The sequence below is a fragment of the Cryptomeria japonica genome, chromosome 7 (assembly GCF_030272615.1).
Source record: "Cryptomeria japonica chromosome 7, Sugi_1.0, whole genome shotgun sequence".
NCBI lineage: Eukaryota > Viridiplantae > Streptophyta > Pinopsida > Cupressales > Cupressaceae > Cryptomeria > Cryptomeria japonica.
In genome coordinates this window covers 53,139,055-53,211,143 of record NC_081411.1, presented here as the reverse complement: position 1 = coordinate 53,211,143, position 72,089 = coordinate 53,139,055, and positions in this window count along the sequence as shown.

Below are 72,089 nucleotides of genomic sequence, written 5' to 3'. Positions count from 1 at the left end.
ACTGTGGTCTGCACTTGGTTGTCAAATTGTTACAGGCTTATGATAAAGGCATACTCGATGATCATTGACCAAAAGTTTGAATCTGTCTGGGTCTATTGTTTCCAACCGAACTGCTCCATTTTGAAAAACTTCATCAATCTCATATGGGCCCAACCAACGTGTATGTAGCTTCCCCATTGTATCCTTATATCTAGAATCATATAACAATACCCAATCTCCATATTTAAATTTTCTCTCCTTGATATATTTATCATGCCATTTAGCACGTTGATGTTGAATAATTTATGTATGTTGGACAATCATCTTTTTTCAGCTCATCTAGAACATTCAATTGCATGATGCGGTCTTTTTGTGCTTCTGACAAAGTCATATTCAATTGTAGAGTTGTCCTTTATGCTCAAACTCAATGGGCATCATGGTTATTTTTCCATACACCATTTCAAAAGGTGTAAAACCAGTTGTTGTCTTCCATGTTGTTCTGTATGCCCAAATGGCTTCAGGAAGTCTATTTGACCAATCTTTCTTATGAAGAGTTATTGTCTTGGTAAGAATAGCTTCTAAATCCCTGTTTGTAACCTCTACTTGACCATTTGCCCAAGGATGGTATGGAGTAGACTTCTTGTTTCTGATATTATATTCATTAACCGATGTTGCAATTAATGTGGAAGTAAATTGTGGTCCTTGATCTAAAACAATCTCTCTTGGTACTCCATATCTGGTAAATATTTCCTCATAGGGAAATTCAGCTACCTTATTATCTCTTGCATGTGTCATTGATCTTGCTTCCACCCATTTTGTAACATAATCAGTGCATACTAGAATATCGGATTTCCCATTGGAAGGAGGATCAATTGGTCTAGTTGGTTCCCAAAACCACAGATTGGAAAACCAAAAGGCTTGCCAAATATTTAAGTAATCCAATCAGCCTTGGCCAACAAATAGGGATGGTCGAAAACCAAATCCCTCTGCATTTAAGGCTCAACTAAACCTAGGTGGGTATACCCATCCCCCTCAAGCACAAAAGAGTTATTTAGAGTGGATTTAAACTTTAAACTTAGCAAATGCAAAAGTGGCAAATGATTGTTCTACAATTATGCTTTATTGTGTGCTTTAAGTGAATGCCCTTGAAAAGAAATGATTATGATAGTATATTTGGAATAAGAATTCTTTCAAGATTTGAAAGAAATACGTAGAGATCAGTTCATATAGAGTTTGGAAGAATGTTTCTTTGTCAAGGACCTTAAATGTATGGCCAACCAAGACCTTAAAAGATAAATAATAGACCAATGCCTCTATCCAGGGATATTTATAACACTTTGTGGACAAAAAATCTTATCAACTCCTGAGACAATATTAATCATCAACTATGAAGGTTTTAGTATGTGTTATACAAATAATGAAAGCCCAATCTCATGTTTAATGTAACAACATGTGATGGTACACCATAGCAAATCAAATGATAGATTTATCAAGAGGACAAAGATTACTCATCAACACAAAAGTATACACAATATTTAGAAAAGAAGCAATGAACCTTGTATATTAATCCTTAGGAAATGATTGCATACATAAGATACACTTGAAAATACTCCATTACAGTCTGTGTGCACAAAAATATACTTCTTCTTTCTATAGACTTCCCTAATACATATAACTTGCAGTCCTTCCAGGTAGTATATATTTTTTCCTGAATCCTAGATGTCTTTACATACAAAATGACTCATTATAAATACACATGCTAAGAGATAGGAATGAAAGGAGAGACCCTTTCATTATCCTAACAACTAATTAAACAACAACTAAACAACCTAACTAAAACATCAATTGCACTACAAACACAAAACTAAACAATGACTTAAGGTTTTCGATCCAGCCACCGTTCGCGCTTTTGAATATGTCACAAATAACCTACGTCTTTGTAGGTTGTTGTGTTGAATATTGCATCATTGGCTGCATTCTCGATCCCATAAAAGTTCTCCAACTGATCGGTTGTGTCATTCATATCAAAAATATCCGCCCTGGCAATGGCTTGGGCTGCACTAAGCATAGACTTGCACTCAAAGAGCCATACGGTTTTATCCTTAATCACACATACATCATCTACCAAACTAGGAACCCCATGCTGAACAATTTGTTGGCACTCGTCAAATTCAGATCTTAATTCCTTCGTAAATTCATCATGTGTGACAAGCAAACCCTGAACCTTCTTCTTTACCTTTTCCCTAGTTGATGCATCTTGTAACAACATGTCGAGTCTATCTTGAATTCTGGTATTAGAAACCATATTGTCCATGTTCTTCTAATATAAATCCTAGAATTCATTCAATGCCTTCTCCATATTATCATATATTTTACTTATCAATACACATGCAGTATCAACCCTGATGCTTTTCATCTCCCTCTTCAACTTAGTGTGTTCATAAGCTAGTTTTTCAAATTTCTTCTTCCAATGGCCTTGTGAATCAGTAATTTGAGGAATCGGATGCCCACTCCTCTTAAGGGTTTCTTCATATAAGGCCTTATATTTATTTTTCTCTGCTATCTCATGTTTCATCTGGGCCTTATTGAATTTTGAGATATTAATACCTATGTCAGCCATGACCATAGGATCTACCTCTCCAACTTTCAGGGTCATCATGTGACCAAAATCTTTATCCACATCTATGATTTCTGGCTTTTTATTGGGAGGGTATAAGGCCCAAAACAACATTTCTTCCTCATTTGGATCATACCTTGATCCAATAAAAATATATTTTACTCCTTGGATATTCAATTTCATGTCCTCATTATCCGAGTGCAACAAAGAATTAAAGATAGATGAGGCACTCAGGTCCCATCGTGGAAACACAATTATTCCAACCTCTATTAGTAATTGCCACCCCTTTTGCGGGGTCATAGTCTCAACTTCTGTATCGATATCTTCCTTCAACCTCCTCTTCATTTCTGCTTCATTCTTAGGGGTAATATTTGGCACTGCTTCCCTTAATTTCTTACCCTTGAAATGGTACAAGAATGATTTGAACTCCTTAGACTTTATGAATTGATCATCTGATACAAAAGAAACACACTCTATCATTCTTTCATCTATTTTTGCATTCAATGCAACGATGAGCTTATCCTATGCTTCTGGATCCTTCTCTTTCTCAAGTGTACAAAGCTTGGAAACTACTTCGTTCTCCCCTGAATCACTTTAGGCTGGTTCTCCCTCCATGTTTTCTAGTCTCTGCCTCCTCTCCTCTAATTTCTTCTCCAATGTCTCCATAACCTCTGCAAGCTCTTGCACCTCCTTATTTTTACACATATCTTCAAATTCATCCTCCTGATGAAAGTAGTATCCCAACTCTTGTCTCTTCCTGCTTGTATGGATGTAACCCTCAAGACCATAATGCATTCTAGACGTGTGTTGGAACAGGTTGTATTCATCCACCAACTTCCTATCAATAACCTCGTATGCTCTGGTAGATACAATTTTAAGTGTGTTAGGGAGGAAGGCTTGCTTGTGTGCACCTCCGAAATGATTGGCATTAGAGACACTTAATTGCCTTACAATTTCCAGAAAAGAAATCTTGTCCGGTGCAGGATTTGGTAGCACATAGGGATAACCCTCAAATCTATAACATCGAACAAAAGTGAAGTTTTGACATGAGTACCAATCACCCCAATTGTGATTAACCTTTGGATTTTTGTGCTTGTGAGGCCTAAGAAACTTCTTGACATCCTTAGAAAATGATCCCTGCAAAGGCTCACCAAAGAGAAAGAAAATTGGCTTAACAAAGAATTCCTCAACTTTGAGGAAATGAGAATTTACTTATCTGTAATCCCATAGAGAAACCTACAACTGCACTGGTTGATCCTGTCCATTCTTCCCAACTATATTTACATTCAAACCTTCTGACCATAATCCTCTAAATCTCCCATAAAATAAAATAATATGCATTAACAGTGAATAATGCTTAAAATGCTTGTCTGGATTATCTTTCAAGTTCATGAAGCCTTCATGAAGTCTATCCACCAGATATGAAGTAAAATCAAAAGCTTTAGGCTCATGCCTCTGAATATCTACTGCTAAAACTAGCAGTCCTATGTTTGCCACATCAGGAGCTTCAACTCCTCCAGCCTGACCACAAGCCATATATGTATACTATAAATATTTTTTGAAAATAATCATATCATAAGGAGGACCATCTTCCTCTATTAGCCTCCCCTTCTCTGCTTTGTGGATAGTGAGGTTCTAACCCTGGTATGTAGTATCCATTTTTCTGTACTCTTCCAAATCCACAAAAGATAAGGGTACATTCACCTCTAGATCTACTGCAAAAACTTCTTAAATTGTGGCTACTGCAAAGTGAACTAAAGCAGTCCTGTTGGGCAACATAATGCATCGCTTGTTTGTATCATAATGTCTTATCAAGAGTTTCAACAAATCAATATTTACAAAGACATTGGGTACTACGAGTTTACCTATACCGGTATTCCATGAGTTTGAAATTGGCATGGGCTCATCCCTGTGGAAGTAATGGAAAAGCAACAGCTCATGCCCTCACACTGTTGTGAATACATCTCCAATTATTCTGTATCAGTCCTCCAACTGGTTGCGAATAGGCAAATTTACCTTAGTTATGCATGACCTAGCTCCTGGAGAGCCCATCTAATCTATTATGTCTTGATTTAATTTTCTTCGGGCCTCATTGGCTTCACCCTTCAATTTTTTTGTCGTGGTACTGGATATTTCAACAACCTTTTGCTTCCCTTTTGAGCTTGACCCTTCCATCTCTGCAAATTCCTTTACTCTATGCTCAACAACTCAAAGTATTTCTCAATAAACACCTGATATCTTTCTGCAATAACTTTGCAAAAAATGTTGTTATGCAACACTGGCTATATATCCCAAGGAGTCCAATCTTGTACTTAATTACTACAATCTTGATGGATCTGCTTCGTGTGGTAATGGACCTACTCAATGGATGCATTTAATGGAAGCCATTTTGTCAGTTTTTCACATCAAGACCTCCAACGGCTAATCGGTGAGACTTTTCCCGATGATTCAATTGTTTGGTGTCGTTTGTTATGACTTTACTGCTTTTCACCATCCGATCGGCACAAGTTATCCCAACCGTCTTAGCGGGTCTCGGGATAGCAATTTTTCTCCTATCTTGATGGTTCACTTTATCTCGATGGGCACTCCTTCAGCCTCAACTTTGGGTGAATTCACAAAGCTGGTTCCCACTTTTGCCAACGAAGGAATTTGGCGAAAGTGGGAATTTCGGATTTGCCAGTGTTCGAGCGAACTACAAATGTTCGCTCGGACTACCCCTGGGAGTCCGAGCGAACCAAACTGTTCAGTTGGGTTCGCTCGAACATCGAGTGGGTTCGCTCGAACATCAAACGTGCCAAAATGAGCTCACTTGTTCGAGCGAATGGGGGTTCGCTCGAACCCCTTTTGGTTCGAGCGAACCCAATCCGATCGAACATGTGTTCGATCGAAACCCCAAAATTGGAAGTTTCTCCCAAAAAATTTCAGAGTTCTGAAGAATTAATGACTTCGGAGCTCTGGTTCAGTACACGAATGAAATAATCTTCATAACCCAAAAATATTAGATGGTAGTACTCGAAACAAGCTTTCCAACGGATATAATTTTGTTATATTTTGAATTTATTATGTTCTTGATTTTTTAATTTTATTAAAAGTTGGTTTTTAACCGAACATGAACTTCTCTGTTCAACGCATTGGGAAAAATAAGAAACTAATTCAAATTTTTTTTGAAAAATATCTATGCCCTTGGTATTGATGTCTTCTTTCTAACAAAAAAAAAAAAATTGAATTTCGATTTATATAGAACAAGTTATTTGTTCAAACGTAAACCTATGTTTGAATTATGACTAGTCGGACTTCAAAACTTTATAAAATGAAAAATATTGAACATATCACTATAAAACCAAATGCATGCCCTGGATATTGATGTTACAAACCAAAATTTGAAAGAATTGAGTTTTTATCATTTATAGAAAAAAAGTTATGCGTTACGGAAGGCACATCACTCTTAAAAAATGTAGTTTGTTGTAAAAAACTACTTTTCGAGGGAGATGGAAATTTTTTTAAAAAATCTTTCAAAAAAATTTGAAAAAAATGTATATAGAATCTACAAACAAAATGCTAGAAATCACTAATTTACATCATCTTCAAATTTTTAATAGTTTAAAAGTTATAGTTCTCGGAAGTTGAAGATTATTTTAAAAATGTACATCTCAGTGTCAAAAGTGGCAAAAAAGTGGGAACCATTATTGTGAGTTCACCCCTTTTCTTTTTGTTTTCACGCTCCATCAGCATAACTCTCCCTGATGCATTCGCCTTCGGTTCTCTTTTACTTAACCCATCGGGTATCGACATAGTTCATTTTATGTCCCTCCAATGCCCCGATGATCTCAATATACCAATCCGCATTCTGACTAGGTCCCTCGCATTATCGACATATCTCACCCCGAAGAACTCCTATCAACTCACCATCCGCCTTAACAGTCCTATGGGGACTCGGCATAGCATACAATTTCTTCTTTTGATGTCCCGATGAGTCCTCACCTAATGTTTACTTTATCGGTATAATTTACACCGATATCCCCGTAGGCGCTTTTATCTTCATCGGGGGTCAGAATAGCCTTTTTCTATTCCTCCCGAAGTCCCGATGAGGCTCCGATGCACTTTTATGCTTTATGCTTCCAAGTCTGTTTTATCAGTATAGGTAGTACCGATGGTTCTGCCTTTCGATTCTCCATGTCATCAGGGATCGGTCGAGAATTTTCTCATTACTTCCGATCTCCCGATGCTATAAATCTATGATCCACATTGCCTTATCATTACAAGTTACACTGTTAGCTTCACAGGTTATCGGTATAGCAATTTCTACGCTCTGTCGATAAGTCGCTACTTGCCGATAGAAAACAACCGCCTTCTACCTCATCGGAACAAGCTATCTTGATGGTATGACTTTTTCAAGAGTGCGCACCGTGCTGAGTATTTTTTAAGTGCTCCAATGAATCTGCCCTATGCTTCATTGGTATAAGTGATGCTGATAATCCTTCTTTTTCTCGCCAATGCTGTTTCATCGGGACTACTTATGCCGATTGTAGACACCTAAAATTGTCATGTCTAATTAAATAAATATTTTATTTATTTAATTATTTTAGCCTAATTCTTCTATTAATTAAATAAATCTTTATTTATTTAATTAATTCATTTATCCTCTTCTAGCCTTATTTCTCATTTAAATAAATACATTTATTTATTTAAATTACCCTTTTCCTAAATTAAATAAATATCTTATTTATTTAATTGATTCCACTTCTTCTATTAATTAAATAAATCTTTATTTATTTAAATAATTCATTAACCTCTTCTACCTATGACACATGTCATTCATCTCTTAATTCCTACACTACAAACCCTCTCATTATTTTATTATTTCTTTTACCTACCCTCTAATCATAGCCGACCATTTATCTTTTACACCTCTCAATCTTATCCCTCCATTTCTTATAGCGTCTTCTATATAAGGAGATGCTTGCTTCATTATCAACCCTAACTGACTAACTACTTGATTACTTGACTACACTACGCCTTTGCACTTTCATATGCGATCCTACTTGCAACCACATTTCCATTCTTTGTTGAGCTCTTGTGCACATATAAAATCTGAGAGCAAATATATCAAGCAAGATCAATGGAGATAGGAATAATGGAGATCCAAACCCTATTGGACATGTGATGGTATAATCTTAGTGATTTCATTTGATTTGTATTGTCTTAGGTAATCTTCATATGTTATGGTGGATCTTTGTTGTTGTTAGGCTAGGGTTTTGTAGTTGAATTCATTTAGTCTTTCAACATTGTTGTTATCCATTTTCACATGCCGATAATTGAAATTTTTGCAATCTAGCACAAATGAGCCATCCATCCTGAATATTGGTGATTCCAACTTTTCCCACAGGGTCTGATACATACTAGAACATAATCCTAGATCATACCATAATGAATTCTCTGCTGACAAAGGCTTCAATAATGGATTCCTTGTACAATCTATACTCAATGAATGCCCTTAGTGTGCCCAAGTGATACCTCAACCTTCTTGAAACAACTGATCCTTAGAGAACTTTACTCGTGCTAATAAGGTTCCTGCACATGCAAACCAGCAATAAATGCTCATATGATAAAAGAAAAAGGCCTCCATATAACATAAAATATTTTGTAAAAATATGTGCTAACAGGTCCAACAAAATTCAATCCCCATTTATCAAATGGTGCAGTGAATATTTGGGGATACAATGGCATTTCATCAGATCTGGTGGGCCTACCCATTCATTGGCATCTATCACATTTTCTAGTATATTGAGTTGTATCTTTATACAAAGATGGCTAATAATACCCTGTGTTAAGGATCTTAAATGATGTTCTTTTAGCAGCAAAATGTCCTACACATGTCTCATCATGACATGCATGAAGAATATCATACGTTTCATCCTCGCTGACACACCTTCTTAAGACTTGGTCAGGTCCAGTATAAAATAAACAATCAACAATCCAAAAGAAATTAAAGCTTTTCTCTACTAGCAACCTTCTTTCTTTAGGAGAAAAATGAGAAGGCATCTTATTAGCAGCCAAATAATTTGTAATATTAGCATACCAGGGAGTGTGAGCTTTTATCAAGAACAAATGTTCATTTGGGAAAGCATCATCTATAGCTTCAGGATTATCCTGCAATTGAATCATAGAAAGATAATCTACAACTACATTAGCTTTACCTGGTTTATCAACAACTGTAATATCAGATTCCTGCATCAATAGTAACCATCGAGCCAATCTTCCTGTAATTGATGGCTTGTTCATGAGATATATGATTTTTGCATGATCAACATGCACATATATTTGATATCCTATGATATAATGTTTGAATTTGTTAAGAGCATATATTACTGCCAACATCTCCTTTTTGTGACAGTATAATTAAGCTCAGGTCCCTATATGTTTTTGATGATGAAGTAAATTGCATTCTCTAAATTGTCCATCTTCTATCCCAAAACTACTATTGTAGCATAATCTGATGCATTTGTATGAATATGAAAAGGTAATGACCAGTTCGGACCCTTGAGCACTGGTGCTTGAGTCAAGGCATGTTTGAGCTTCAAGAAAGCTTCATGGCATGCGAGAGTCTAATCAAACTCCATATCTTTAGTCAAAAGATAATATAAAGGTCTTGTAATTTTACAAAAATCCTTAATAAATCTTCGATAATACCCAACATGACCAAGGAAACTTCGGACATCCTTTCACTTTATGGGAATGGGAAGGTTTTGAAAGACTTCAATTTTGGCTGGATCAACTTGTATTCCAGTTATAGAAATATGATGACCAAGAACTATGTCTTCTCGCATCATCATAAATCACTTTTCACTTTTCAAGGATAAATTGTAATCTTCACACCTCTGTAAAACTTTCTTTAAATTCTCCAATGCTTCTTCAAATTCTGAACCATAAGTGGTAAAATCATCCATATAGATCTCCATGCTATCATGGGAAATATCTGAAAATATGCTTATGACTGCTCTTTGAAAAGTAGTTGGGGCATTACACAACCCAAAGGGAAGAACAAAATATGCATACGTTCCCCAAGGGAAAGTAAATGTAGTCTTTTCTTGATCCTTGGGAGCAATTTGAATCTGGTTGTAGCCACTGAATTCATCCAAGAATGAAAAGTATTGCTTCCCAGCCAAGGAATCTAATACTTGATCCACAAATGGTAATGGAAAATGATCCTTTCTAGTTGCTTGAGTTCAAAGCTCTGTAATCTACACATACCTGCCATTTACCTCCTTTCTTTGGAACTATGACTAGAGGCGACACCCACTAACTATCTGATATAGGATAGATAAATCCAGCATTTAACAATATTTGTAGTTCCTCTTTAATGATCTCCCTTAATGCAGGATTGATTCTTCTTTGTGGTTGTCTGAGTGGTCTACAGTCTCTTTGATATAAATACGGTGTGTACAAATCATAGGATCTATTCCTTTCGTATCTTTGTAATCCCACGCAAAAGTGTGTTGATGACATTTGAGCAATTCAACTAGTGTTAGCCTTTGAGTTTCTGCGAGTTGATTATTGATATTCAAACATTTATTTGGCTCAACTTCCACCTTGACAGTAAGATTGACCTGAGCTGCTTCAGAAAGATAAGAAGTGTGGACATCCTGTGACAACAAGGTATGCAATATGTCAGTGGCTGCAGGAAAATCCAATCTTGTAATACTTGATGTTAACTCCTGCGATTATTGCTCCAGATTATACTAATTTTTCAGAATTTTAGAAAGGATAGAATCATCATTTTGGAGTAATATGAATGATTCTCTATTAATCATCATAAGATGACTGATATAGTTGACTTCCTAGTCTAATTCCTCCCCCACGTCAGGCCAAACAACTTGTTCTTGATCAAGTTGGGGCTGAGCAGGTGAATACAAAGCTATAGTTTTAGTAGTATTTCCATCAAAAATAGTCATGTCCCCTGATCGACATCCAATATATGCATCGGGTGTAGCAAGCCAAGGTCTCCCTAAGATAACCAGATATCCCCCCAATGTAGCCTTAGCAGACAAGATTATAAAATCTGTCGAATATTCCTAGGAGTCTAGAGTAATGACATCATCTTCAATCATACCATCAGGTTGAACCATGGAACTGTCAGCAAGCTGTAGGACCGTAGGAATAGGCCTAAGACTGGTTATGTTAAGTTTTTACATAAGATCCTTTTTCTTTACATTGATGGCTGCTCCCAAATCTATTAAGGCATTCTTTATCTAAGTGCCATTGATGACTATTTTCACAATAGGACTACTGGGGTCAGAGTATTTAGGAATTGAAAATTTTCCCAACATAATATCAGCCAGTCGACCCATTACATTCACTGTTTGTGGATCCTTTTTCTTCTTCCCAGGTTTCTTTAAACATGCCTCTTTAATTGCCTTATCATAGATAGGGACATCCTTAATAGCCTGAAATAATGGAATCTTAACACATATGTGTTTCAGCTGATCAATGATATTAAAATTTATATCCTCTTGCTGAGGAATCTCTTTAGCTTGCAACCTTTGAGGAAATGGGGGTATTTGCTGACTCTGAGGAATTTGGGTTGTTGGGCTAGATATTTCCTTTTGTACTTTAGTTATAATTGGAGGGGACAGGTTAGGCAAAGTTGTCCCGAATCTAAGGTGAATATCACTTATAGAAAGAGAATAAGTTGGGTATTGATTAAGATCAGCTGAATAAACTTGATGTTGTTGTTGAGGCTTGCTATTAGGATTTGGCAGGGGTTGAGTGGGTAGTTGTGTGGGTTTAGGTGGAACAGTGTTAGTAGTAGGAGGGGGTATTATAGAAAGTTGTTGAGACTACTACAGAGGTTTCTGATAACCAGAAGACTAATTCATCCATTGTCGACCTCCTCTCCATTAAGGAGTAGGTTTCCAATTCCCTTGGAATGGTTGCCATGGTCCCTGAGATTGAGACCAATTTCCTTGTGACTGCCGGCATTGTGGATTTTGATTGGCAAAATTTTGCCTTTGGCCTTGAGGGTTATACCAATTTTGATAATTTCCAAAATTTTGAGCATGTGGAGGTTGCCACTGATTATTTTGTGCATATGAATTTCCACTATAACCAAAACAAGAAAGTGGATCATGAGGCATACCTTGTCTTATAAAATTTGGCCTTCTTTGACCAACATAAAAGATTTGTTCATCATCTCCTTGTGTTGTCTTGAAATTAGGAACTTCAAGATTTGCAACCATATTACATCTATAGTCTCTTTTCTTCTATCTACAATATGGACAAAATTCTGCAAGCATTGCATCAGCTTCCTCATGCTTCTTCTTAGCTTGAAGTGTGTCTAACTGAGTAGCCATATTTTTTATGATATCCTCTTTAAAATCCTTCAAAAGGTGACTAAGCACCATTCACGAAACTCCATTACTGGACGTTGATGAAGACATTCCCGAATTGAAACACCTATTCTTCTTAGAAGAAGATCTAGAATACTTCTAACAAATTTGACCAATGTCATTCCATGTTGATTGAGTTATATCACAACCTCCCATAAGGTCTAAAGCATTTGTGCATTCATCACTGATCCCACTGAAAAATATCAACTTAAGAGAATCTTTATTTAAAGTACCATGCTTGGACTTCTTGACACTGAATAGAAATCTCTCCAGATAATCTTCTAGACTCTCATCCTCCCTTTGTGTCACTCTAAAAATATTATCCCCATGGCGGTCAATCCCTCTACAATAATCTTTATATTTCATAAGAAACAACCGTTTCATCTCATCCCATGTATTGATTGTACTACTCCCTAGACTCATAAACCATCTCAAAGCTAATTCTTTTAAAGTGGTAGGAAATATTTCGAGTCTATGGGCATATGTAGTGTAATCATAACTCCTATAGAGGACATTAAATTTAAACAAGAAAGTATCAGGATCCTCTGTCACCAATCCATAAAATTTAGGAAGAGAAGAAGTTGGAATATTCTCGAGGTTAGCATTATCATGCAAATCAGAAATGGGAATTCAAATGTTGGGTTCACAGGTGGAGGTGGGTTATTCCCATCCGGGGGTGGATTTCCTTGCATTGGTCTTTGAGGAGAAGTTACTGGACAAGGGTCCCCTTCAGGAGGTCCAAAGAGGAAATGAAGTCTATTCTCAAAAAGTTCAAATTATTTGGGGCTTGGTAAAGTGCAACAAAAGGGTTTACATCTGGTGCTTCATATGGATTGAGTCTTGTATGATCAGGATAGTTAGGAAGGAATCTACCTTGAGCATCTCTTCTTCGTCTATGCATGTAGATTCATGAGAATTACTTAAAACAAATTGAGTTATCAAAACCAACTATACTGAAAACTTAAAAATTCATAACTATGGCAGGTTCTTAGTTTGACACCATCCCTCGCAACGATGCCAAAAAAGTTTGCCTAGCCAATAAGAATAATAACTAGATTTAAAGGCTTAACTCAAATATTGGTCATCCATTCTGAGTGGCTATCGTTTCCATGACCGAGGTTTATTTACTTGTTAACCCAAGGACATATTACTTGAAATGGCTGTGCATTGTATATGCACTAAGTCCCAGTGATAGTCATTCTGCACTACTACAACAACTAAGTCTATCTAAAATGAACAAGCGAAAATATGACAGCTAAATGGCTACAGGAAATCTTAACATTAATAGAAGATTCTAAATAAATAATTGTTAACTAAGTTCAGAGCTGACAAACAGGAATTACTTTGTCTGCTTTGGCTACAAGAACAGTCATAGGATCTGGTTTTAGTGGCTGCAGGAACACTCAGTTGCTAGAACATCTACTATAGAAAAAAGGAAACTTAACCTAACAATCACACATGAATACTCACCAAGTGAGCCCCCTTGGACGAGTGTATCCAAACTTCAAAATGATTCTATATACTCAGAATAACATAGCTTTTATTCATAATTTCCAAAAGTCGATACAATACATGAGATAAGAGAAATACATCTAATTCTAGAAAATGTTGTCTAACCTCTGTGAAGAGGTACAGGTCTTTATTTATAATAAAGTTATAACAAAATTTCAACTACTTAGATCATGCCCATGAAATTAGGCAGAAACATTTATTATAGCAAGGAGAAGAAGTTAATCCATAGAGAACGTGGAACTTTACTAAACCGCATCCAAGAATATAGCATGGTGGTGGTTACTAGACTGATGCTTGCTAGAGACGACCATAAATGAGTCTGGTATTGCCTCGCTATTCCTTTGTCGATTCACTTGCACACCATCTTCTCTACTATTTTAAATGCTCAACTGCCCCGAAATGTCTCCAACTGTTTGTATGGTGTGATTCTCCGTCTAGCTTAAAACAACCACTTCTAAAACAACTTATTTAATCATGTATTAAAGGTTAGAACATACAGGCATATATATATATATATATATATATATATTTTTAATAAAATTTTTTTTCCATTAATCACAACATTTATACTTTAAAAAAAGGGGTAAAATCTTTATTGAAAATCAGACACCGGAATTACAAAGAGACCCAAGGCCCCAAGGCCCTAGAAAATAACCACAAGCCCAACCCAAAATCAACCAATCTCATACCCATCCCAGTCCTCAGCAAGAATCTTCTGCAGGTCTTGACAATAATTTGGGGAAAGATGATCCCACCCTTCAACTTTCCAATCACTACCATGTTTAGAGGCCCACTTGGCCAAGCAATCTGCTTCTCTATTCCATTCACGAGGAATATGGATGAAAGACACTTGCTCCATAGCCGAGCTAATATGAAGAATCTGATGAACAATCTCTACCAACTACCAATGCACCCCACTCACCTTCTGCTCTGTCAACAAGTTCACCACAATTTGTGAGTCCAATTCACAGATAACCTTTCTGCAACCCAACTCCCAGGCACACTCCAAGGCATAGAGAATAGAAAAGTCCGCCATAAAATTATTAGAATGCTACCCTTTATGAACTGAAAATAAGAGGACCACCTCCCCCATACAATTCCTACCCACACCACCAACCCTAGCAGGGCTTGGGTTACCCCTAGAGGAGCCATCGATATTAATTTTGATAATCTCATCCTGAAGAGGAATCCATCTTTCGATACTTTGAACCTTCTTCAAAGAACGTCTACTTCTCCTGACACAAGCTGAGGCAGGGGACAATTCTTGCAGCCCCAACCTTCTCACAATATCCACCTTGTCTTTATTCAGAGGAAAATGCACCTCACATTTAGCTTCCACCGTCTCCCTGATCATAACTATGATTCTATTCCACACCTGTTGAACCATCAGTCTGACCTCACGAAAGATCCTCTTGTTCCTCTCGAACCAAATCTACCACAAAATGAAGATGGGCCCAATGTACCAGACAGTCTGGAGGAAGGAGGAGAAGATAGGAGGTCTGCCCAAGCTGCTCCAAAACTCCACTAGTGAATCCACGTGAACACAAGGATGCTTCCACACCCCCCACCAATAGTGCCATATAAGTATAGAGAAGGGGCATCTGAAAAATAGGTGTGAGGAGTCTTCATCCCCATTACCGCACAAGGCACACATGGAAGGCCCCAAAAATCCTCGCTTGTGGATATTGTCCCAGGTTAGGCATCTGTTCAAGGCCAAAGTCCAAGTGAAGCAATTACACTTTGGCCAAGAAAGATTATTCCACACCTATTTCCACCGAGGAACCTCTCTTCCCTCAAGTCTCTAGTTAAAAAGTACTCAATATCCACTGGCAACAGTAAAGACGCCCTTAGGATTCGGGAGCCAAGAGAGTCCATCCCTACCCTTGAGAGAACTATAGTGTCTATTTACCAAAATGCCATACAACTCCACGCACTCTTCCTCCATCTCAGCAACTGGCCACTCATTAGGGGTCTTCCACCACTCCATCTCTAGCTGCCCACACCTATACACAGCCTTGAAGTCACTCACCCTAGACTACCCCGCCTCGAAAAACCTCTGGTAGAGAGTCCCAAGGTTGGGAAACTGATCCAGGATGGGGGGGTAACCATCCCAAGAGTCATTCCAGAATAAGACCTCTTCACCCCTCTTGCAAATCCAAAAGAGACCTTCCTTAATAAGGGAGGCCCCTTGTTGGCATTTTTGATGTTTATGTTGTGATTGTCATTGATGGACACACACTTGTATTGAGATCCCCTTTATATGTATGAGCTCATGCTCAACCGGTATTTGTTCCAACCGGTATGTTGTATTCTAGTCTTTAGACTAGTAGTGATTTTGCAGAATGTGTTTCCCGGTCTGAAGCGGCATGTCGACCCCAAGCGGTTCGCAGATCACAAGCGGTACGAGGAAGCAAAGCGGCACAACACATTCTTACCAGTCTTCATTTTTGTCAAACCGGCAACCGACATTTTGTATAAACCGGTAATACTCAGTGATGAGTTACCAACCGGCATTTTGTGATGAGTTACCAATCCACTGATTGTTTGACGGTGCTGACACATTGACGGTGATTCTTGTGTCATGTTACTGAGTATGTCTAGATTCACTGAACCTAGGAAATTGTAATGTAATCCTATTGGACCGACATGAAATTAGATTCCTTTAAAAGGACATCATGTCTAGGGTTTTTGAGTTGTTGAAGAAGTTGCGAAAAGGGTTAATGTTGAGCTAGGGTTTAAGGTGGATGTTGAGTTGTTGGAAGAGCGATCTTATCTAAGAAGATCAAGTTGTAACTGAGAGAGATAGAGAAGACTGAAGTAATGTTGGAATGCATTAGCTGTGAGCAATACTGGATCTAACCAAGCAGTTTGTGCTATTAGATAGATCAAACACTTGTTGATTACTCACATCTTTGACAAGTCTGTAGCCCTTAACTGGGTAGGCCTCAAAGCCTTTGTAAAATCCTCTAACAAGGTGGTTCACACATGTGAATCTAAAATCCTCTAACAAGGTAGTCTTTAATCGGACTTATCTCCTAACAGAGATTGAGATTCCTAACAGGATCTGTTCTGGTGAAGAACATTGTAAGACCTTAACCGGTCTGACCTTAACCGATTTGGTTTCTATTCTGTAGATAGTTACTTGTGAGTTCCATCTCACCGTGGTTTTTCCCAGTTGGGTTTCCACGTCAAATATCTTGTGTTATGGTTGTATTGCTTTTGTGGGTGAATGTTTTATTCGCATTTTGGTTTGTATGTGTGGTAACTAGTTTGATTGTCAAACTGCTTTACCGGTTTATCTTTAGACTGTGTAAGTGTTTTAGTGCAAATATTTTTGGCATACTAATTCACCCCCCCCCTCTTAGTATTCATGACCCCTTTCTTAAGAGTACTCCAAATTGTTGAACCTTTACCCTCCAGCGGATATCTTGGAATTTCCTCCATCGAGATCCTATGCATATATTTGTAGGCCAAAATCCTAGCCCAGCCATGATCCTGCTCAACACACCACCTCCAATATAATTTAGCCACCAAAGCCTCCACAAATAAGATAGATTGCCTTTAACCAAGCCCCCTGACTACTTCGGGCTACACACCAACTCCCAATTGACAAGACTCCATTTGGAGGAGGAGAGGCTACCTGCCCATAAGAATTGCCTAGCTAGAGAGTCCAATCCCTTCAAGAACCACTTAGGATCCACTTGAAGCATACATCAAAAAGTCAGAAGAGCCTGAACCACCGACTAAATCAGCTGAACCCTCCCAACAAAGGATAACCATCTATTAGTCCAGTGATCAACCTTCGTGCAAAATTTATCCAAGATGCCCTGCTAGGAGTCCTTTGGAGGGTTACCAGGAGAGATAGGAATACCCAAATAAGTCAAGGCAAAAGAGCCAACTTGGAATCTTAGAATAAGAGCAATCCTCCTTTGAATGGGACCTGAAGTGTTGAAAAAGAGGATAGAAGATTTATCCTCATTAATCATCTGGCCCGAAGCTGCAAGATAAACATCCAAAACCTTTCTCAGATTAGTGGCCTCTTTGATCCGAGCAAGACCCATCAGGGTCATGTCATCAACAAACTGCAAGTGAGACTGCGGTTCAAAGTCATTACCCTAGCTCCATCCCTGAATAAATCCCCGACCCATATTATGTTTAATCAACCTCCCAGGCCCTCAGCCAGAAGAATGAATAGATATGGCGATAGGGGGTCCCCTTGGTGAAGACCCCTAGACGCACCAAATAGCTCAGTATGGTCACCATTGATTAGCACCAAGAAATATGTAGACGTCACATAGCTCATTACCCATTGGATCCATTCGATAGCAAAGCCAAACGCCTTGAGAATCTTCTGAAGGAAGGACCAACAAACTCTATCGTAAGCCTTAGCCATATCCAATTTAATGAACATAGCTTTTTCCTTGGAGTTTTCCATAGAGTGAGTAGTCTCCGTAGCTATGACCACCCCGTCCAAGATTTGGTGCCCTTCCACAAACCCACTCTGCTCCTCGGAGATAACATCCCCAGACACTTTTTGAACCTATCCAATATCAACTTAGAGATAATCTTGTAAATCACATTGCAGAGAGAGATGGGTCAGAATTGGCCTAACCGGTCAGCCCCATCACACTTGGGGATGAGTGCGATGAAAGCTGCATTCAATGCCCAAAGCATCTGCTTATTCCTCTAAGACTCCTAAACTACTTCCCATAAGTCCAATTTGATAATATCCCAGAACTCTTGAAAGAATTCAACCGGGAACCCATCCGGACCAGGGGCCTTTCCCTTTCTCATGTGAAAAACAATCTTCTCAAGTTCCTCCAACGAAATGGGACCCATAAGCTGCTCATTCATCTCCCTAGTAATTAGAGAGGGGATGCAATCAAGAACTTGATTCTCCTCCACCAGTTCCCCCTGAGCCTCCTCCCTAAAGAGGGCCTGGACATAAAGTAACCACTTCCTAGAAATCTCCTGTAGCGATAAATGCTGCTCACCTCTATCATTAACCAGAACCGGAATGACATTTCCATGTCTTCTAGCTTTCACTGAGTTGAAGAAGAAAGTCGTGTTCTTATCACCCTCTTGCAACCAATCAATATGAGCTCTTTGCTTCTAGAATATTTCCTCCCTAAGCTCCCATTCCTCTAGAGCCTTGACAACCTTGTCTTCCTCCCTAAGTAGGGCTTCAGATAAACCATGCTCTCTGATGTCACTGGTGATCGCATTTAGCTCAAATTGAGCAGCTTTTTTAGCATGGAAAATATTTCTGAAACCCTGACGGTTCCACTTTTTAAGCTGAAACTTAACAAATTGCAATTGCTTGGCAAAAGTATACATAGCAGTGTCGAAGGTCGACCTCCCTTATCTCCACCAATCTGCAACAAGAGTCTGCAAAGCAGTATCCCAAAGCCACATAAGTTGGAATTTGAAAGAAGGAGAGTGAGCGACCCGAGCAGAAGAAGAAACCAACTTGATGGGCCAGTGATCAGATCCAATACTCCCCTATCCTCCTATTGTTCCAGGTGAACATACCATTACCAGGCTTAATGTCAACAAGATGCAACGAAGCTATATTATCTAGAAAAAGGAGAGATGAAGGTTCTAACTGCATAACACCCCCCTTCTTCACACTCAACTCAAGGATGGCATTGAAATCGCCTGCCATAATCCAAGGATGCAAAGGGGCCAGCCTCTGCATACCTGAGATATGGGCCCATAAGTTCTACTTACCCTGAAGATCAGTGGGGGCATAGATGTTAGTAACCAAGATATATTCCCCAGTCTCAAGACTAGAGACAACCCCAGATAACGAAGATCTGGAGGCCACCTACCAGTCAGGACAAATCCTTAAAGGGTTCCAAAGATAGGCCACCCCTCCCGAGGAGCCCACAACACCAATACATTGACACTGGCTTCTCCCCCAAATCTTTGGTACCAGATCCATCATACTTTCCATAGAAAGTTTTGTCTCCTATAAAAAAACGATATCAGGAGCATGGCTCCTTATCAACTCCCGAACACCTTTTTGTTTAGGGCTAATGTTCAAGCCCCTCACATTCCATGATAAAATAATCATTTAGGGGGATTGGAAAAGTGTGAATCCAGAGTCTTTACTGACCCTGAATCAACCAAATTCTCCCCCATCAATTTTATCTACTCTAAGTCCTTTTTTCTTCCAACCTTATAGCTCTTCTTTGATGATCCTTTCTTAATGTCCTTCTGGTGGAGACCCAAGTGTACACCCATCTTGTTACTTTTGGCCCCAACAGGTTCCATTTTTTGAGCAGAAGGAGAAACCTCCCCCCCAACCAACTCCCCTGCATCACTAGGTATGGATCCCAATTGGGCTACACCTGACTGATCCATCTCCATTTGTTGACTCCCCACAATTTGCAAAGCCTGGGTTGAGTCCCTAAATACACTATCATCTGCCAACCCTGGAGCACCCTTATCCAAATGAGTCAGCCCAGGGTTTACCTCCTGCTAGGTGAGGTCATCCAGGGCTTCAAACCTGTTGAAAGTATCCTCCTCTTGTCTCACCTGCAAGGTCCTCTTTTGTCCCCAATTCCTGTTCTTTGTCTTAACTGGAACAAAGTCATCAGTACCCACAACTTCCCCAGTCATGGTAGCTTTTCCTTTATCAACCCCATTTGTGTTATGGGTCAGCTTTTGAGATTGTTGCACCATCAGTTTATACCTAGGGCACTTGCACTGCAAGTGACCATACTCATGACATAGGTGACATTGGAAAGGTAAAGTCTCACAATCCAGTTGCTAAATACAGGAATAAGAACCTGCACACATATCAATAGCATCTGGAAAATGTTTACTAAGATCAATCTCAACATAGATGTGAGCGAAGGTCATTACCCTTCTCCCCAGGGTTTGCGAGGATGCTCCAACTGGCCTCCCAAGCACTGAAGCGAGCATCCGAAGCACATCCTCCTGACAACATTCCACCAAAAGTCATGGTAAGCGGACCCGCACTGGGACCCTGTTTGGGTGTTCCTCTGAAGGGTTGAACCCTGCATGCCAGGGTTTGATAAACAATCTCACCTGGTTGTAAAAATATGACCCTCCTTCAAAAACCCTACTTCGATCCTCTATGCCATTGAATGTAACCATGAAATAGTTGTTCGCCAGTAACATGATCTCCATCTCCCCTTCCAGAGCCCAAGTTCTCTGAGCCCAGTTTTCCAAAAACTGCAAAGAGACCCTCATCCCTAAAAACTTGCAGTATAATGAATGTTTGGAAAAGTAATCAACATCTTCTGCTATCATCTCCAGAGGAATACTCACCCTAGGTCTCTCATTGCACTTCTCCAGGCAGCCATTAATCTTCGAAATCCGCAAACCCCCGACATTTCCAGTCCCGGACTCTAAGGCAAAAAGGTTATTATCATAGGTCTTTAAATTATGGGATGGGGGTTTCAAACCCCCCACAGCCTGAAGCTCCATATCATGAGGTGCCTTTGAGGCCTCACCACCAGATCTAAGCATCTCACCGCTCGGAGAGCCCACCCTCCGAAGGGAGCTAGCCAAAGACTCTGAACCCTGCATGCAGCACACACCCTCACCCCACCATGAAGCTTGAGCCTCCCCTAGCCCTACCCCACGCACAAACTGCAGATCCATAGGGACCCCAAGCCCCTGCTCCCCACAACACCTACCTCCCCCCGCAACCACCACACCACCTTCCCCTGTAGCCCTGACGCCAACCCTTCCCACAACAGCACCCCCGTCTGCAGCCTCCACCCACATGCTGCCGCACCAGCTAATAGGCCCACCTACGAGCTAGGGCTGCGATGCCCTAGCCCACGCTCGGCTCCCATTGCACGCAACACTGCCATCTTCAACCATTCTCATTAATTATTGTTCATTGGCTAAATCTATCATCTCATAATCACAACATTTATACATCCACACATGATATTACCATAATAATCTGCATAGCTATAGGAATATTAAGTCAAAACAATATAGGGCTCAATAGGTTTGGCTATCATTAAAAAATGCACATAATTAAAACTCTGATACATCACATGACTTAAACACTGTCCCAATATGCAACTTACAACATAGGAAAAACTTATCAGTCATAAAAATAAAAGAGCTATTATTTTAGCTCATCAAAATCCACTATCTTCCTTGTAGCACCATGAGTGATTTGATAGATGGAAAGGGTATTATTTGTCAAGTGAGGTACACGCAACACACCATTAAAGGTGTCATCCCTAATATCAATAGATCCCTTCCCAATTATATTCATATTCATGATTGCCCATCAAAATAGGTAGCATGTTGCAAAGCTCAAATGATGAGAACATAGACTACAAAGATGCCATATGATGAGAAGCTCTTAAAGCTAGAAGCCATCCCCTTGAATTATGACCTGAGAGCTTGTCCTTTGTTCTTACTTATCCCAAAAGTGTGACTCTTTTCCTTATCAAATTTCACTTGTTTGGAAGAAGAAGATGAAGTAGACATTTTGGAAGGTAAATTGATTCTATTCTTCTTAAAAAGATGCTTCAATCCATCAACATCCTTCTCGTAACAATAGTGTTCTTTATGTCCTAACTTCTTGCAATATGCACAAGTAGGCTTCTCCTTCTAAGATAACTCCCTTTGAGATGGAGATGATTCAAATTCTTTGTTTAGATTGAACTTTTTCTTCCTTTACTTCCTATCAAGATTCCATGTTTCTTTCTTTACCTTAGGCTCAGTTGCTTGCAATGCTTGGTGTTGAGAAGACTTGATTACACCCATTTGAATTAAATGTTCTTCCTCTTAGATTAGGAGATTTGCAAAATCATCAAACTTAGGATCAACATATGATGCTCTCGTAGAAAGCCATGTGTATGAAAGCCAAAAACAAATACTAAATAATCAAGATCAAGCTTGGATAACACATTAATAACCAGCTATATATCCTCCTTTTGGATATAACATTCCTTTAGTTGTGTCTTTAATTGCTTGAATTTGGAGATATAGTCTTGGATGTGGTAAAAAATTCTTGGATCAATATTTATCAAATCATCATCAATATGATATCCCCTAATCTTATTATGATTTACCATTCAAATTTTCAAGATTCTCTCATGGCTCCTTGGGTGTTTTGCACGATTCAATGTGAAAATACGAATTAAATGAGACTATTGAACATATTCATCCAAGTGTCTTCTCTCTTTCAATCTCGCATCTTTGTAATGCATTCAGATTAGTTGGTTGAGAAATGATTTCCTTTAGATAGATAAGATAACCCTTTCCCATGTGATAATTCCATACTAATTTCTTCCATGATGCATAATCATGTGATATTAGGAGTTCAATTTGAGATTTATCCATCATTAGAACACAAAAACATGCAAAAGAATGCAATCAAGGTTACCCCCCAAATTCACTCAATCAAAGAACACCCCTAAAAGCAATGATTTGGCAAAATATACTTAGTGTGATTACAATGGCCACTTACGAAATAAAGGAAAATTGGACTTCTAATTTTGATTTTTACAACCACAATTAGGCTATATTAGACTCAAATAAATATGCAAAAGAACAAATTATGATATATACATTATGTGCTACTAAAATTAGGGTCAATTATAATAAACATGCATAATTAATGAGACAACAAAACATAAATGGAAAACAAAATTGAAAGCTAAATAATGAAACCAAACCATAAGCCTTCCTTGAGATGTCTCATATTCCTCTATTTTTGAGTACCTTGAAGGTGTTGGATTTGTTGGATCTCAGCAAGAAATGACCTCCAAAGTGGCAACTCAAAAGTTGAGTAGCTATATGATCATGATAATGTAAATGCACGAGGCTAGGATGATTAATTGATGCATGATTTAGCTAGAATTATTCATTCAAGCTACATGGTTGATAAAATAAAACTAGAAATGAAAATAGACTATGATTAATCTAATTAACAATTATTGCTAGATGATCAAGATGTAAAATGCCTATAGTAAGTATGCAAAAACTATGAATGCAAGGGTTCCTTATTGATCCAAAATGAGGGTTATTTATAGGAATTCCAAGGCCAAAGCTGAAGTGGAAGGAATCAACGGTTTGGATTCAATATGAAGATATCAAGGGATTGAATTGAGAAAGTTGGAGAAGAGGTTGGAGGGAGGGACACATGTCATCTCTGTGGTGACAAGTGTCAAGGAACCTTGTTCATGAGAGGGAAAGTGTCCAAGGGAGAAGACATGTGGCAAAAGTTCCATGTGTCTCAAGGAGGGGATATCCAACCCACAAGAGGTTAGAATAAAAGAGGTTAGGATGTACAAGATAGGATAGGGTTAGTTAAACCCAGGATTATATAGAATAGGTTAGGTTAGAGAGTGGTTAGGCTATGTGGTTAGAATTTAGGAGCCATGTGCTCAATTTGAATTTAGAAATTCAAATAATTAGGAAAATGATAATTAAACTCAACAAACTTGGAATTTGTTAATTTTTATTATGGGATTACAAGATTGAATTAAATGGGAGGGATTAATTAATTAATTTGGATTAATTAATCAAAGGGGGATATGATGTGAACTATATAAATAAATCATTTAGATTTATTTACAAGTAGATGAATAGGAAAATTAATCAAATTACTTGTGAATTCAATTAATTGGGAAGGGGGATTAATTAAATAACCAAGTATTTAATCAATTATCTTCAGACCATTTTTAGGTGTATACACATTACATTTACCATAAATAAGACAAAGGCAAGCCATGGGTTGAAAGTGAAATTTCTAATCACAATGACTACAAACCGATAGAACCAATATAAAATATAGGAAAAATTATGCACTTTGAAAAAAGAATTGCACCTAAAAAGGAGTTCATATGAGCCTAAATGAGGCCTTTGAGGTTACAAAAGCAGTGATTATGCAATTTTCTCAAAAAACCATGTACAAATTTTTAAAAAACATACACCACCGTGAAGCACATGAAATACTACCCCAAATAAATAAATAAATCTTGAAAAAAGGAACCCGAATGATTAAGATATCACTATTTGAAAATTGTCTACATAATTATGACATCGGTATCACCATGACACCTCCAAAATTCAAAGGCCTATAGATTTGGCTTTCGGTGTCTGATTTGGATGAAACAAAAGGCAAAGTCTCAAACCTTTTAAATCCAATGGTGACCTTAGATTTAACCCAACAATCTCTTATTTTTACCTACAATACAAAGCCATGAAAATAAAAAATCCCAAAAGGCATAAAATATCTCTCAAAATGACTAACCAAAGGCACTCTATAAGCTCCAATACCATGTAAAATTTGGCTGTGAAGGTAGCTACCAAAGATCTAGAGACCTAATGGAAAGCACAAGAACAAGAGAATATCAATATGATAAGAATAAATTGTATTCCTATCAAGATGCAATAGAATGGATATAAGTACACAGAAGACCCCTTGGTTAAATAGACCAAGGTGAAACATAGGAAGGCATAAGATTAGGACGAGTGTCATAATATTATGACAAGACAAAAAGAGATAGCTTATCACCCACCTAAGGTGGAAAAATGATAACATGATAAAACCACAAAAGGCGGAGACACCACATAAAGTGGAAAGTCATAACATGATAACACCACCTAAAGTGGGAATGCTCCTAAAATCACCTGTGTGGTTCCTAAAGCTTAAGTGATATGTAATTAGATCCTAGGTGAATATACAAGGTATAACACCTTAATTACACCCAAAATATGTACTATTAACTCACACATACACCCTTGACTGATAATCGATATGTTTCGAGAGGATCATATGTAAAATTATCATATTTATAAATCCTTAAACAATATTCAATGTAGGTTGTGAAATTCATGTATATAATTATCATATACTAGCTTATATATCATCGTGTATGTATTGCTATAGTCATGTAGGTCATTCATCATACTTGAATATATAATCAATCCATAGCTAACATGTATTGTAATATTCATACATGTTGTAGTATGCATGTCTAGAATTGTTATAACAATCATGTGCAATGATATTTGTACATGCACACAAGAAATAATCAAATGGATGGTGGTTGTCATTAATATTAGCTCATAAACTAGTAGAACAACTAAATATTCATTTAATAAATACTTAAAAATAACATTGTGTATGCTGAATTTGATCTTGTTGTAAACCCTAAATATCCAACCACTAACCCTAGATCTACAAATTCATTCAACAGACAATCAATAGAGAACTACATATACATGCAAATAACATGAAATCAACAAATTATACCTTCACATGCAAGAGATACTTGTATCCAATATTCTCCTATCCTTCATGATCTTGTTTGAATGATGTTTGCTCTTAGATTTGTATGCACTTGCACAAGAGGTCATGAAAGAATGGATGTGGTTGTGATGATGTAAGGTTCAATGATGCAAATATGATGAGAGGTTGTGACTATGTATGTTACTAGAGTGATTTTGGTATTATGTAAGTATGATAAGGATTGTAGAATAATTTAAATGAAAGAAAAAAAACCTCTTTTATAGAAATTTGTGGGAGAATCAAGGGTCTAGATTAAGATATTAAAAGATGAATGGCCATGATCACATAGTTACGAAACAATCAATAGGATTGAAGGGTAGGTAAAGATGAAGGGAGGATATTAAGAGGTGGAAGGAAAAAGATAAGGGTGAATAAATTTAAGAGGCTAATTTGAAATGGATGGATATGATTAAGCAATGGATTGACTTTAAGATTTAATGAATGTGGACATTGGAGAAAGGACAAGGTGAGTGGAGAGCATTTTGATACTTGTCACATGAATACGAATTTAGATTATGATCCATGTGAACAAGTTGGATGGATAAGATTAAAGAGGAAAAATATAATAAATTTATCAAATAAATAATTTAAATATTAACTATTAGTTTAAATAAATAATTTAAATAATAACTATTAATTTAATCAAAGATAATTTTAGGTGTCTACATTTTTTCCCTCTTTGAGACAATGTAGTTTATTTCATTGTTTCAAAGAACATTAAAACATAGTAGGTAGGAAAGGATAAAGTATTGGAAGCATGATGCCCCAATCATAGGAAGGATAAGGAAGGATGATGAGTTAGTAGGATGATGCCCCTTCGAGAGGACATGCAGGTTAGGAGAACACACTTGTGCTCTCAAAAGGAAGGATGAGGGATAAGGCTAAGGAGATTGTAAATCAATGGGCATGGAGGTAGTTACAAATGGGAGTGGATATGAGAGATAGAGATGATGGTATGATAAGGACTTGTGCTTAATATTGTGTTATATCATCATTAAGCTTACTATGGCAAGCAAATGCATGCATCTAGATATGATAAAACTTAGATGACTCTCATACCATCTGCAAGGAGTGATAAGATAAATCACAAATAACAATAAAATGATAAAAATTATGATCCATCCTTGTTTCTCCAATCACTCATGGATATCCTTGAGTAGCATAGGATCATGATACAAGATAAATCAAATAAATGATAAGACTAATTGGACCAAACAAGTCAAAAACCACTTAGATCTACTTGCCAAAGTTAAGTGTTCTTGATAGTATGATAATGATGATGTCTCATTTTAGGAATGAAGCATCTCCTATAAGACAATAGGTCTAGTTTTGGCAATGGAACAACCTATATAAGACGAATGATAAATTTAAAGGATGATGTCTGGTTTCGAGAATGCAACATCTTGTATAAGATGATAGGTCTGGTTTCGAGGATGTAACAACCCGTATAATAAAAATGATTTATGATAAAGGTTGATAATGTTGATTAGGCAATTGATTGATTAGGTTGCAAGCTAGCTTGCTAGTTTGTCTATTGATCCATAATTTGTTATATATATATATATATATATATATGCAAAAGTTGTCTTGATCACTGATTGAGGTATAAGACATATATTGGGATTTATTCTCAAGCAAGATTTATTTGATTGCCCTTAGTATCTAGCAAGACAAATCATTATGAGAAGATGAATAAACTAACAGGATAATGTAATATCAAAAATATTATCCTTTGTAATTAATGTGACAAATGGTACTTTTCCTTCATGTCATCTGAGGTAATCCGCCATCATGTCCTTTTATCCACTCAGACCATTAATGTCAGATTTGGTCGAAGCATTACCAAAGCTGCCAACCTATCACCTTTAGGAACACATGCGCGACGTAGAGACATCTGTGTGGTATGCTAGCGTCCTGCAAATCTGACAATCCACAGGTGGTCATTTATGCGTTACGCCTATGCCTGAAAGGAATTGTAACGCCTCTGCATGCGCCCACCGACATCTAAATTCCTTCTTGGGCCTTTATCTTTCACTTTGAAGGCATATTGAAAGGATTCTTTGGAAATTTTGGCAATCTTCTTAAAGGTTAAGCTCTTGGAGACCACTTTGGACATCATTCCATCAACACCACCATTGTTGCAGCATCTCAAGCACACTACACCAATGTTTCCAATAATTGTTCGTGAAAGGGGAGTTTCCTTAATCTCTTTCTTTCATTTTCCAATACTGCATCCTTTCAATTATCTTTATCATATTATTATTCTCGTGGCTTCTTGGGTTGTCCATGGAGGTGGAAACACCAAAACGGGGGTCTGACTTAGGCAGGCTCCAAAACATAAGCCCAACATTTTCCCTTCTTGCTTATGTGTAGGTTCATGAAGGTGAGAGAATCATCATTTAGCAGGAGGCTTCAATTGTAGACCAATTGTGAGTGTTTTCATCCTTCTCTCTTCCTTTTTTTTTAATTTCAGTCATTTTGCATCTTGCAGCTTTTAACTTAGTTCATTCATTTTTCTGTGTTTCATTATATTATCCATGTATTTGGAACTTTTTGTATGCATCCTGTACTTCATCCATATAGGATGACAGTGCGTCGTGCTGGTGTCCCAACTCCGCACGCTCATCCTCGGGACAAAGGCTTGATAAAGCCATCTATGAGTCCCGGGTCATGGGCAATTGCCTTGATTTTTTATTTTATCCCCTGGCTCATCTTAGCGCTAGTTCGCAGAGGTAATTAGAAGGAGAATTTGTCCTCAAGGATACATCATCCTTGAGGTGGAAAATTCCCTCCATTACATTTTGGTGAATCTGATGTGAAACAAGATTATATTTGCATTACTTGCTTTTTACTTCATTTGTGTGTATTTAGTCTTTTAAATTTTTAAAAGTTTAAAATCTAAAAATAGTTTAAAAATGTTTAAAAAAGAAGACGAGGAAAACCAAAAACAAACAAAAACTTTCATTGGCATTTAGTTTAAATTTCTATATTTTCCATTATCATTTAAACCTATCTTTATCATTCGGTGTCCCTGTAGTGTGGTCCTAAACATCATGTGTCTTGTCTATGAGCTTTACGACTTAGACTGCAATAGGAGTCGTATTCAGGAGGTCGTCCAGGTGGAGTTTTCCCCCTGATCGGTACAGTCCTCCTCTACCCAATGCCATGCAAGGTGAGCAGTCGTCTGATCCCAATGAGTTATTGACCTCTCACAGTCTGAAATATATTTTGACTAGGGGATCTTCTCCTTCTAACTCACAACCTAACTCTCCTAGGAGTTCTACATTGTCTTCTCCTCTTGTCGTTGATCATGATTTTGCAGTCACTGTAGACTTTGATAAGATCAATATGTTGGAGCAGAATTTGAGAGACTTTGAGGGTTTCCTGGACAGAGAGAATGTCCTCCCCCAGGTTAGAAATGTCGTGAGTACCTTGAGAGACATGCTAATCTTTGACAAGAAAGGCCTAGAGATGTTGAGGGCTTTGTCCATATTGTTAAAATCCATGTGCCCTTGGTAGATGTCCCCCCTGTGGATAGTCCATATGATCCCTTTGGTTCCCAGGTTAGTGTTAGCATTCCAAGGTTGAGCCTGCACATGATGGAATCCACCATACCTAGTGTCAATGCTTCACTCACTCCCTTGGGCTACACAAGCATGGCTAGTAGTTTGATCTTTGTTGCTGCTCATATTTCAGTAATCAGTTGGCACTACATCTACATGTATCTCAGTTTCTACTGGAGGACTTGGTGGAGGTGGCGACGCACCTCCACCTCCTCCACCTTCTAATCTTATTTTGAACACTATTCTGTAGAACATGGGTCAGTTGCAGTTGCAGTTGCAGCTCACTAACCTAGCTTCTACTTCTGGTCAGTCATCCTTGCCTGCATACTACAAGAAGAGTCCTCTATACATTACTATCATTCCAACTACTGTTGAGTCCTTGAAGTTTGATAGGTTCAATGGTGATGGGGACTCAAACGTGCATATAGATTCCTCGTGACTATGTGTAGTGACTACCATAGTCTAGATTTCGTGTTGCTGAAATTGTTCTCGCATTCCCTCAAGAGGAAAACGTTAGATTGGTATAGCTCCTTACTTGACCATTCTATTCATACCTTTGATCAACTTATGGATCTTTTCCTCAAGCAGTTTTAAGCGGACAATGGTAGCAGGGTCACTATCGCTGACCTTGTTCATTGTAAACAGAAGCCCAATGAGAGGTGTATACAATAAAAAATTGGCTATGAATAATTAAATAAATATTTATCATTTATTTAATGTTAATTTCCTCTATTAAATAATTAAATTGACAAGTTTAATTATTTAATTCATTTTAATCTTAATTCTTCTATTAAATAATTAATTTGAAAATATTAATTTATTTAATTCACTTGAATTCTTATTCTTCTATTAATTAATTAAATTAAAAAAATTTATTAATTAATTCATTATCCCTTTATTTTAAATCAATTCAATTAAATATCTAAATATTTAATCATCTCTATCCAATTCTTCTATAGTCTCATCAATTAAATAATTTTATAATTATTTAAATCCTCAAATCCACCTCACTTCATCTCCACATCACTTAACCTTGCCAACTCACATTTTACGTGGTTAAATAAATTATTAATTTTCATTTATCAAGTAGCCATATTAATTCTAACCTCATTTCCTTCTTTTGAGAATGTGTATGTACACAAATTTCTCAACTTCCCTATATTTTCTCCAACCTTCCTACATCTTTGGAGGGAGTTGAGTACAGTTGTCTTCATATCCCTAAATCTTCTCCAACCATCCTATATTCTCTCAAGTCTTCATCCTCAGTTAAGGTGATCCTTCTGACACTTGGCTTTTCCTTCCACCTTTTCCTCCATCTTGTAGGTGTAGGAGGAACATCTTCCTCTTTATCTCTCACATCTCAACCAATCTTCTCATAGCCATCCAATCTGGATGATTCAATCTCAACCGTTGATCTTTGCCACATGAGATTTTGCACATAAAAATATATATAAAAAGAGCAATTCTCCAACATTTTGAGACTAATAATGATCTTATAGTAGTCATTTTGTATCTGTGATTTTTAGCAATTAAGCATTCTGAGCATTTTAGGAGTCTTTTTATTATCTTGCATCATAACATAAATCATTCTAGCTTGCATAATCCAACTATCAGTTATCTGTCCATTCTACATTTGCCATCTTGGATGCCACACAGTGCATGTCTGAGAGAAATTATATGAAACCAAGAACAATGGGGATATGACACAATGAGATAGGAGGGTAAAGGTATAATCTTTATATTTTCATGGTTTCTTCCTTTACTTTGTTTCATTAGCTGATATTTGGAGTCTTCATGTAGCTTTTATCATCAATATTTGTGAAAAACTAACAAGTTGCAGGCTTATTTTGAAGATAAATTCCAAGTTGATACATTTTTGGCACCCACCATGGGGTCGAGGCCACACTTTCTATCTTTTGTCTTTCATTCTCATAGTTTGCATAAGTTTTAAAAGATTAGCGCATCCATTCATATTTTAATGTATTTGTAACATCGTTCAGCACATCTGTTGCTTTTTGTAGCACATTTGTAATATCTGGTAGGGCATCTGTAGTGTTTAATAGCACATTTGTTAGTTCTAGCAATGGATTTAACATGCAGGTTAGTGCTTTTGCATCTTAGGGTAGAGTATTTATCCATTATATTAGCGCATTTGTAGTGAATTTTACTGCATTTGTTATTTTAGCGCATTTGTTCTGCTAGTCTGCAAAATTTCATTTTCATAATAGCTTGTTTCACTAACACTTTTTGCAGGTTCAACTGTCAAAGACAAAGTTTCTCAAACTACTAACTGGTGTTTTTGCAGGTGTTTTTCATGCATTTTCACATATAGAATAGTTAGGAGCTAAGTAATTAATCATTTTTGCTTCACATAGTTTAACTAGGTGGTCAATTTATAGCGTGTAACTTGCATCTTTGTGTCTTCTTTAGATTAGTTGTACTTAGATTAATTTAGGAGGAAAATCAATATATTGTTCACTGTGCTTGTCAAAGTGGTAGGTTATTATGCTCTCACCTCAATCAACTGATCATAAAACTAGACCCACTTTCTAGAATGTTTAACCTTTAGAGGGCATGCCTCCCAAGTAGCCCTTAAGGCTCAGTGAGAGGGGATGACCCAAGTGGAAACGGGCTAAATCCAAGCTCTTCCGATCCATTATAAATAAATTATGTTTGTAATGAAAGTTAAATGCAACAAGTGCTGATTAGTCCATACCAATGTTATGACTCCCCATAAACCCTATAGAGCGCAACCTCTATAGGTTGATGGGCCTTCTTTAATGGAGCGTAACACACCACATGTATGGTCACTCGACCAAATGCCTTGACTAAAAACTCTTTTGTGTAGAAGCCCAAATCCTTCTAGTTGTTGGCGCAGGAGGTCAGACCTTTGAAACGGCTCACATACATACAGTTCTTAGTAGAGATACAAAGTTTGCCATGGGGAGTTTTCATGGTAACTGGTGCTTGGCTGCCTCAGAGAAGTGAGTAACAAGGGTGGAGCTAGTGGGGTCAAGCATCTAAGTATTCACTTTGAATAGCGTAGCCTCAGCGAAACCCACGTGAGATTCAACAACTATTGTCTTGGCCTACCATAGGAATTGTACTTGCTTGTGCATTTTTGCTTTTAAAACATTGTCTGTTATGCTTGCATTACGTTTTCAAATCAAAAAACTAAAAATAATCATCTTGGTGAAAAACTCAAAAACTTGCTAAAAAAAATAGAGTCATGCATTTGAACAATAGAGTTGCACTTTTACAAATTTGGACAGTGCATTTAACACGTAGTTTAGTGCATATACACTATCTGATAGTGAATTCGCATCACAGAACAACACATTTGCAACACACAATACCACTTTTGAAGCACAAATCAATGCATTTGCACAATACTATAGCGCATTTGTCACATCTCATAATGTGTTCACACATTTCTGTAGCGCATTTGTTCTATTGCATACACAACAAAGAGAACTTCCCCTAATCAACTCAAATTTTTGAAAACAATTCTAGATACACATTTTTTAGAGGAACCCATTTCAAATTTCACAAATTTTGCAATAGGTCCAATAGATATAAGTTTATTGAACAATTCACCCAATATAATAGATCACGTCTAAGGTTATCACAAGTATTCACCTTTAACAGGTTTTAGATCCAATATCTCAAGTGCACAAAACACTTTTTCTTGTTAAATTTGATCTTTCAAACATAGTTTCTCAACAGGATACATCATCCTTCATCATGAGACTTTAAGATCGGATTAACTTTGTTCATTGTCTTGAATATATCGTTTCACCTTGAACTTGGTATTATCGAATAACATTAAAACTTGTACTCACATTGGGATCAAAAACTTGTCAACCATTACATGCTTGTATGACCATTTCATGTCATCTCAAGAAGAGGAAACCTAGTTATAAGGCACTCTTGGAAAAAAGAAGATTTTTATACATAAACTGCAAAATTCTGTTGAAACATCTTATCTTCTTACACCATTTTTCGTAACTATTTACGTGGTTGTGGAATGGAGTTTGATGAAGAAACCTTACAAGCATGCACTTTTCAACAAAGAGACGCTTTATCTCAATGTACCAATAGAGGTGATAGAATCAACTTAGCTTATTTGCCTAAACAATCTATCACCGATTGAGTTACATCTAGAAAATTAAAACTTGGGGAGTTTCAAATTGATCATATGCTAGTTTGGACTAGAGCTCAACATGAGCAATTGAGAAGACAACAAAAAAAAATGGAAGAAGAAAATCCAATGCTTCATCAATTTGGATACACAAATGTTGATGAAGAAGCAATCAATAATACCATTAGAGACCTTGAACAAGATTCCAAATTTGACAAATTAATGAAAAAACTCTTGGAAAAAGAAAAGCAAAAATATTTCCTAATGTTTGCAAATTCAGGAGAAAATTTGCCACAAGGTTTTAACATGGAAAGTTTAAAACAAGATGCTGAAACAAATCATAATAAAAACATTAATGACCACAATGAGGATAACATGAATCGGGTAAACCATGAAGAAACAAGAAGAGATAGAGAAGAAACAAGAGGAGATAGAACAAGAAGAGACCAAGATGATACAAAGAACCAAGATGAAATGAGAAGGGAGCAAAGTGACAGAAGAACTTATGAGGATAAAAGGAGAACCCATGTTGATAATCCTTTATTAACTCTCACTCAACAAATATAAACTTTGCAACAACAAATACAAGATACACAGAATAGAACAAGTTCCAAGAAATATTCATTGGAGGACATCTATCCATATCCTTTGGATAGGAGTTTGAACATGATACCATTCCCACAACATTGCGAAATTCCAAAATACAATAAATATGATGAGAAATCTTATCCTCAAGATCATATCAAGGAATTTTGCACTATGAGTATGGATTTTGCACACAATGAAACCTATTTGATGCGTTTATTTCCTAGAAGCTTAAGTGGTCAGTCAATGGAATGGTTTTCAAAATTTCCATCTGGGAATAAATATTTGAAGAACTTGTGAACAAATTCATCTCACAATACTCCCACAACATAAGAAATGAGATAACAATGCTAGACCTATGTAATATCAAACAAAAGAATAGTGAACCTTTCATGGTCTTTCTACAGTGATGGAGACGATTGTTTAATAGGTATCCTAGAGATGTGCCAGATCAAGAGAAAATGGACACTTTCTTTGACAATCTCACCAGTGAAATGAGTTATAGACTCGAAATGAAATGTCCTCCTAGTTTTGCAAAAATAACTGAAAATGGTTTGAAAATAGAGGACGCTATGATCAAGAAAGGATAATTAAAACTTTACAATTCCTCTAACTACAACAAAAGCAATGGTAACAACAACAATGGCAATAATGACAACAATGATAAACTAAAATTATAGATGAAGAACAAAAACGTTGCCAATGAGGGAGTATCTCATAACAATGATGCTAAACAACAACAACCAGTAAATAATAAACAAAATACTAAATCGAAGTCCTTTTATTCCAATCCCTGCAAACATATTACAAACATTAGGGAACCATTGGAATCGGCTCTAAAAATGCTTCTTGCAAACAAGTTAATCACATTACCAGAAGCAAGAGGTTTTGAGCCTAAGGTCAAACCAAATTGGTGGATTGACAATCATTTTTGTGATTTACATAGAAACAAAGGACACCAAATAAATGATTGTCAAAGACTGAAACATATCATTCAAGACTTTATTGATAATGAGGTTATCACAGTGGATGGTCATAAAATGAATGAATCACACTTAGCATTCAAGACTCCACTACCCAATTATGAAAAGGGTGGACCATCCAATCCACCAGATGACAAGGGCAAAGCGAAGGTAAACTATACCTACACATATGACAATGTAGTGAATATAATCACTGTTAAAGACAAATCACCTGTAGAACCAGTGAATGCAATTACCAGAAGTAAGGCAAGGCAAAGGTGACATTTTCAGGTGTAAGAAACAATACAACATCCACTTCAAGATAGTATAATTTAGTGGATCAATTACAAAATAATAATGCAGAATGTTGTCTGGGGTGCAAACCCCAAAAGAAAAAATTTGGACAGGCCAAACAAACCCGTCAAACTAGCAACAACCCAACCCAACTCAAGAGTGGGGAGAAATACCCAAAACTTGACAATGGGGGGGTTGGGAAAGGGGGGTAGATTTTACCTTTCACCTACGACAAACAATCTTCCAAGCAACACTATCATACCTTAGGTGGTTTAACATAGGGAAAATATGAGTGTCAAATCTTTTGAAGCACCCATCAAAGGTAAAATATTTCATCAACAACAGGTCCACATCCTTCCATTTTTTGGGGAGTTCATCTTAGTTATACCCACTTTGAGTCTGGACACGCCTTCACCCACCTTGAAGAATCACTTGAATTCCTCCTTGTAGTGAATATCCATCTTAGAGCTCCTTAAGATCTTGTCAATGCATAAGGAAATATGGGAAAGGGTTCTAGTGGAAACAACAGTCTCTAAGGAATTGGATGTTGATCAATTTCAAAACATGGTGGGACATCTCATATCCCCTCTTTGCTTATCATTCACAAAAAATGATAATGTATCATTGCAACATCCCCATAATTCTCCCCTACACATTGAAGTCATTGTTCATACAACCTGTGTCAAATGTGTTCTTATAGATGGAGGAGTTGGCTTAAACATTTGTGCATTAAGTTTGATAACAAGTTTGGGATATTCAAAAAATGCAGTGGATCCTAAAAAGAAAATAACAATCAAGTGCTATGATGAAGAAGAACACTCTTCTAGGGGAACAGTGGTTTTACCACTCAAAATAGGACCAGTTGAGAGAAATATAATTTGTCAATTCTTGGACTTGAATTCATCTTACAACATTTTTCTAGGTAGACCATGGATTCATGATATGCAAGTAGTTCCCTCGAAATTTCATCAATGTGTCAAATTTCCTCATTATGGATGAGAAATAACCATATCAACAGATTCCAGTCAATATTGCAATAACTTGAAACCAACCCAAGATGTAAGGGTTCCTCATAACAGAGAAGCATTATCCCCTACCAAAAAATATCAAGAGACATCATTCACATCCACTTTGGAAATTTTTGAAAAAAAGCTAAAATTAAATGATGCAGGAATGGGGAAGTATTCTTTGCAAACTTTACTGTTGTCTCCAAAGTCATATGGAAAACCAATAAATATAAAAACTCAAATCTAGAAAAAACCTACTAAAGTATTTGATGGAAAATTTATCAGAGCTGGAATATTATTTGGAGAAATTGAAGAAAAGGACATCCTTGATTGGTTGTACAAAGATGAAGAAGAAATCAAAGCAACAATATTAGATATCACTATCTCCATAGAACAATATGGCAATGGATTCAGAATAATACAAAAAATGGGATACAAAGGAAAAGGTCCTATTATCAAGCATCAAGAACGCATCATAAAACACATCACACCTCACTCTCAAGATATTGAAGATAAATTGGACTTCGGTATGACCAACATACTCAACCTATATAAAATCGAGATTATCATCAAAAACCCCAATGGAGAAGAAAAGTAGAACACAAAGAGGAATCCTAGCAAGATACATCAAATAGCTGAAAAGATAAACAAAGAACAAAAGGAAGAGGAATATGAGACACAACAAGAGGAACTCGCTATTCAAAGAGAGGAGGCTTCCTATAAACAGATGCATCAAGAGCAAGTAAGTACATAACCTGATCAAGCCAATAGAGAATCAACAACAAAATAAACAGTTAGAAAACAAAGAGAAGAATAATATGAGCAACAATAAGAAGAACTTTCCATTAAAAAGGAGGAGTCTTCTTATGAAAAAATACAAAGAGTACAAGCAAGCACAAAGCCTAAATCAGAAAAGGCAACAAAACTTGTATCAATTATCAATGAACTCTTCTCGCCATACAATATTCTTATTAGATATTGTAGTGTCATAAAATTATGACCCCCACAATTTCAACCACATCTTAAAGCCCTCACCTATGTGATTGTATCTCTCCACTCAACCGAGACCCCTCTCTGTACTTTCATGCCAAGTCTCCTCCCATTTTAGCCCTTATGCTTCTCAAGACCATGTCTAGGCCCCAAGATAGGGCAGGACAGGGGCGTGGTGCCCCTGTCCCCCCCTCTTAGGGTGGCCCTAAGATGGGTCTATTTGATTTCTTTAACATAATTTGCTCTTTAGAGATTTTAAATCCTCTTTGTCGGCCTTCGATGGGATGAAAATTAATCCTCTTGGGAATGTATAAAAGAAGATATAATTACGTCATTCGATATATACAAAATATACATAATACACAAGATACTCTAAGATAACAAGCAATAGGCGAAATTCAAGCATTCAAGACTTCAAGCATCCATCAAGTTCTCTTCTTCATGTGTCTTCTTCATTCATCCATTGGAGCAACATTACAACATTCATTTGCAAGAATGTGTGTGTTAGGATTTTTTCATGTTACATGCCATTTCATACAACATTTGTGATTACATTCAAGAAGCAAAGCAATCATCATCAACAAATTGCAGATCTACAAGGTATACATTTTCATCATTTACATTTAAGCATTTTACATTACTTTCTTTCAAGGTTGATTCCCCAACCAGGGTTTGACTAAGGCAAATCCCTATCCACAACCCTTTTCCCCTTCTTTTATGTGTGTGGGTTGCAGGTGCACAATTGTAATTGAAAGTTTGAGTTTCATTTGTAGAGACGGAAAAACCCTTTTCGGCGCACATATTTTTTGAGAGGACTGTGTACACTTTCAACATGATCCAGATGAATTTTCTCCAAATTTGCAATGCAGATCCATATCAGTTTGAATATCTCAGATCCGAAATTACAATGCGATCCCGAATCAGTAGCTCCTTGCTCTATCCATTTTATCTCCCTTTTCTGCATAGTCAACAAGTCAACTTTCCTATTCACAAAAGAGGGCAAATTGCATTCTAACCCTTGCAATCCACTTGGTATTCAAATCCTTATTCCCCTTGGATTTGGATTTAGTGGATTCAAACTCCCTCTTTTGAATGTAAAGTTTCTCCCAAGTGAAAATCATCCTAGTGACTTCCTTTCTCTCTCCTAGGTGGGGAGTCACTAGGATCCAATTTTTCACTTTACATTTTGGTGAACCCGATGTCTTACACTTTAACTCTGATTTCTTATTGTTAGATTTGAATTATTGCAATTTGAATTTCAAAATCTTATTTCCAAGTTTGATATTTTTACAAAATTTAGAGGTTAATTGCATAAAAACCCTAATTTTTATTTTGACAAAATTGAGCTTGTGAAGTGTAGCATTTTAGTTGCTTGTTTCAGATCAGATTTCTATTTCAAAATTGCAATTCAAATCTGTCTTTTCATTCTAAAAATTAAGCGGTTAAAAAGCAAAACCCTAATTTTTAAGAATCTCTTATTTCGACCTTTGACTACTAATTGACAGGTCTAAACATCTCCAAATTGGCTATTTTTTTTGGATTTTGTAATAAAATCATAATTTCTATCATCCTTGAAAATTATGGAAAAAGTTGGTCAGACCAAGTACACTTTGCACACGGTCCCTACCTTTTTTCCCAAAATTTCGGAAGTTGGAATTGACTGTATTTTTTTGCTTAAATCCCAAAAGTTAGCGTACTTTATCAATTTTTGCATCCCATAAGGTCTAATACAAATTCAAATTTCCACACTCTTAATTTTTAAATTAATTTTCATAAAAGGTCTTAATTTTAGATCTTCTTTTCAAATAAATTAAGACTTTAATTAAGTGACTTTCAATGGCAATCAATGGATTAGATTTATTTGCTATTTCACATATGATTACTTTGTTTTTAACATATATTCATTACAATCATGTGTTGGATAATGGCTTCCTCGATTTCATGTTGCTTCTTTTCATTCATAGCACTTGGTCATAGTGTGTTGCTAGGATTTCAAAGTCATTTCCTTTCCAATTTGATCTCAAAGCATTCATGTATCATTTTTGTTGCATTATGGTGATGATATTAACTAAATGCATTTCATATATTAATCACCTTAAGGCTTTTGTGGATCACAAACCTAGAGACTCTAATCCTTATACCTCTCCTAGGGTACCTTGTGTGAATAAGATGAGAGCTAATATTCTAACCAATGATCTCTTTAAAAAAGAGCAAGCATTGGATAGTGACATAGATCCATCTTCTTCTCATACACATACCCTTGAGAAAGAGGGGAAACATCAAACTATTAATATTCTTACCTCTTTAGACCCTCCTTATTCTCTTAGGACCTATCTTCAACACCAAAGTATATGTAGAGAGGATGATGTTATGGATTTTATTCATGATCTTCCCCTGCACATAGAACTAAGTAAAGATGAACCTTTAGATGATGAAGATGTTCATCCCAAATTTCCCAAAAAGGATAATCCTAACAAAAGAAAGAAGGTTATCCTTTCACATGATATCCCTTCTTCATCTACAACACCTTTTATTCCCCCTTAAACATCAGGTTTCAAAGAAATTCATGATCTTATTCCACCATCTAGTCATTTGCAACATTCTTATAGTCGTGGCTTTAATATAATAACAAAACACGGTTTTAGAGGAAAAGGACTTGGGAAATTTGTACAAGGAATTTGTGTCCCTATAAACCCTTGTACACAAGCTACTACAACAGGCCTAGGAAGTGATAATCCTATTTCTATGGATGAACTCCATAGGATTAAAAATTTTAAGAACTATCTTCAAAGAAAATAAATCAAAAGATCCCGCAAGAATACTTCTTCTCTGAGATGTCCTTTTTACTCATTTCATCAAACCCATGATCATAGTTTGCCCTGATTTTCAAAAATCTATTCAAGATGGCATAGACAGTGGCAAAATTAGAATCATGGATAAAAATCCTTCTTCTTCTAAAAATTCTTCTCCTTCATGCCAAGAAAATAACTCAAAACACATTCATCATCCTAAAAGACTAGCTACGAGAATCTATTGGAGATTGAAATATGATAAGAATATTTCCTTTCCTCCTAAACACCAAAATAAAAATCTTAAGCAAGTGAAAGGTGAGGAATATTGCATTTTTCATGATTCATATTCACATTATCTTGGGAAATGTCATGCATTTAAGAAATTTGTTCAAAAGCAATATGATCATGCATGAATTTCTCTTACAATAGATCTAGTTGTCTTCCTTGACATGAACATAGTGCCTTAGCACTTCTTTTCTTTTCATGTTGCTCTTCACCTTATGACATAACTAGCCAACTTAATTGGGGGCTCTTTATCATTTATGGTGGTATTATTTCAATTTTACATACATTGCAGTAGCAACATGAAGTTCACTTCCCTTCTTCATTTCTATTTATCTTTGGGCATTATTTATTATAAGATATCCTTCCTTGCATAGAGTCATTCTTATATGAGCATATAGTTGTTCTTTGGTTTTCCTCTTTGCTTAAGGAGGAGCATCTTTAATGAGTAATGCACTTCTTCTCTTGCTTTCATTCTCTTGGAAAACTTACCTCTTCTATGGTTTTGATTATTTACAAGTATGATATGCCCCTAGCATGGAATGATCTCTCCTGGAGTACATGAACTTTCCTTAAGAGGATTTGTTCCATTAGGAAGGCATATTGCTTGAAAATTATCCCCATTAGAGGATGTGTAATGTTTCTCCTTGTTCTTCTCACTTGGGGGGCAAGGATTCCACTGCTTTCTCTTTCTTTTTATCTCATTTATCATTATTTCCTTTAGGGGCTGCATTTTTCATATGTGATTATCATTTCTTACAATGTTATGTTCTTATGACTAATCCCTCTTGAGGAATATGTGGTTTTATTTATTTTCTCTCTTAGAAGATTGCCACTTCTTGAGATGTGTATTTTGTGTATACTAATGTCTTTTATTGCATATGTTCATGTAAGTTTATTGCACATTTGCTTATGTTTAATCTCTCTCTAGAATATTGTGTAACCTCTTCTCATCGTCTCTACACTTGAGGGGAAATGGGTTCTCTCTCTCTCTCTCTCTCTCTCTCTCTCTCTCTCTCTCTCTCACAAAGGATCTACTCTTTCCTATGTTGTGGATGATGTGATTTTCATTACTTGATGTCATTCCTTGTGTGAAATCGTTGTTGTTTTCTCAAGGGTTCTCTCTTATACGAGAGGTGTAAGTCCTTGACTACAACCTTTTTTAAACTTGGTAATGTACATCTATAATAAATTCACCCATACACATTTGGATAAAAGTGAGCCATCCTTAATCAAGAATCCCTTTCACCTAGCAATAGGAGGAAGGAGTTAATTCTTGTTCTCTTCTACGCTTCATTCCTAGAAGATGTTATATTTGTCTAAGACAACTCCTCTTGGAGGTAGATGTCTTTTGAAAAAATATCTCTTCTCCTCCAAGGATCTCCTTTAAACTTATATCAAGATATCTCTTTTCAATGATCTTATCCTTGAGTGAAGAGTATTCCCTCTCTTGCTTGGACTTATGACATTGTTGTGTGATGGATATCTTATTAGTGTCGAAGGAAGGTATCCTTGTTCTAATTTCCTTAAGATATCAACATTAATCTATGTTGACATCTTAAGGGAGGGGGGGGCACCCACACTGCTCCTTTTGTATTATATTTCTCTTGCGTACTGTTTCCCTTATACAGTGGGCCATTCTCGGAACCAGAGCACAACCTCTTAGAGCAAGATGTCGTCACTTTTTCTTATAGAATGGGTCATTCTCAGAACCAGAGCACAACCTCTTAGAGTGAGATGTCATCACCTTTTTTATTATACATTGGGTTATTCTTGGAACCAGAGCACAACCTCTTAGAGTGAGATGTCACCACTTTTCTTTTATACAAGGTGATTATTCTCAAAATGAGAGCATGGTCTCTTAGAGCGAGATGCCATGCCTTTCTTGACATTTGTACTATACATCTTATATAGGTTGTAGCATACTTGGGCATAGACTCCTATGAGGCGCTTCAAACCTCACTTGCAAACACGCGCACAAGGTTGGGTGGATCTAATGGTTTTCTCACCTTCCTCCCTTATATGGATCACCTAAACAGGCTCTAGGGGCTAGTTTTCCATGTCCTTTTTCTCCATGGATCATCTAATTCTAGGGTCGAGATGCTCATGGTTTCCTCTTGTTTGCCTTTCTTCTCATGAATCGCCAAAGTATGTATTCATGTCCTCTCTCTCCTTCCTCTCATGAACCCATAGTTTTACTATTGATGGTTCATGGATGATGTTAGCTTTTATATCCTATGTGATTATTGGTGTTTATGTGATGGCATTTGTCTTTGTGTTTCCATTAGTTGTTTGAGACATTAGAGTATCGAGGTCTCTTCGGCTAGTTGATGTGTGGTCTTGTATTTTGTTTTTGTTGTCTGTCTTTTGTGCTTTGTCTTGTTCTTTTTGTTTTGTGTGCTCTTGCATATGTTTGAGTTAAGATCTTAATATTGGGGGCTTTGTTCCTCAAGATTAGTGATGTCTTATACTGATGCAGAGTATCTACCATAACCCATTCTAGGACTCCAAACCATCCATGAAGCCCAATGTATCAACACAATTCTTCAATCAGTTAGAGGCATTATCAACATCCTTAACATATTATCCCAACAACCAACCAATCAACATTTCAATGTATGAGAAATTAAATTTGCATTCAAGCATTATTCCTAATAAAAAATGGCCTATTAAATCCCATTTATCATCCACAAACACCTTATCCCCAACTTGCAAATGATTTGGACTAGTAATGAAAATGACAAACTTGATTGTCCCTATTTTGATAGTTCTGATTCATTTATTCATATCTTTTAAACCAGACAACATTTTGGAAATGTCTCTAGTGGAGACATAGATAACTAGGCTTTCTAAAATATATCAAAAAATTGTAAAGATCCAACAGTTTCTTAGAGAGTTATGCTCTTTGCATCGAGACCGTTTTGACTGTTATAGAAAAAACAAGAAATATGCATGTCCAGTCCGCCTAGGGCATCAAATATCTCAGAAAACACTCAACCAATCACATTGAAACTAAATTAATTGGAAAGAGAATTCAAAACTATAGAAAATACCAAATTTGCAACTATTTCCAATGGTTCAATCAAAAGATATTAGTGAAACTCTCAACAAACCCCAATTTGGAGGCTTTTATGATAGTTTTATGAAAACTCATCTATTCTCCCTTCATGGTTCACAACTAGGGCTCAAATTGGGGTCAAAACAAAGTAGATTCATTGTGTTACATATTCCAATCAATTTTGGTGTTCATTTAATCCATTTATCTATAGAAACATGCACTGAAATAAGGAAACAACGTGCTGCTACAGAGAGAATCAAAGACATTTGAACAAAAACCTTATCTTCCTTCATTGAAAATCCAACAAAAATACATTGAAAATGAAGTACAGGTCACATAATTCCCTTTCCACTCCTTCTATCATCCTTCATCGAGATTTGGTTCCAAACAATGGACCTACAACTCTAAACTGTCATCTATCCTGCAGAATAATGTGACAGTTAGAGGTTTTTTGTGAGGATTTAACTTTGCAACACCTCCTCTAACTTTGCCACCACCTAAAATTTGACCACTTCAACCTTTTATAAGATATTTGGTAGTTACAAATGACTCAACCATTTTTAGATCAATCAACCACCCTTTTACAACTTTGCAAAACATGAGTTTTTTGCTTGACAACATTTAATGCCACAAATGACAACTTTGATGAATATGAACTCCAAACTTTTAAGACTTCACATGAACCTTCCAAATACATCAAAATGGACTTCAAATGACATTTTATAATCTTTTTACCCTTTCATGACTTGTTTATACAAATTTGACCTCATAAACCTAATCAAGACCTTATTAGGACAACTTGGACAACTCATTACAATTGGCTGACCTCATAATGACTCAAAATACATTAAAATGACCATATAAACTCAAATATGAGTGAAATGGCTCATGGCACGATCTTTAACCTCCTGGTGTACCTTTGGGTTAGGTGCTCTTGCACCATATAATCCTTGTTGTATTGCTCTGTATTTCTCATCTTCATCTTTCTCTTTCTTCTACTTTACCGATAGTACTGGCGTAAGCCATAATCCCGCTAAAGTGGGAGCTAAATGTAGCATCATAAAATTATGACCCCCACAATTTTGACCACATCTTAAAGCCCTCACCTATGCGATTGTATGTCTCTACTCGAATGAGACCCCTCTCTATGATTTCATCCCAAGTCTCCTCCCATTTTAGCCCTTATGTTGCCTCAAGACCCTGTCCATGCCCCAAGATAGGGCAGGACAGGGGTGTGGTGCCCCTGTCTCCCTAGGACAAGGTGGCCCTAAGACGGGTCTATCCGGTCCCTTTAGCATAATTTTCTCTTTGGGGATTTCAACTCCTCTTTGTTGGCCTTTGGTGGGATGAAAATTAATCCTCTTTGGCATGTATAAAAGAAGATATAATTCCCTCAATCAATATATACAAAATATACACGATACATAGGATACGTTGAGATAACAAGCAATAGGTAAAATTTAAGCATTCAAGTCATCAAGCATCCATTAAGTTCTCTTCTTCATGTATCTTCTTCATTCATCTATTGAAGCAAAATTATAACATTCATTTGCAAGCATGTGTGTGTTATGGTTTTTTCATGCTACATGCCATTTCATACAACATTTGTAATTACATTCAAGAAGCAAAGCAATCATTATCAACAAATTGTAGATCTACAAGGTATACATTTCCATCATTTACATTTAAGCATTTCAAATTACTTTCTTTCAAAGTTGATTCCTCAATCGGGGTTTGACTAAGGCAAACCCCCATCCACAACCATTCCCCCCCCCCCTTTTTTTTTTCCTGTGTGTAGGTTGCAGGTGCGCAGCTGTAATTGCAAGTTTGTGCTTCATTTGCAAAGACAAAAAAACCCTTTTCGATGTGTGGATTTTTCGAAGGACCGTGTACACTTTCAACATGGTCCTCGATGAATTTTTTCCAAATTTCTAGGACAGATCCATATTAGTTCGAATATCTCATATCCAAAGTTGCAACAAATCCCAAACCAGTAGCTCCTTATTTTATCCATTTTATCTCCCTTTTCTGCATAGTCAACAAGTCAACTCTCCTATTCACAAAAGAGGGCAAATTGCATTCTAACCCTTGCAATCCACTTGGTATTCAGATCCTTATTCCCCTTGGATTTGGATCGAGTGGATTCAAACCCCCTCTTTTGAATGTAAAGTTTCTCTCAAGTGAAAATCATCCTAGTGACTTCCTTTCTCTCTCCTAGGTGGGAAGTCACTAGGATCTAATTTTCCACTTTACTGATACAGTGGTGTAGTCCTAGAAAGTGATTCTGAAACTGACTCACATGAATATGAAGGGTGTCTAGATCGACCATTTGATTTATCAAGTGGATAAATTGAAGACAAGCATGTTAGTCCAAAAGATAACACATCTTCCAAGAATCCGAAAGAAGAGCTTAATAGAAGATAAGAATAAATCAGAATCCAAAGAAAAGAAGCATATGCTAGAAAATAGGAAAAAGAAAATAAGAGAAAATAAGAAGTCTCAATCCAAAAGATAGAAATGGTCACTACTCAACAATCAGTAGAACAAAAGGACATGAGATCTCCATCAATCTCTAGTTATCAAGAACCAAAACTTGTTAGAACGATAGAAAAACTAATAGCAAGTCAAACAGAAGAAACAATCAGTCTAAAGGAAGCAGAGTATGAAAGAAGATGAGAAATGGAAAGAAAAGCAGTAGAAACTACTCAAATATGTCAAATACAAGCAATCAATGAAACTGATTTAAATACTCAGATATCTTCTGAAAAGGTGTTTTATCCAAAATACATACAATTAAATATGATCCATTCATTTGAGGGACAAACGTCAACAAATAGACCACTTGAGGGTGAATCACAAGTTACTCATTCTAACTTTACTAGAGATAATTGGAGAGAAATCAAGAGAGTATATCCCGAAGAGAGTGAAATCCTTAACTCAACTAATATACCCAAATATTTTGACAATTATGTTATGATGATTGAAAACACAAAAATTGATCAAGATTACGACCTACCATTAATCCACCCAGAACTGATTGACTGGGAAAAATGACAAAATCCCTGAACTTGATACCTTTCCAAATTACCATGCCATATCCATATACCTTAATGTTGTTGAACCTGTAATACCAAAGAAAGCTTCCACTAGTAAATCAAATAACATTTCTTGTAGTCAGGAGGGTGCCAAATCTTCTAGTCGTAAAAGTGAAATAATAAAACAAAGAGGAAGGTCTAATGCTGAAAATCATTTTATGGCAAGGTTAGATCAATCAAAAGACAAAATAAAGGACATATCTAATAGTGAAAACCTCCTTGAGGTGCTAGAAGATGGAAGATTTGACACTCTACCCGAATATTTTCAAGAGAGGTCAGCTAACCTAATAGAACCCACAAAGGTAGTTAACATTGGTACCACAAAAAGTCCTAATATTCTTCATCCCTCAACATCATTATTAGAACAAGAAAGACATGAATTTACTGAATTCTTCAAGAAGAGACAAATTAACTTTGCTTGGTCACACACCGATATGCCAAGACTTGATCCAGATATCATTATGCATCATCTCAATGTTGCTCTGGGAGCCAAACTAGTTAAACATAAACTTAGAAAGATGCATCTCCATATTACTCTTCTAGTCAAAGTAGAATTAAAGAAAATATTAGATGTAGGGTTCATAAGACCAATTGTATATCCAGAATGTGTGTCAGCCATTGTGCTTGTATCAAAACTAGACAAAAGTATCAGAGTGTGCACAAATTTCAGGGACTTGAATAAAGCATTCCCAAAGGATGAATTTCCATTACCAAACATTGGTATCATTGTAGATCTATCAATAGGACATGAAATGTTCTCTTTAATGGATGGCTTCTCGGGTATAAGCAAATCAAGATAGCTCCCGAAGATCAAGAGAAAATAACTTTCACGTGCCCTTGGGGTACTTTCTATTGGAACATCATGCCATTTGGACTCAAGAATGCTGGATCTACATATCAAAGAGCTATGACAAACATTTTTCATGATATGATGCATACTTCATGGAGGATTATGTGGATTATATACTGGCAAAATCACATACAAGAGAAGAGCACTTGGAAATTTTAAACAATATCTTTGATAGACTAGAACAATATAAATTGAGGTTGAATCCAAAGAAGTGTGCTTTCGAGGTTACATCAGGTAAACTCCTAGGTTATATCATATCAGCTCATGGAATAAAAGTGGATTTAGAGAAAGTAAAAGATATCATGGAGATGGAATCCCCAAATAACATTACCTAGTTGCATTCTCTACAAGGGAGATTTCAATTAGTTAGAAGGTTCATATCTCAGTTAGCTGATTGATGTCATCCATTTACTCACTTGTTACACAAGAATGTTCCATTCAGATGGGATGATAAATGTGAGGAAGCTTTCATGCAAATCAAACAATATCTAGTAAATCCACCAGTGCTAGCAACACCAATCAAAGGAAAAATATTGTTGCTATACATCTCGAAAATAAATGTATCATTAGGAGCTCTCCTGGCATAGCATGACATCAAAGGAAAGGAAGAGAAATATATTATATCAGAAAAACCTTGGTTGGTTTTGAGTTGAACTACACAACAGTGGAAAAGACATGTCTAGTAGTGGTATTTGCAACTCAGAAGTTGTGACATTATATGCTTACCCACTCTGCTAAGATAATTGCAAAGATTGACCCATTGAAGTACTTACTTAGCAAGGAAACATTAATTGGTCGATTGCCTAAATGGGTCATGATATTAAGTGAGTTCTACATTGAGTATGTTGATCAGAAAGCCATAAAAGGACAAGTGATTGCAGATTAACTGGATGAAGTACCCTTGCATGATGATGCACCTCTACACATTGAGTTTCCTGATGCAGATGTTCTTACTGTCAGTACCAAGTTTTGGGAGTTGTATTTTGATGGCTCCTACACACAATATGGATCAGGTGCAAGAATTTTATTCATAACACCTTAGGGTCACACCATTCCTAAATCATATAAACTGCGCTTCCCATGTACAAATAATACTGCAGAGTATGAGGCGCTAGTCATTGGGATCAAAATGGCTATTGAATGAAACATCAAGGAGTTACATGTCTATGGAGATTCACAACTAATAATCAATCAGATCGATGATGAATATCAAACCAAGGATGATAAACCGATGCCCTATAAGAAACTAATTGAAGATTTTGAAGAACATTTAACTGAAATCACATTTACTTAGATCCCAAGGAATGAGAATAAAGCAACACATGTCATGGATACAATAGAATCTCTCTTGCAAACTCAAGAGAATCAAGAGTGTTACGAGTTCCTGGTGGAAGAAATATTTTGTCCTACCATTGACTCCCCAAATACCCAAATTGTCTGCAACATATCTGGAACCGATGCCTCCCTATACAACCAAACCTATCAGTACCTAAAAGACAATATCCTTCCTCCAAACTATCTCATAATTAGAAGCAAAAATTTATCTGATAATCAACTTGTTATACCATTATTACTAATATCCTATATAGATGAGGTCTGGATAACACTCTCTTAAGGTGTCTCAAACGTGAGGAAGTTGAGAAAACTCTAAATGAAGTTCATGAAGGTATTTTTGGCACACACTCAAGTGGTCTTACGCTAGCCAAGAAACTCATGTGATTGGGGTACTACTGGCCCACTATGGAAAGAGATTCATGGACTGACGCAAGAACTGCATCCTCTGGCAGGATCATGGCCACTCTCAATGGGGATTAGATCTAGTGGTAAAGATAAATCCTTCATCTTCAAATGTTCACAATTTTATTTTGACTATAATTGAGTACGTTACTAAGTGGATTGAAGCAGTGCCCTTGACAATAGTGATGGGAAAATAAATATCATCATTTATCTTGAACTACATAATTTGTCGCTATAGTGTTCCCATGACCATTATCACTGATAATGGGAGACCTTTCAAAAATCAAGATGTAAAAGAACTATGTGAGAGATTCTAGATCCAACATAGGTTCTCAATGCCGTATTATCCACAAGGAAATGGTCAAGTAGAGGCATCAAATAAAACAATCCTAAATATTCTGAAGAAGACAATCAATGAGACTGGTAGGGACTGGCATGTTCAGTTGAACCCTTCTCTATGGGCATATTGCACTAGCATTCATACACCAACTGGGGCAACTCTATATTGCCTTGTGTATGGATCAAAAGAAATCTTACCAGTTGAAGTAGAGATTCCTTCTCTATGAGTGTCATTGAAGGGACTTATCCTAAAAGAAGAACAAAGAGTCTCTAGGCTACAAGAACATCGCCAAAATGATTTAGATCACATGAAGGCATATCAATAGAGAATGGTGAGAAGCTAGAATCACAAAATGAAGCCTAGAGTATTTCAGATAGGAGATCTTGTTTTGAAAGAAAATCCATGCAACCAGTAGGACAAAGAGAAAAAGGGCAAGTTTGAGCCAAACTGGTTGGGTCCTTTTGTCATGGTAGCCACATATGGATCAGGAGTATACAGATTGTCTACACTAGAGGGTGAATGGTTCGATGAACCTATCAATACCATGCATCTCAAGAAGTTCTATTCTTGAAATATCAACAAAATACCATAAAAAGTATAAAAGCAACAAAATCCAAAAAAACAATTTAAGAAAAAAAATCCCTAAAAAGTAGAAAAGTGGAAAATATAAAAACAGTGAAAAAAAAATTAAATATATGGAAAAACACAATAAATTTAGATGGTGAAAACCTGGCAACAAGCGCTATCTAACAGTCATCTCTTCTATCTATGAGTTCGCCTTTTTATTTTGCATCCATTTGACCTAAGCCATCAACAAAAATCTGTAACTCACAAAGCTTATCAAACATGGACATACTTACCTAGTCACTATCCTTGCTTATATAAACAGTTATCTACATCATATCCCACCATGGTTTCGATCAATCATTGTGCATACATAATAAATTTTGTTTCTTAGTTGGGGGCAACATTGAAATCTAGAAAATCCAAAAACATTGGAAAACTTAGAAAAACCAAAAACAATAGGATCTTGAAACAAACGAAAAATGGTAGGGCAACAAGGCTTAAACAAAATCAGGATATCCAATAAAGTGAATCATGAAAATTAGAATTTGGATATTCAACAAGCAAGTGACAACACCCATCAACAATCATTAATCAAGATGATTGTATCTTCTTTTGAGAACGTACATGTGACGTGCATGATTCCATGTTTGTATCTTGATTTTTTCTAATCATGTGTTATTGTGAGGATCCATTTATTACTGAGGGCGGGGGTGAATCAATAATAACAATAAACTATGACTTTTCACCAATCTGTAAAATACTTCACAAAACAATTCATAACCAGTACCGGTATCCACTCAATCAGTCACTTAATAGCAGATTTATCAAACAACTCATTCAAGTATTCATCAATATGTAAGCAATGAAATGATATCAAAACCACACTTAAACAAATCAACCACCATATGAACATTGAGATTTTTCATGTGGAAATCCAAATGGGAAAAACCATAGTGGAAATTAGTACCCACAAGATTTGCACTCTTTCAGAATGTGCCTTGTTAAGAGCCTAGCTCGGTTAGGAGCTTTACAACAATAATGCCCGGTTAAGAGAAGACCCCGTTAGGAGTCACCTGGTGAAGGGATTTTAACCTCAACCCTGTTAGGAGTAACCTTGCTAAAGGATTTAAACCCAAATTAATGAGCCACCCGGTGAAGGGATTTACAAGATCAGGCCTGTTAGGACCTACCCGGTTAAGGGATTTTAATATTGCTGCAACTGTTAGGAAATAACAGATAAAATGATCTGGTCTCAACACTTCTTATCTTGTTATTACAGATCCTTTTCAGATCCAATCTGCTTCACTCATGTAGACATATCAATCTGGTTCAACACACACTTCTTCTCTGATCACCGACACACTCAAACCTTCTCAAAGTAGACCTAAATAATCTTTACAATTAGGTCGGTTACAAAACCCTAACTTACAATGAATCTGAATCATAGATCATATCAGATCATTACAAATTATTCTAGATCATCATATAGATGATTACAACAAATTTCAAGACAATTACAATTGTCAAATGATCATAACACATCATCATACATCGATTTGAGAAGCTATCAAAACCTTAACACATTATGCTAAGCACTTCATTGTTTCCCAAGAAATTCGCTCCTTGATCGTGCTAAAACAACATCTTATCACTTCACATGGATTCTGCATTGATTGATGCTGTCCTGGAGAAAGGCAGGAAGAGAAAAGAACCAAAAATATTCATCGAACCTATTGCAGCTGAATCTGCATCTGAAGATGACACACCCTTGGCATTTAAAAGGGTATTGAAGAAGAAATCTGAAGAAACTAAGGTAGAGGCTAAGAAGCAATTGGTTAGGAAAGTTATTGTCAAGGTACCGACACAGAAGAAAGCACCAAAAGAAACACCTTCAACCCCATACGATACTAGAAGAGGGAAGAAGAAGGATGACATTGATCTTGCAATTGAATCTGGTAATGTAACTATTATTCCACCAAAGACTTGTGTAGAGTTAGTTGATGAAATTACTAAAGATGGTATGTTAAAGAATGTATAGTTTTATTATGAACATTTAGATAATGATGAACAAAGAGAAGTAGAGGAAGCAATTTTGTTATATTTGGATATTTATAAGAAAGCCCTGTTAGAAATTGAAGACCAAATATCGACACAGTTGTATGATATGTTAGATGGTAGAAGACTATCAACAATGCAAGAGGATAAGCATATAAATATTCAAGAGTTGTTATCTGTTTGTGTTTCTATTTCTCCAGAGGAGATGGATAAGACACTTGAAGTTGCAGATAGGAAAATATTTAACAACAAGCATAGAATAATTAGTCTTATGTTAGGTAGAGTAAATGAGATAATCAAGGAGACCCACAAGGCATGGGTTAAGTTCTTTGAAGATAATTGTGGTTTTTATACTTCAACGGAACCTAAGATAGATATTGCAAAAATCCTGGTTGAAGGGAAGGGTAAAGGTATTATGGGTACTTCACCCTCAATTTTGAAAAAACATTAAGATAGTGGAAATTGAGCCCCCGCTAGATACAAATATACAGACAAATGTAGAGATACCAGTAGATAAAAAGAGTGTAAAGGTTGATAATGTACAAGATACTAATGTTGAGGACAATAGTCCTCCAGATAAGATTGTACAGGATGAGGTTATAGTTCCTAGGGAGGAACTGACAGTTATTGAGACTGCACCAAGTGGCGAAGCCACTAATGCAAGTAAGGAAGCTATAAAGGTTAAATCATTAGAGGAGAAGAAAGAGGAATTTGGTAGGGAACCAGTAGTGAGTTCATCATTGTTGTCAATTGACACCTTGTAGGTTGAAAAGAAAACAATAACCGAGATGAGTTCTACTGAACTCATGATGATGGTTGCACAGAAAATGATGAAGGAAGGATCTATGGATATAGGTGTTATTGACCAACCTATCATTGTTTTGCATAGACTTGTCCCAGAGTGTAAATTTGGCAATGAAGCGAGCCCATCTGACAAGCTTAAGATAATCACATAACACATTTCAAAGGATTTTCAATCCTTGCAGCAGATATCAAACCGACAAACACTGGAGAGGTTCACACAAGCAAAGAGAGCTACATTTGATCAAATGATTGAGTCTGAAAGGAAGGAAATCAATGATAAGTTAAAATTGATAGATAATGCATTGAGGCAGTGTACTAATATCTACGGAGTATGCTGTAATACAGGTTTGCTCACAACTGAGATATATAAAAAGATTAAGGATATTCAGGAGGAGATTGCAGGTATAGCAAATTCTTTTGATGGATTGAATGCATTGACTACATCCATTGATTGTCAGATTTTGGTTTTGGAAGCCCAAGTTTTTTCTCTTGAGAGGGAAAAAGGAAAAATCATAAGAAGAGCTAGAAGTCGTAGAGGTTTGGTGAGTTCCCGGTTGGATTCATTAAGTGTACATAAGGAGTGTATAGATCTGGTTGGTAATCTCACACCGACATAGCTTAATGGGAAAGAGTCATTTGCCCATATACTCAATGGACTTGTATCTATTTCCATCACTTTCAAATCTGGTTGGGATACATATCTTGAGCTTTTGGAGAAGGCCTATCAAGATATTTTCAAATACATGCAGCTCCGGTAAGGTATTTTTGGACATATTCATTATTTTTTCATTCTTCATCTTGGTTTTTGGTTTTTTGGTATTTTTGATGGCATTAATGTCAAAGGGGGAGAGTATTGATGTGAAAAAGAAAAAAAGGAAGTTGTATACATTAGGGGGAGTATAGGTGGAAAACTATGGAAGTATGAGATATTTTGTATTGATTTATATTCAGCTCAGGGGGAGCAGGTTCAAGATGAAACCGATAGTTGGAAACCATGACCATTTTTCACATGAGTGTTGCCATCAATGCCAAAGAGGGAGATTGTTGGTAATTGATACTCAATTGGTTGGTTTTAATATGTTGTCATTGATGGAAACATGGTAATTTGTTTCGACTTCATATTTTGGGTTAGTTGAGTACCGACAGTCACTTCACAGACACTTCACCGACACTGACAGGTTGGATATATTTCTTTGGTTACCAGCAATGCAGGCTGGCATGGTTTAGAATTAGGTTATCGGTATTGGAGGACGATATCTTTTGGATCCGGTATCGACAATTGTTTTTGATATTCATGTATTCATGTTATCTAGCCGACATGTATATTCATATTGTAATTATCTTTGTACGCCAACAAAATGCATGATGAATTGTAAAATATATATAGGTCAGTTGATTAGATCATTTTGATATAATATCATGAGAATATGTATCAGGAAGGAAATAATGAGGGAGATGTGAAATATATGAGAGAGATTATATATGTGAGGATATTTTTGTAAAGGGTTATTCTGGTATAGGGTTAAGGGTTTCAGACTGGAACAAACAAAGCTTAACCAGAATTGTATTCAGGCATAGAAGATGCTATCTTTGTAGTTCAATCAACTATGTGGATTGTAGTCAGGATTTTTATGTAGTCAGTGAGGCTCCTTTTGTGATTGAACAATGTGCTCTAGGTTGTAAGCCTTCCTGCAAGTGCAGGCCCCTATATTTTGTAATATCTCTCCATATGGCCAGTGGGTTGATATTATGGGTCACAAATCCCACCGTGATTTTTCCTCTTTGAGGTTTTCCACATACAATTATGTGTGTTATGGTATTCATTTATGTGATAGGCTTATTGGTTGCTTTACTTCTTTCAATTCTATATGTATCGATATACCGGTTGGTGTATGCATGTTTTAATAAGTCAAAATTGATCATTTCGGTAGAACACTGATTCACCCCCCTCTCTCAGTGTTCTTGGATTCCAACATCTTCTTATAGGTTAAGCTCTTGGAGACCACTTTAGACAACATTCAATCAACACCACCATTGTTGCAACATCTCAAGCACACTACACTAACGTTTCCAACAATTGTTTGTGAAAGGGGAGTTTCCTTAATCTCTTTCTTTCATTTTCCAATACTTTTTATCAATATTTTGTTGCATCCTTTCAATTATCTTTATCATATTATAATTCTCGTGGCTTCTTGGGTTGTCTGTGGAGGTAGAAACACCAAAACGAGGGTTTAAATTAGGTAGGCTCCAAAACATAACCCTAATATTTTCCCTTCTTTCTTGTGTGTAGGTTCACAAAGGTGAGAGAATCATCATTTAGTGAGAGGCTTCAAACATGGACTGATTGTGAGTGTTTTTATCCTTCTCCCTTCCTTTTGTTTTATTTCAGTCATTTCGCATCTTGCAACTTTTAGCTTAGTTCATTCATTTTTTTGTGTTTAATTATATTATCGACATATTTAGAACTTTTTGTATGCATTGTGTACTTCATCCCTACAGGATGACAGCGCGCCACACTGGTGTCCCATATCCGTGCGCTTGTCCTCGGGACAAAGGCTTGACAAGGCCGTTCGTGAGTCCCAGATTATAGGCAATTGCCTTGGTTTGTTATTTTTTCCCCTGGCTCATCTTAGTGCTAGTTTGCAGAGGTAATCGAAAGGACAATTTGTCCTTAAGGATACATCATCCTTGAGGTGGCAAATTCTCTCCATTACAGATAGAAATGGATAAGAGATGGATGACAGTAGCTTATTATCAAATCAAGGATGATTTGATTTTCAAGGATTATCTCGCAACACAATAACATGTTTATCCAAGCAAAGGGACTAGATATGGCAAAGTAAGGTGATGGCATGGTGCATTAAAATAAATGTGGTCCATAGGAATGGACATGTCAAGAGGTTTATCAAAACATGTTTTGGATTTTATGCCCTTAGTTTTTCTAAAAATTAAGGGATGGATATGATGGAGATAAGACATAAATAGGATAAGCAAGAATAAAGGCGCTAATGAATGATGCAAGTAATAAATGGATAAGATAATGTGTGATATCCCCTTGTGTTATTGTTTAGGAATATGGGTCAATTAACTTCAAAAATTAGTTAAAAGAGACTTCTTTCCTAAAAATCTCAAATATCACAAAGGATATTACTCTATGATACCATTTATAATGTTTATGTATATAAAGGATGTAATATATAAGACAATATCACTACTATCTCTAATTGAATAACTTAAGTGAATGCAAGAGGACTTGTTTTATATATCAATGCTTAGTGCAACAATGGTAAGATTATCATTTAGTACGTATAGTTGATCTTAATAACAAGAATAGTAAAGTATTTTGGCCTTCTTGATATAATTATTCAATATAATATATGTATGCGAGAAAATGCAATGACCAAAATGAATAAATCGAGATCAAAAGACCCACATACCAATGAGACTCTTGGTGCAAGTATATGGACTAACTGAATTAGTTCAACTTCCCAAGGGGTTTCCCATTGTTCTCTATCTCATAGGATCCCTAAAGTCAATGTTTTTCTCTCATATAATTGAGAAAATGAATTTAGAAATGACAACTCCAAGAATGAGTGATATTTGATCTACATGCATGAATGCATCCTAAAATCTATATGATGTGTTAAAACTATGATGATATGATAAAATATTAACAAATTATCCTAACATGATATATTATCCTAGCATGAATATCTTATGATATGAAAAATATTCCTAAATGTTATGATGATATTCTAACAAAGAGAGGTTAAAATGTTTACTAAATTAGACTATAATGTAGATGCATGGAAACTTGGATCTCTCAAAAATGAAGAATGAGAGCTCTATTTATAGGGAAAATAGGGCCATGGATGGTTAAGATTGAATAATCTTAACAAGGGCTAAGATTTAAAGTTAAACAATCCATGTTTACAATTCTCACCAATAAAATGGTGACAATTTTCAACAAGAGGTGGCTTGAGAGGAGATGCAAGAAGCATTAAATGCCTGAGAAGACATGAAGGTGACTTAGGAGGTAAAGGTTAAGATTAATTTAGGTTTATCCAATGAATAAAGCTTTTACCCAAGGGGTAAACTCTTGTGCAAGGGTTAATAGGATAACCAAGGTTAAAGTCATGAATGCTTGATGAGACCCTTGGATTAGTTGAGGGTTAAATTAGAGACAAAGTCTCTAACCATGCAAGAAGGTTGAGTTAACCATAAATGGCTATGTAAGAGCCTTTAATGGTTTGGAAGACTTTAACCATTTGAAGACATAAAGCCTTTAATGGTTATTGAAGACTTTGGAGGCTTTGACAAGTGACTTCTCTTTTCTTAGAAATGTGACAATAATTAGGAGATGAATTAGGCTAAATTGGAAGTGATTAGAAGAATCTAGAAGAGGTTTAGGAGGCAAGTGGGAGATGTCGAAAAATGGAAGTGGATGAGGAAAAAAGATTTTAATTAAAATAAAATCACTTTATTTCAACTAAAATAGATGCAACTTGCATAAATGCAAGTGGGGGGATTTAATAAATAAATTAGATTTATTTATTTGCAAGAATCAATTTAATTAAATGTAAATTTAATGAAAAAGGGAGAAAGGGGAATTAATTAAACAAATTGATTTATTTAATTAAAGGCTAGAAAAGGTTTAGGTGAATTTAATTAAATAAATTGAGTAATTCATTTAATCAAATAGATGAATGTGAAGAAATTAATTAAATAAAATTTAATTAACAGGAGGAATGGGGTTAAAATAAATATTACATATTTATTTAGGAAAGTGGTCATATTTATACGTCTATAATATATGCTTCATATTATGTGTTCTAATCGTTGGAAAGATTGATGATCTACTGCTCTAGTCAATATGCATCAATATCTTCCTTAGAATCGCTGATAAAATGTTCTATATTATATTCTTTGGTAGCTCGATAATGATAATTTGAGAAGAGTTGTTTCTTATCTATTTATTAAGCGTGTGATGAAAGGATATGATGTTGTTCTTGATTTAACTTGAAGTTCTTGCAACACAATAATGTCTTCTCTGATTTGGAATGTGTTCTATATACAATCAATTTAATGACGCAAGGCCAATTCACTTAGACTAAGTAATCTGAATAGAGTATAAAAAGAGTTTCCTATCCTTCCTTTTCTTGCAATGGGAGAATTAACTCTTCTTATATCTTGCCCCCATGATTTGATATCTCCTTGGGATGTGTCTCTTCCGATTTGGAATTGTAGAGTTGCACCTTTTGGTTAATATGAATCGATTATATTAATTGATTAGTTATGCATAACAAAATGAGTATAATCGGTCATGTTAACTGATTTAGTTTAAGCATAGTAGAATGGTTATTGATGCTCTGCAAAAAGGATTAGAAAATCTGTTTGATGGCAACACACACAAGAGCACAAGAAATAAACGTTAGTGTTAGCAACAAAAGATTATCCTAAACAGGTATATCAAGAGAGATATTAAGCAGGGAATAGAAAGCATATAAACATAGAATAAAATAGCTAATCAAGATGCTCATAGTTGCTCCTCCCTTGTTCCTCTCCTCTCCAAGTCCCAAATGAGTGTATCTCTCAGCTTTTAGCACTAGGCATCGATGCCATATGGAGATTCAAGATGGTTGAATATGATAAGCAAATACTATGCAAGAGTAGATAGTGATGCTATGAAAAAGCTCTATGCTAATGCCAGTATAACAACAATACTCCAATGATTTTTTTTGCTTGAGGAGAAGGGTTCTATTTATAGAAGAAATGGGGAAATGAAGGGTTAAGATTGAATGGTTTAATCAAGGGCCAAGTTTGAAAGTTGGGGATCCATGTGCACAATTGGCACCAATAAAATGGTGACAAGTGTCAACATAGGATTGGGTTGAGAGAAGAGGTTGGAGGTATTAAAGGCCTGAGAAGACCTCATGGTTATCTAGAGGCTAAGGGTCAAATCCAAATTAAGATTACCCACTGGATTAAGAGTTAATCCAAGGATAAACGTTTGTGCAAATGTTTAAGAGATAATCATGGTCAAAGCATTAATGGCCTGATGAGACCTTTGGGTTGGGTAGAGGTTGAGTCAAAACAAATGTTTTAACCATGTGGGAGGGTTTGAGGTAACCATTAATGGTTATTGGAGACTTTGGGGATTAAGTGGTTGAAGGTTGAAAGCCTTCAATGGTTATCAAAGACTTTGAGCCATTTAGTGGTTGAAGGTTGAAAGCCTTTAATGGTTATCAAAGACTTTGAGGGTTTGAGAAGTGACTTCCCTTTTGCTTAGGAATGTGACAAAGTTTAGAGAAGGGGTTAGGTTATTTAGAAGTGATTAGAAAATTCTAGAAGGGGTTTAGGCATGCAAGTGGATTTTGTAGGAAAATGCAAGTGGGAGAAATTTTGGTATTTTCAATTAAAATAAAATCATTTATTTCAATTAAATGGTGTAATTTGCATTTGGATAAATATTCAAACAAATATTAATTTATTTAAATGAGAAAAATGAAGATAAAGCATTAAAATGCTTGAAGACTTTGAGGGAAACCATTAAAGGCTTGAAGACTTTAAGGAAAACCATTAAAGTCTTAAGAAGACTATAGAAGGAAGCCATCAAGTTTGAAGACTTTAAAGCCATCAAGTTTGAATACTTTAAGGGAAACCATTAAAGGTTTCAAGTGGGTGAGGATAAATAGGATTTTAAATAAATAATTTATTTAAAATAGTTGTGCAACTTGCTTTTGTAGGAAAATACAAGTGGGTGGAGGATAAAGGTGATTTAAATAAATTATTTATTTAAAATAATTGTTGTGCAACTTGCTTTTGTAGGAAAATGCAAGTGGGTGGAGGATAAAGGTGATTTTGGGGGATTTAAATAAATATTAATTTATTTAAATGTGAGAGAATATTTAATTAAATAAATATGATTTATTTATTTAATTAATGGTCTGAATTTGGTTAAGTGAATTAAATCAAATAAATTGAATAATTTATTTAATTAATAGGAGAAGAGGGTTAAGATGAATTAATTAAATATTAATTTAATTAATTATTAATTGATGGTTAAATAATCAAATAAATACTAAGTATTCATTTAATTAAGTGGACAGATTTATGTGACTACATTTGCCCCTCTTTGAGACGGTGCAGTTTATCGCGTCGTTTCAAAGAAAGAAAAATAGGTGTGAAGAAATGCCCCATAAAATGTAAATTTAATGGGTGGTATGCCCCCTCGAGAGATGGGCCGAATTTTATTATTATTATTATTTTTTTTGTGAAAAATCGGGCGGTCTCTCGAAAAAGAATGAAAAGTGGAGGGGATGTAGAATAGAAGAAATTAGAACTAATGATGAAAGAATGGGAGAAAATGGAGTGAATATGAAGAAACAACAAGCCAGCGAGTACCCTGAGGTCATGCAAGAGATACATAGTAGATGTAGTGTGGGATTTTGATTGATGCTATACAATTGATCAAAATTGGTTGGACAATTTGGTGCAATCGGTTGAATTTCCCCGGTCAAGTCAAAGCGTGACAGTTGATGTCAGTTGGTCGCTTGGACATGATAAAGTCTGAGTAAGTGAATCAAAGTGACCTGATGGTGACTTAGACAATTGATGTAATTGTCCGATGAAGTCAAGGTATATGAAGCAAAATACTCGTTGAGACGTAGACAATTGATGTAATTGTCCATTGGATTGTGTTTGATTGGTTGATCAATTGATAGTGTGTGCATGTGATGGATGGTTGTGGGGAATCATGGCAGCCCCGTTGAGACTAGGTCATTATGATAAATGCTTGATGTAGTCTAGGATTACCATGATTGATTACCTGTTGAGACCCGAAGATACTGGATCAGAGTATTTGTTGATAGTCTAGGTGTGTGGGAGTCGATGTATCTGTGTAGACAGAGTAACTAATTTAATTTTGTGGATGAGTGAGGATGGGAAGCGATGAAGGGATTAGGATGAGGTTGATGACCAAGATAGGGAGGGTGAGGGGGGATTTGATGTTAGATAGAAGATATGGAGGACTAGGACCGAGTCCTATGGAAGAAGAGGAGTAAAATAGAGTATGCATTATTATGACTACGTATGCATGATATGCAGCTATTATGAATGTATGGATGGATGGAATGCAACAAAATGCAATATATACAGATGAGATGGAATGATGATCCATGGTGCTTTATTTTTCATCATTGAGCTTTAAAATGTTGTAAGAAAATACAAGCAACTTGACATAAAGATTCAAGATGACCAGAGTATTTCTTACATGGATTTTGATATAGCAAGTTAATACAAGCAACTTGATATAATGGATCAAGTTGACCAGAGTATTGCTTGCAGAATAGGCAAGGAATATCTCCTTTCATGCATGACTTGGATCGTCCTCCTTGATCTTAGACTGATCATATCCTGAGACAAGTGCATACCGTAATAAGAGATAAAACCTTTATCCAGTTTGGATGAGGTAGGAGGAACCAAAGAAAGAGAATTATACCTGCAAACAAACAATATATACATAAAGAATAAAGAATAAGGATCCTTGGTAATGGTTCATGCTCATATGGTCGAGGTATACGCTGTAGTCAGCAAGCCGTAGTGATCTATGACTGCATTTTGCATAAGATCACGTAGCTTAGTGAACTTCCCACGTAGACACCATTAGTACATGCCCCAGTACTTCGTTGGAAGTAATGCGCAAACGATACAAAACAATGCTGAAAGATCCCGATACAGATAAACAAATGATTGTACTCATAAATCAACCAAGTATTTGATAGCTTAACATAATTTTCTTGTCAAAGAAAACATCATCTTGTCTTTGTTTTGATAAGGAAGGATGCATCCTTGTTTAAGACAGTTTGGATTGTAGATGTTGATTGTGTTGGTCGAGTGATAAGTGGTCATTTGTGTGAGTATTTTGTCAATGTTTGTTTTGTATCTGATCGGATGAATATGTACAAGGTGTTGTCATGTTTTTGGGTGATTTTCGATGTTTTTTGATGTTTTTGGTTTTTGTGAAACATTTTTGAATGTTTTTGATATTTTTGATGATTGCCTGAATGAAGAGCGTAATGACACATAAGACAATGTAGAATCCACTTCCATAATAGGTTAAGGGTATTGCCCCCAGTTTTTAGGCCTGACTATGAAAAGGTGGGATGCTAGAGGCATGGAGTACTTTCTTAATGACAGATGAATAACAAGTCATGGCTTTGGATGGATGGATGTATGTATGAAGTAAATGTGATCGCAACAAGTCTGAAAAGACAATGGAACCATAGCCCTTACGAGTGGCACCTGTTTGCCAGGTTTTCACCATCGCACTTACCCAAGGTGCCACCGGAGTGGTTGTTCACCGTTTGGATGGATGATTTTTCTTTACTTTTTTGAATGTTTTTGTATTTTCTTCAGGACATTTTTCTGAATGTTTTTGGTATTTTCTGATATGCAGGGGAGCCTGATGCTCTGTATACCTTAGGTATAAAACCGTTTGAGGTGCATGCTATTGATTGGATCTGCGAGCGGTTCTCCGTCTGATGTAGCCAACTGATATGCCCCAGACCCGAATACAGTAGTGACAACATATGGGCCCAGCCAGTTTGATTCAAACTTGCCTTGATGTTCTCTGTTTGGTTGGTTGCGAGGATTTTCTCGAAGAACAAGATCACCTACCTCAAATGTACGAGATCTAACTCGGTGATTGTAGCTTCTACTCATGTGCTGCTGATAGGCTTTGAGGTGATTGTATGCAGCTTGTCGCTTCTCATCTAGTAACTCTAAGTCCTGAAGACGGGATACTCTGTATGCTTCATCATCGATGAGATTATGCAAGGAAACTCATAATGATGGTATCTCAACCTCAATAGGTAAGATAGCTTCAGCACCATAGACCAATGAATAAGGAGTTGCACCTGTAGGGGTCCGAATGCTAGTTCGATATGCCCATAGCGCTGGATTCAATTGAACATGCCAATCACGGCCGGCATCATTGACTGTCTTCTTTAGGATCCTCAATATGTTTTTATTGGATGCTTAAGCCTGACCATTGCCTTGTGGGTAATAGGGAGTGGAAAAGCGGTGTTGGATATGAAATTTCTCACAAAGTTCACGGACATCCTGATTTTTGAAAGGAAGACCGTTATCTATGATGATGGACATGGGTACACCATACCAGCAGATGATGTAATTGAGGATGAATGAGGCGATCTACTTGCCGGTGACTTGGGTAAGTGGAACAGCTTCGATCCACTTTGTGAAGTATTCGGTAGCGGTAATAATGAATTTATGGCCATTGGATGAAGATGGATGAATCTTACCCACAAGGTCAAGGCCCCATTGACAAAAAGGCCATGGTGTTGTGATTGGTTGCAGTTCTTGGGCCGGTGCATGTATCAGGTCACCATGAACTTGACATTTCTTGCATTTCCTGACAAAGTAGTAGGAATCCCTTTCCATAGATGGCCAATAGTATCCAGCTCGCATGATCTTCTTGGCTAGTGATGGACCACTTGAGTGAGTCCCGCAAATTCCTTCATGTACCTCTTCCAAAACCTTTGTTATCTCATCTTGTTCCAGACATTGAAGGAGAGTACCATCAAGACTGCGTCGGTATAGGGTTTCGGCAATAATGGTATATCGAGCAGTTTGGCGAATGAAGGTTTTACGTTGGTTATTTGATTGGTTGGGAGGAAGGGTGTGATCGCGGAGATAGGTGTAGAACTCACTGTACCATGGGGATTCAGAACCAACAAGGCGACATATCATTTCAGATTCGAGGATATCATAAGCGAGGATCCAAAGCTGTTCTACCAAGAACTCATAGCGTGTTAAATTCTATGGAAGATCTAGTAGAGATGCGATGGTAGCCATGGCGTCAGCAGCTCGATTCTGATTTCTTGGTATCTGCTCAAAAGTGATAGTAGTAAATGATGTCTTTAGAGTGTCCACCATTTGCTTATATGGCATGAGTTTATCATCTTTGGTCTGATATTCATCTGTTGCTTGTCGAATGACTAGTTGGGAATAGCCATATACTTGTAGTTCTTGTAATTTCCATTGTACGGCTAACCTGAGTCCTGTGATCAAGGCCTCATACTCTGCTATGTTGTTTGTGCATGGAAATGTGAGCCTGTAAGACTTCAGGATGCTATCACCCTGAGGTGTGATAAACAGAATGCCTGCCCCCGAGCCGTGCCTAGTGTATGAACCATCAAAATATAGTTTCCATGGTTGTGCTGTTGTGATCATGAATATCTCTTCATCTGGAAAATTGGAAATGAGAGGATGATCGCCTATGAGAGGCGCATCGGCCAACTGATCTGCAATAACCTGACCTTTGATAGCTTTACGGTCCACATACTCAATGTCAAATTCACTTAGAATCATCACCCATTTGGCCAAGCGACCTGTCAATGCTGCTTTGCTAAGTAAGTACTTGAGTGGATCAATCTTTGCGATGAGTTGTACCTTGTGTGTTAATAGATAGTGCCTCAGTTTAGTGGCTGCTAAGATTACTGCTAGGCAAGCTCGCTCAATAGGTGTGTAATTGAGTTCATAGCCAACCAGTGTGCGAGAGATGTAGTATACAACACACTCTTTGCCTTCTGCATTATGTTGTGCCAGTAGTACACCCAATGCTGTACTTGTTGCTGAGATATAAAGTAACAACGGTCTACTTGAATCTGGTGGCATCAACAATGGTGGATTCATGAGATAGTCTTTAAGCACCTGAAATGCTTGCTGGCATTGGGCATCCCACTGAAAGCGGATGTTCTTGTGTAGCAGGTGTGTAAATGGGTGACACTTATCAGCCAATTGTGCAATGAATCTTCGAATGGATTGAAGTCGCCCTTGTAATGTCCTTAGCTGACTGATATTCCTTGGAGGTGGCATGTCCATGATTGCTTTAACCTTTGTTGGATTGACCTCAATGCCTTTGCTTGAGACAATGTATCCTAGAAGCTTCCCGGAGGTCACTCCGAAGACACATTTCTTTGGGTTGAGTCGAACATGGTATTGTTCCAGTCTATCAAAGATTTGATCTAAGATGTGGAGATGCCCATCTCTAGTGAGTGATTTTGCTAGTAAGTCATCCACATAATCTTCCATCATATTATGCATCATGTCATGGAAGATGGTGGTCATTGCTCTTTGATAGGTCACTCCTGCATTCTTTAGACCAAAAGGCATTACATTCCAGCAGTATGTGCCCCATGGACATGTGAAGGCTATCTTATGTTGGTCCTCTGGTGCGATCTTTATTTGATTGTATCCTAAAAAGCCATCCATGAGTGAAAGCATGGCATGTCCTGCTGTCAGATCTACTATGATGTTGATATTTGGTAGGGGGAAGTCATCCTTAGGACATGCCTTATTCAGATCTCTAAAGTCAGTACAAATGCGGATGCCCCCTTTTGGTTTGCCAACTGGCACAATGTTGGAGATCCATTCTGCATAATCAATTGGTCTAATGAAACCAACATCTAGGAGTTTCTTGAGTTCTATTTTGACTAGCACTGCAATCTGAGGATGCATCTTATGAAGCTTCTGCTTGACAGGTTTGGCTCCTTCTGCTACTGTGAGGTGATGCATGACTAAATCCGGATCAAGCCCAGGCATGTCTGCATATGACCATGCAAAGTTGATCTGACGCTGCTGGAAGAACTCTATAAATTTAGGCTGTTCCTCTGGAGTGAGAAGAGATGCCAGATGTATGAGATGAGGATTTTCAAGAGTCCCCACATTGTATTCTTTGGTTTCCTTGATGAGAATCGTTGATCGTTCCTGTTGTGTACTAGCAGGGAGGATGTCAAACCCTTCATCCTCAGGTGCCTCAAAGAGGTTTTCACTGGTGGATACGCTCTTTCTTTTTACTTTTGTCGGATCAAATAGTGCCACAGTGTGGTTTTCACTAGAAGATCCATGTTTTATTGTTATATTTTTGCAGCTGAAAGGTTTGGCATTCGCCCCGAAGTATGTTGCACTATTAAGTTCAATGGCGAATCCAGCTTTGTGATCCCCGCTTGGTAGATTATCCCTTAATTCCAAAAAGTCAATGATAGCCTCATCGTTTTGGAAGAGGTCAAGACATGGAGGATTTGATTGGTTCCATTCGATGAGTTCAGGGTGGATAATGGGCATTACATCATCGATTAGGTTAAGTTCGTTAGAGGTATCAGTGAGGGTTAAGATAGTGTGGCAAAGGTCGTTGATGGTACTTTCCTTGTCAGAATCAGGCGTAGGATGAGACGTAGGGTCTGTGGAAGATGTTTCCAGCTCAGGTACCCAAGTGGTCTTTATCTGTGCTTCTTCGTAAATAGGGATGTCTTTGCATGGTGGAGGTGGTGATGTGCCTTCCTCATCTGAAGTGTTAAGCTGTACAGAATCAAATTCCCACTCATGTGAGTTGGTCTCTAAATCACTTTCCAGCATTCGATTGCTATACCATACCGAGATGTCTTTTGAGTTAAATACTGCAGGCGTGATGGGTTGATGTACCTTTGTAGTGATCGGTGCTGCAGGAATTTTGATGGGGATTAAAGGATTTGTTACTGGAAGTATCAGCAGTGTTGACTTAGTGGCTTCTGTTGGAACGGCTGGTGCCATAGATGCTGCTGCGGGTTCTGATACAGTTATTGCTATAAATGGTGTTGCTGATGGGCTTACTGGTTCGTTTGGTGGGATGAATGATATTGATGACGGTTGCAATGGGGTTGTGAGCCTCGATGGGGCAGTGGGGATAGTGCTTGATGGTGCTTTGATTATGAAAGGTGTCCTCTTTGCAGTAGGTGGGCAAAATGGTTTGCTGGGTTTTCCTTTGAATCTGAGTTTAGGAAGGATCTCTTTTTCAAAGCCTAGGCCTGTATTACCTTTGGGCTTGAATTCTGGTAGTAGAGGTTCATGTCGTCCTTGTTTGCAATATCCCAAAGCACTCTGACCATCATATCCTATTCTTTGCATAATGAGGAGGCCTTTGCCATACTGTTCCATAGGAAGTGTAACTTGCGGTTTATCAATGGTGATGGGATCTTTATAGATCCAGTCCGCTAGGTCCTCATCTTGTGTCTCTTCCTCTTGACTCTTTCCAAGGACGAAAGGTGTCAAGGCACATGTAGGTGTGATTAGTGGTTGCTGGAGTAACTGCTGTGGTTTACCATGTGTTCTAGGAGAAGTGGGCATTTGTCCCACACAAAAGAGCTGACTCAAGTTGTATTCTCCAGGACCTTCCTCTGCTACTTTCATCTTAAGCTTTTCTTGCTTGGGTATAGGGGTGTTCGAACTGGCAAGAGAGGTGGGACTTACATATGATGTGGAGGAAATGGCTTCCCTATTATTAGGAACAGTAATTTCTGGTTGATGGCTGATATTATGGAAAAATGCAAAGGGATTTGCATCGCCCAGGATTGTGATCTCTGTACCGTTATGTGGGAACTTGATACATTGATGGTAGGTAGATGGAACAACTTGCATGGCATGTATCCAAGGTCTCCCTAATAATAGATTGTATGGCAGAGGAAGGTCCAAAACTTGACAGATGATGTGCTTTACCATAGGGCCCACTCAGATTGGTAGTACCACAGCTCCTTTGGATGAACGCTCTGCATCATCATAGGCTTTGATGGTGATCTTCTTGCGAGGATCCACTGATTCTATTGCATATCCCAATGCTGTGACCAACTGTAGTGTACAAATGTTTAGGCCTGCTCCATTATCTATCAAGACTCGCTTGATCCTGTGTTGGTTGATAAAGCCTTCAATGTGTAGCGAAGCATTATGAGGTTGTTGGAAAGAAGAGTTGTCACTTTCAGAAAAAGTGAGACAAGGTGATGACTTTAGATTTCCAACCATGGCTTGAAACTGGTCCGTATTCAGGTTTGCAGGGATTGACGCCTCTTGGAGTGCTTGATCCAAGATTGTTTTATGAGATGGCGATAGGCGCAATAGCTCTAAAATGGATATAAGTGCAGGCGTTTTATCTAAGTGTTCTACAAGATTGTACTGCTTTGGGATGGAGGTGGTGCCCTATGGAGCTGCCTTGATGGTGACCTTGCCACGACATGTAACAACATTGCAATTTGAGGTGGGATTTTTGAAGGTTATAGTTGCAATTTGTTCACTGGCATCATACAGGTGATTTACAGTATAGTTAAACGCAGCCTGTGTATAATCAGTGGTATCAGTGCCTCGCCGGGAAGTGGAAGGACCCCTTTGATCTTGTGATGGAAGTGGATTCTTGAACATCAGATGATCATTATTGGTCATTTTTGGGTCATGTCCTTCAATTTCAATTTCTCCTCAATCAATAAGATCCTGAATGAGATCTTTCAATCAGTGACAATTACTTGTCTTGTGTCCTCTTCCTTGATGGGATTCACAATGTTGAGTATCTCTCCACCATGCCGGTTTGACTTGAGGCTCATAGTTTGATAGTTTAGGTAGAGTGACCAAATTTTGAGAAATGAGTTGTCGCAATACTGTTTCAATGGGTTCCCCTAAGGGAGTGTATGTGCGTTTTTGTTTTTGCTGACGAGGTCTAGGTTCATCGTGAGATGTGATGCGACCTTGATTAGAAGGAACATTTGTGTTGTTCTGAGGTGGAGGATTTTGTCCTGCAAATCGAACCACAGGTTGTGCATTTTGGATAGTTCGAGCATCCACAACCCCATCATTGACGATATTCTTATTCTTGTTCTAGAAGTTTGGTTTATCACTATTGAAGCGCGGGCGAGGACCATCTTTTGGTTCATTAAAGATTTTGATGAGTCCTTTCTTGATGAGGGATCGTTCACATTTTAAACCCTTGGTGATCATATCGTTAAAGGAGTCTGTGTCTTTGACATCTAGGTGAAATTCCATTTCTTCGTTTAAATTGGAAATGAATATTTCCACTAGTTCTCGTTCAGGTAACTGAAGAGAACGTCTGCTAGACATTTGGTGGCATCGTTGCAGGAATACTGAGAATAGTTCACCTGGTTTTTGTTTGGTATTGCACAGATCAGCCATGGTGATGTCGCGTTCAATGTTATGAGAGTAATGAACTAGGAACTTCTGGATGAGTTCCTCAAATGTTCTTATGCCACCTGATAGTCGAGAAAACCATGATGTGGTTGCTCCTCCCAAGCTTTGGGGAAAAAGGTGCATTAGGTATGTGTCTTCATATGCCACTTCAAGACAAGCGGAATGAAATTCTCGGACATGAACACGGGGATCCCCCTTTCCTCTATATTTTTCAAATTTGGGTGTTTTGAATCCTCGTGGAAAGGGTGGCATATAAAGATTCCTATAAAACGGATAGGGACAGATGTCGTTAAGTGAGAATTAATTGGTCTTAACACCACTATGAAGTTGTTGGGTGAGATTCTCGACTTGTTGCCGCAACATCTTCATTTCATTTGGAGGAGGAGGTGGTGGGTTACCTCGAGGAAAGTTATATCTGATGTGATTTCTACCTCTTTCCTCCTCATGGCGACTTTGTCTTTCTGATGCCTGTCTTAATTGGGCAAGATCAAAGTCAGAGGGGAGTTTTGCTCCTTCTTGAGTGAGTCTTAAGAAGTGAGCATCTGCATTGCTCCTAAGTATTTCATCAAAAAGTCTGTTAAAGAGAGGGTTATGCTGAGCCCTTTCTATTGTTGTAGGAGTGGGAGTACTTGGGTTTTCGTCATCTGCATTTCCTCCAAGTGCTTCTTGAAATTCATTGAGATTTTCCTCTTCTTCTTCTTCCCTTTCTATTTCTCATTGCCTGGACTGTGATCGGGTTTGGGCCATTTTGTTTATAAGCTTTTTGTTGAAGTTGTGTGAAAATGATGATGAGTTGTCAATGAAATGAAAGATTGATGGTTGGTGAGTTGTGTTGTATGTGGATCTCTAGCACTTTAAGGTAGATGTAACCGAAATTCCTTCTTTGAATTGCTTGTTTGTTTTGAGGAGTTTGGATGTGATAAGGTGTAGAGAAATTTGAGATGTGTTACAGATTTTGACTACCTAGTAATGAGAGGATTCACTCATGAACTAGTTTTACCCTGCGTAGATGTGTCTCTTAGGATGAGCTTATCCTAGATGTAGAAACAATCTAAAAAGTGATGTGATGTGTTTGATTTCAAGCAATATCTAAAAAAGGAATCTTGGGACAAGAACCTCTTAATGTTTTGAGAGTTTGGGATGGATTGATGATGGAATAATGATGTATGAATGAGATGATGGATGTTTTTGTTTTCAACTTCAATAAAAAATTTGTGTTACAAATGGAACAAACTCTACTTCTTCCCTTTCAGGCCTTGGTGGCACTTCTCGAGCTGTGTTGTAGGTGATACAGATGTTTGGGAAGAAGTTGGGATTAATCTTTCCTCCTTGATTTTTGTGATAACTCAGAGCTCTATATTGCATAAAAGCTCTGTGGTTCAATGATTCTGAATCAAACTCGTTTGTTTTACCTTGAAGGTATAGACGCATGCGATGTAGAAAGACTCTATGTGAGACAAAAATTTGTCTATTGAGATAGAAGAATTTCCTCCTTTTGATCAAAGCCTTTGAGCTTAATGGTCTCCTTTTCAAGTTCATATTCTGATGACACTTCTTCTTTCGCAAGATGTGAAGAATGGTCATAAAATTTGTCTCTTTGTTGTTTGCACTTTGTTTTTGGTATTTTTGTTTGTTTTTGAGAAATGTTGGATGAATACTGTGTTTTTGGGATTGATTTTCTGATTTTTCTTTGACAAGAAAACAAAGCAAGCACACAAACACAAGAATGTTGCCTCAAAGGCACAAATGAGTATGGGTCTAGATCAACCCAATCCTTGGACTTGTTTTTGACCCTTCCTTTAGATGTATTTTAAGGTGTATTTCCAAAGCCTGAAGTCGGCTCAATTTGCACTTGGTCTTTAAAACGAACACACTTCAAACACTTTTTATCCCTAAGGTCAAATGGCCAGTTGTGATAAATTTAGCCCACATCTTGATATTTCTTCGACTTTGGTACTACATACCTTATGAATCCTGCCGTGGCAGGTAAGGATGTGATATACTAAGTCTTGCATGAGCATAACAAATAGATGATCCCTATGATGGGGGAGTCACCACTTTTATCAAGCCACAAGTGACTTTTCAAAAAGCTATGTTTCTACTCAAGGAAATATGTATGGTGAGTATCTTGGGAGCAAAACCATCTATGCTCTTGCACTAAATTATATCTCAAATATCCTCAATCAATAGAACGGGTGGGATACTATTTAAAGGTGTTTAGTCATGTTTGATGTTTTTGGACATAAGTTCATTCTGCAGTGACTCACTTAAGAGCCTTGTAACTGGTGGTGGGGCCCATTTGTCCTTTCGGCTAGTTACACTGTAGGAACAACTATACCCAAGGCTACAACTTTCGCTCACATCTGATTTCTATAGCGGCTCGAAGGATTTACCGCTCGAGGTCGTTCCCAAGAGTGATGTGTCTCTTGGCAGGCCTCTCTTAAAAAGATAAAATTTTGAGTGTTACTAACACTTTTCTCTTGCACCTAGGACCATGAAAGCCAAGGGAGAGGATAGTGTGTGTTAGAAGTAGGACCACTCGACTGACCTTTTTGCACAAGTGTGCCAAACACAAAATTCACTTGTTCTTTTTAATCTATCATTGCAATGTGATCTAACTATTTGGAGATGTTGCTCCAACAATCATGGTGTTCTTTTTAATTTTCAAAGGCAACTGTTTGAGTAAACTAGAATTTGAAAATCCTGGTCAACTTAATGAAAAACACGTTTGCATGAAGTAAAATTGCTTTAAAAATGAGACAAGTTGATTGTGAATTTTATTTGCACCAAAAATGGAAGTGTGGATTGTGAGTTTTATCTTGATGCAAGAAATAAAATTTGCCTTGTTGATTTTAAGCACCAAAACGAAGTTTGTTTCCTAACTTGCAAAAAAAAAAAAAATAAAGTTGTTTTTGTATAAGTTTGTGGTTCTTTTTACCTTGGAACAATGAAATTCTTTTTAAGAGCCCCAAACAAATGTGTGATTCTTTTTTAAAAACCCAAATTTGAAATGTGAAGTTAATTTTAAACCAAAATAAAAAGTGAATTCATTTTTAAAACCAACTTCAAAAAAACAAGTTAGTAAAAAATATAAATCTACTTTTTAATCTAATTTAAATCTGCACAAAAGAGAAAAATAGTTAGTAAAA